The 60948-nt window shown below is 42.6% G+C and overlaps 1 protein-coding gene across 1 annotated transcript; it reads right to left on the bottom strand.

Moving 5' to 3' along the window:
- Window positions 1-11891: 11891 nt before the first annotated feature.
- Window positions 11892-49114, bottom strand: RUBCN (rubicon autophagy regulator). The gene is made up of 20 exons (XM_068970999.1): window positions 49076-49114; window positions 42625-42708; window positions 39989-40148; window positions 39036-39142; window positions 37841-37994; window positions 36675-37208; window positions 35249-35293; window positions 33055-33150; window positions 32233-32348; window positions 31099-31306; window positions 30492-30596; window positions 21408-21468; window positions 20390-20522; window positions 19363-19508; window positions 18720-18784; window positions 17438-17676; window positions 16848-16909; window positions 16247-16400; window positions 14823-14916; window positions 11892-14606 (listed from the first exon to the last, which is right to left on the bottom strand). Exons 1-20 carry the CDS (start codon window positions 49112-49114, stop codon window positions 14428-14430), a joined length of 2781 nt encoding a protein of 926 aa, XP_068827100.1. The 3' UTR covers window positions 11892-14427.
- Between the last annotated feature and the right edge of the window lie 11834 nt (window positions 49115-60948).

The raw sequence follows: 60948 nt of genomic DNA, 5'->3' as shown, positions 1-60948 counted from the left end.
TAAATAAAATTTTTTAAAATGAACAAAAGATGTATCTAAAGAGGATACACAAATGGCCTATAAGCACATAATTATCAGGAAAATGAAAATTTGAGTCACAATGAGTTACCACTTCACCACCATTAGGTTAAAATGAAGAAGAAAACAAGTATTGGTAGGGATGTGGAGAAACTGGAACCCTTACATTACTAGTGGAAATAGAAAATGGTGCAGCTACTTTGCAAAACTGATTGGCAGTTTCTCAGAATGTTAAATGTAGAGTTACCAAATGACCCAGCAAATCCACTTCTGGGTATATACTGAAAAGAACTGAAAATATATGTTCACATAAAAACCTGTTCAAAAATGTTGAGAGAAGCATTATTCATAATGGTCAAAAAGTGGAAATAATTCAAATGTTCAACTGATGAGCAGATAAAACAAAACATGGTATTTCTACACAATGGAATGCTATTCAGCCATAAAAATGAATGAAATGCTGATACATGCTACAGCAGGGAGGTACCTTGAAAATATGATACTAAATGAAAGAAGTCAGCCGTGAAATGTCACATGTTGTTTGAGTCTGTTTATGTGAAATGTCTGGAATAGGCAAATCCACAAAGACGGAAAGTAGATTAATGGTAGCTAGGGGTGGGAAGGTGTAGGCAATAGATGGGTGATTGATTGTCAATGATGCAGCATTTCTTTGGAAGGTGATGAAATGTTCTAAACTTAGGTAACAGTGTTGGTTGCACCACTCTGTGAATACGCTAAAAACCATTGAATTGTATATTTTAAAAGGATGTCTTTCACATTATGTGAATTATATCTCAATAAAGTTGTTACTAAAAAGAGACCGAGAAAGATGAGTGACAAAACAAGAGTGGCAGGAGTGACAGCAAGGAAAAAAGAGAGGCAACAGAGAGAACAGAAGAGCTGTGACAAGAGGGACAGAGAAAAACCACACAGTTAGGAGGTCTCCAAGGTCCCTGCTCACAAAACAGTTCGCCAACCCCAGTTCCTACTAATTCCCCAAGGTGTTCAATGCAGTTATTATCACAGTGGTAAAGAATTCACACAGGAGATGCCGGTTCAGTCCCTGGGATGGGAAGATCCACTGGAGAAGGAAATGGCAACTCACTCCCATATTCTAGCCTGGAAAATTGCATGGACAGAGGAGCCTGGTGGGCTACAGTCCTTGGGATCTCAGATTCAGACACGACCAAGTGACTGAGCACTGAACACACGCTTGTCCACTGCAAGATGAGGGGGTTATCTTCTGTAAGACGAGGAAGACAAGGCGCTGCCAGGTGGAGAGCATGGCCCAAGTGACCTGGTGAGTCTGCGGCTCAGGTCGAAAGGTGCCCCAGGTGCTCTCATGCCCAGAACTCTCAGTGTTGTTTTCCCTTTCCCTTGACCTTCTCATTAGGTTCACACTTGCCTGGGGCTTTGTTTAGGGATAAGCTGGAGGACATTCCAGAGCTGACAAGATCAACAGGGTGCAAGCCACAGAGAGTATGTGGGGCCAGGTGTGGCTAGCCCACCCTGTTGTGGAAACAGAGGCCAGCAGGTAGGTGTCTGGTGAAAAGGGAGCCAAAGACCAACCCACGCTCAAGGTGATGGTGGGAGGGGCTGGAGCAGTGACCTGTGAGTTTGGTCTGGCTTCTGCCTCATGTTCTGGTCAGGAGACTCATGCTACTGATCAGTTTCCCTTCTCACACCAGCCCCCTTCCCGCGTACCTGGTTCAGAGTCAGGTTGTCACCAAGACCAGGAATCAACCAAAAGACTGTCCCAGGAGGGACTTCCGTGGTGGTCCAATGGATAAAACTCCGTGCTCCCAATGCAGGGGGCCCAGGTTCGATCCCTGGTTGGGGAACAAAGGTCTCACATGCTACAGCTAAGCCCAAGTGCCTTAACAACTGAGCCCACGCACTATAAGGCTCATGCACCACAACTAGAGAAGCTCATGTGCTGCAATGAAGACCCAGAGCTGCCAAAACAAATTAAAAAAAAAAAAAAACCCACTCATTTCAAAGATAGGAGCAGTCCCAGGGACCATACAAATGAGGACCATAGCCCACGTGGGAGTCAGAGATCAAGTCAGTGGTCTGGTGATACTAAAATCATGCTTTTAATAGACAAGAACTGTCCCAGGGACCATACAGATGAGGACCATAGCCCATGTGGGAGTCAGAGATCAAGTCAGTGGTCTAGTGATATCAGCATTTATTTTAACAGTTTAGGATGGGATGGAATGGAATGGAGTGGAGTGGAATAGAATAGAATAGGAAACATCCATATATATTGTATATGTAAGTTTCTTGGGGTTCTTTTTGAAAATTTTGTTTGCTTTTATATACATGTATTTAAGTACTGGATCAAAGGATGAAATATATTTCTTAATGTGGATTACGGCCAGAGAAGTTTGAAAGACACTGATCTAAAAATAGAAAAGCCATGTTCTTAAGGTCATGGTTGAGTGGGTGATAGAGCTGAGAGAGGAACTAGCAAGCCTGACTTTTTCCCTGTTTTCCCCATAACATGCAGGCACAAGGTTCTCCCTCAAAAAGCCACTGGCCACTGCCCTCTGGCACTCTCTAAACACACTGCATACTCCTGCTTTTGAGCCTTTGTTAAAGCTGCTTCCTCTGCTAGGAAGGCCCTTCCCTCTCACAACCACTAGAAGAAAACATTCTTATCCTTCAAGGTCACGATTAAATTCAGTCTTCCCAGGGTTGCTAAGGAACTACCTCATTATTTTGAGAGTGATAAATGAAGACTCATTTATCCAGTTTCCCACACAAACCAAATAGTTGAAGAGGGAAAGGTCTTCTTTATAGAACTCCAGCTAAAAAATGCAGAAGGAATGACAGAGGTAGAAAACCACCATTTGTCAATTCCCAAGCCCCTCTCACTAACAAAAAATGGATCTAGGTGACAATCATCACTAGAAGTTAAAATCGTTAGAGAAAGATTGAGGGGGACCTTTTTTTAACGGACCTACATATGAATGCCCCTGGCTGATGAACTTTAACACCAGTAAAAGTGAGATGACCAGACATTGCTTGTCTCCTTCACGATACAGTAGGAAGCACACAGCCTCACCTACAGAACATTCTTACCAAAAGATATGAGCCTTAACTACCAGATTTCAGGTAATGCAATGCACAGAGGAGCACCCACCAAGATCAGATCAGACAAATCCAGAATGCAGGGCTATCTACAAGACAAATGGCGTGGTTTCTTCAACAAATACACAGCATAAAAAAGAAAAAAGGCTGGTATAGATTTAAAGAGACTTAAGAATATAACAACTAAATGTAATGTATAGACCTTGTTTAGATCCTGATTCAAATAAGCCAATTGCAAAAAGGCCTTTTTGATAGTTGGAGAAATATGCACACTGATAGGTATTAAGTGGTAGTAGTTATTTTCATTATTTCGGCTCTGATAAGGTATTGTGGTTATATTATTTTAATATGGCAGATAAGAATTTGGGCAAAGTGTTGATAATTTTCAAGCTAGCCAATAGGTTCACTGGGTTCATTAAACTATCAAATTTAATGAACAAATTTTCATAATAAAAATTTTTTAAAATAAATTTGATCTATCCTGAGAGGACTTCCTACATCCCCTAGCTGGGATGTAGGGTTTAAATTTTTCCTTTTACCCTTAAAACCTATTGATTTCATTATGTTAACATTCAGTTCAGTTCAGTTCAGTTGTGTCCGACTCTTTGTGACCCCATGAATTGCAGCACGCCAGGCCTCCCTGTCCATCACCAATCCCCAGAGTTTACTCAAACTCATGTCCATCGAGTCAGTGATGCCATCCAGCCATCTCATTCTCTGTCGTCCCCTTTTCCTCCTGCCCCCAATCCCTCCCAGCCTCAGAGTCTTTTCCAATGAGTCAACTCTTTGCATGAGGTGGCCAAAGTACTGGAGTTTCAGCTTTAGCATCAGTCCTCCCAAAGAACACCCAAGTTAACATAGCATTAATCCCTGTCTCAATCATTGTTACCATCTTCTTTCCAGAAGTGTGTATCTGTCGTCCTACCAGCTCATCAAAGGCAGAAAATGCATCTCTGTAGTTTCATTATCAAGTAATTTATATTTAGTTTAAAAGATCTGAGTTGAGCTTGGGCTCACACTTGCGCTCCCAGGGGAATCCAAATGTCAGGACAGATTTACAGTTCCTAACAGCGCTGACCAGTCCCATCAGAAAAATGACAGCACAACAAGGGAAAGAAAGTCCACCCCATGGTGAGCAAGCACTCATTCATTCACTCATTTATTCCTTTTATTCTATTCAGTGACTCTTTGAGCCGGGTACTATGGTGGATCATGGAGGTACATTCCACTGCCCTGCCCCACCCAACAGTTCAGAGAAACACCTTCCAGGAGCTCAGTCTAGTGAAAGGAGAGGCATCTTACTACAGGTAACCAGAACATTGCCATACTGCCTGGTAAGTGCTGCACCACAGGTAAGAGGAGAGGGCTGCAGGGTTGGCAGAGAGGCAGTGCACCCATCAGGAAACAGCTTTCTGGTGGGGAGCCAGCAGCTCAGGGACTCCTCTGTGACCATCCCATTGGCTTCAGATGAAGAGGCTTATAGAAGTGACAAGCTGAGGGGCCAGGAAGAGCCCCAAACAAGGTGGGGTGAAGAACCCAATGCTAATAGTTTGCAGCCCTTCAGAATAATATTCTTAAATATGTTTGACAGTTTTATAGAGAAGAGGGTAAGCATGGCCGGGGGAAGGTGTGGAAAGGGGGGCATGAGGCAGACTCATCCTCCCGCTACGGTTTTTACAAGCAACGTATTAACACATCTTTTGTTGCTTAAGCATACCTTAAGGCGCCCATCCTTGCAAAAAGTATTCCTACCAATGACACCCAGTTTTCTCCCAAAAGATATTCTGGCAGATGTAGCTTTCTCCATCCCACTGCATTTCCAGGAATATTTTAGCAAACCAAATGGGTTGGTACCCAGTGAGTCTGCCTATGAATCCAGATCTGGGCTTGTCACACCACCTTCACTCCTAGCCCTCTGACCGGGCACATTCTAGAGCTTTGTGCTGCCTCCTCCACTCATAGGAACCTCTTCTAGACATTCCTCTGGACTCTCCAACCACAATAGACCTTCCCAAGTGAATCACCCAAAGACATCTTATAAATATGGATGCGGTACATAGAGAAGCCACCTTAGGCACTGGTAGATGAATAAATGAATTATTTCATTAATAAATTAGCAAACATAGAAGGATCACGCCAGGGACAAAAATGGTTGAGTAAATGAATGAATGAATAAGAAAGAGACTAGAGGCCAGGTCCCTTTGACCTGCTAGCCTGGCTCCTCACCTGTCTCCTGGTTTGGGGCCACAGGGCTCAGCCGCAGTAGGAGGAGGAGAACCAGCCCCATGGCTGCAGGCATCGAGCAGAGACAGTATTTCAGGGACCAAGAACAGGACTTTAAATACCTACTCTTTCCAATCAGGTCATTTGGTAACCTCACAGGGAGGAGCCTGCTGACACCTGGGCCATCACTGGCAGAGGGCAGGGGTGTGGCACCAAGACAGGGGCACAGGTGTCCCAGCTGCTTGGAATAGCTTGGTCAAGCAGAGGTAACATGGCAAGAAGCAATTTCCTATCTTCTGGTGTTTCCAGGCCCTTGGGAAGAGCAGAATCAGAGAAACCAGAGAGATTGCCACCAGGAACTACGGAGATCATCTGGTCTGACCAGCCTGTTTTATATAGATAAGGTTCTATCTTATCTTGTAAGGCCCATAGAAGACAAGAGGTAACCCAAGTTCACACAGCTCAGTTATTATAGAGCTGAGGTGTAGAGCCTGGTCTCCTGGTTCACTCCAGTGTTCTTTAAACCAAATGTAGCAGAAGAATTCAGAAATGCTCCTGGGAGGGCCCATCAGCCTGGAAAATCATCAGGGCAGCTCTATTATCCCCTAGCCAGTATAAGTTGTCTATACCACAGGAACACTGACAGAACAGGAGGAGGTTGAGACTTGGAGATTTGAGGAGACTGTCTACTATAGGAAAATGTGAAAAGTAAGGTGACTCCAAAATCCTTTAAGCTAGGCTTCAGCAGTATGTGAACCGAGAACTTCCGGATGTACAAGCTGGGTTTAGAAAAGGCTGAGAAATCAGAGATCAAAGTGCCAGCGTTCATTGAATCATGGAGAAAGCAAGGGAATGGATAGATAGATGAATGAATACATGAATGAATGATTGCTGGGCTGCAGTGGCCCCTTTCCCCTCCCCTGTTGAATAGTCTTCTCACTTTTGGCCTGTGAAGATCTCAAGTCTAAGTTAAATATTGGGAAGAGAAGCTTAGGGCTTTCCAGAAGGCTCAGTGGTAAAGAATCCACCTGCCAATGCAGGAGATGTGGGTTTGATCCTTGGGTTAGGAAGATCCCCTGGAGGAGGGCATGGCAACCCACTCCAGTATTCTTGCCTGGAGAATTCCATGGACAAAGGAGCCTGGAGAGCTACAGTCCATAGGGGCACAGAGAGTCAGACACGATTGAGCAACTAAGCACATAAAGATAAGCTTGAGAACTTGCTGAAAATCAAGTTTTGGCTTCCTGTGAATCACATCTAGTTTGTAACAATAAACAAAGAACCTCAGAACAAGTAAAAATTTTGTACTATAGCTATTTTTCTCTCTGGTTGGAAAACATTTGAATATTTTATCAAGTTCAGCAGTCTTTTGTATGTCTTCAGCATTCTTCTCTCAGCTTACCTTATAGACATAACAATTTTTAAATACCTAGTATATTTTTAGGGCATGTAAATATCATCATATCTCCTGGCAAGAAAAAGCCGGCAGTTTAATAATAAAGTGAGTGAAGGGCATTTGGAATGTTATCCACTCTGATAATGACTGTTGAACAAAACAAAACAGAAACAGTTACAGACAAACTTGAGGGAGGAAAAGGGAGATGAAGACATTTTCATCACTTCAAGATTTGGGAAAGCAATCAGTGCAGATATCTGCTGGCACAAGAAGAGATAAGAGAGCTAAGAGGGGAGGTAATCAGACGCGAGGTCAGAGCAATCCCATCCCCTGTCTCACAATGTCCTTCCTGTTGGTTCTTGTTCCCACTGACAGGCAGAGAGGGAAAACAAAGACAGACTGCTTCCCCAGTGGTTCTCTCACTCTCCAGGAAGAGTCATGTGTATTTGTGTGAACCCAACTATTAGGAGTAGTTGAACCCACAGAAGTTGTCTGTAGGAGAGTCCCCTGGGGATCTCTGATCTGGGGAAAACCAGCAGGGACACCTTAAAGACAAGTAGTGCAGAGAGACCTGAGAGCCCCAGGGTCAGCTGGCTTTATAATCATCTCAGCTTTGGATGGGTTCGGGCTCTTTGGTTGGAAGAAATCAGACCTGCTCCTGCTGGTAGTGAAGAGGTAGACAGAGAACAGTCATTACAGAGATCCATGTGGCAAAGGGGAAAACTGATCACGTTCATCTGACTATAGGACCCCAATGTGGGCTGACCCTGTTAGGGTCTCCTCTGTCTAAGACCTCAGTGTAGGTTCTTCTGGCTTAATTTGGAAGGCCGTGTGTGGCATCTTTGGGGATATCACTGGGATTTTGCAGAGGGAATGCTGCTGAGCTCGGGGTGATTAAAGAGGACATGAAAGACCACTGCTGCAGCAAAGGTGATCCTTGTCAGGAAAGATCCTTGGAGCGGCACTTCGTGTCTGCTTGCCTCAACATAGGACAGGCGATTCCTCACACTCATTCATTTCATGCAGTTACTTGTTTATTTGTTCTATTGGGAAAAGACTAAATAACAACATTGTGTGACAAGTGCTCTAACAGGAGGTTGAGAGAGAGTGCCAGGGGCTCACAGTGGGCGGGTAGAGTAGAATGCAGGCAGGGGACACTGTGATGTGGCTGAGCGAGTTCTCAACAGAGGACAGATGAAGGCGTAGTTTGGAAACAGCTAATAGTTCAGGGAATGGCAGGAGCTCAGGCTATGAAGCTGAAGTGTGATCATGGATTAAAGGTCCTTTATGCGCCAGCAGAAGAAACCAAACTTTACCTTGTGGGGAGAGAACTGTTGGTGAGTTTTAGGTAGGGGAGTAAGACCCCACAGTAAGGCTTTCTTCCTTCCCACTGCTCCAATCTCCTTATTCCCACCATGGAGGGCAATTGGCAATGCTTACCAAAATTACAAATGGACAAATTTTTTGTGCCAGTCATTCCTCTTTGGAGAATTTACCTGACAGATACGCCTGCACCCATGTGAATGACACAGAACCAGGTTTTTCACGGCAGCATCATTTGTGTTAATAAAAGATTGGAAACAACTTCAATGTCTCTCAATAGCTAAATGGTTGACTCAATTATATTCTACCCATACAATGGATAATGTATGAGTGAGTGAGTGAAAGCTGCTCAGTCGTAACCCCCATGGATTCTAAAAAAAGAATAAAGAAACTTTTACTGTAGTGATATAGGAAATTCTCTAAGATACACTGATGGGGGGGAAAAAAGCAAGGCACAGAAATGTGTATACAGTATGCTAGCTTTTAAAGAAGTGTGAAGAATTTTATATATATATATATATATATATATAAAATTTGCTTGTGTTTACATGAAGAAACTCTGTATGGATAAAAAGAAAAGTCACAAGTGACTATCAAAGGGGATAAGGCAGAAACTGGACACATGGCTACAGAAATGGGAGAGACTCCACTGTATTCTTTTCTGCGGATTTTAATCATGTGAATGTATTAGAGAAGTACATTTAAATATTATTAAGTGACCAAGAAAGGACAGCGAGGAAGTGAAAGAAAGGTGGGGGTGGGGGGCTCTATCATTCCCTTTCCCCTCTGCAGGCTTCATTTCTGCTTTCGCATCGCCAGAACTTTCTTTCGGTGAGCTCAGTGGCTAAGGGAAACACACAACTTTTCTTTCAGACCTTGGTGTAGAGAGATCTATTGTTGGCATCTGGGCTGAATTTCTTTGTTTCGATTCTAAGTAGAGAAAGGCAGGGAGGTGAGGGGGAGAGAAGAGAAAGGTACCTTTTACTTTCCTCTCTTTCCCTCACTGCTGCTAGTGCTGAAGCAGCTCTGTGCTCGCTGTGGAAACAAGGGTTTGCAGGAGAGGCCAGGAGTCTGGCTGTTCCTGCAGTGGGCTGGGGGAATGGGGAAATAAAGCCATTCAGGAACCACGGGCATCACTGTTTGAAAAGAAAACAGGTGAGAAATTGCAGAGGCTGAGAAAAGGATAGGACTTCCCTTGGGTTTGTTGCCTAATGATTACAGGTCACCTGTGCTGCGCTTTCCAGACTTGAGTCTTAGAGGTCTGCTGTAGCCGCTCTCTCGGCAGGGGATGGTCACTAGTACTCCCAACATCCTAAGAAACTCCCAACCATGCAAGGCTTCTTTTAACCCAGGAACTCTCATCTCGCTGGTCTGGTGTTAAGTTTACCTCCAAAACCAGAGCACAGCTCTCTGCTTTCTGTTCCTCCCCCAGAAGCAGTTCACAGAACTGAGGAAGGCGAGGGTGCATGCCCAGCACACCCTCGCGTTCTCCACGCTCCTAGAATAGTAGCTGTAAGTAGATTCTCTTTCCTTTTTAATCACATTCATCTTTGATCTCACAATGGGAATGCCTGGGCCATCTGGCAGCTGCTTCACCAAAGTTTTATAAGCAGTTTGATATCGTGGAGATCAGCAGCGGGAGAGGACTCCGACTGGCAGAAGAGCCAGCAGGATACGGTGGGCATGGTGGTCCCTTGCTCCCATCCTCTAAGTCAAACATTCCAAGGAAAAAGGAATTTGGGCTGGGTCTCGCTGTAACCAGGGTGCTATAAAAATTAAGCCCTCTCTTTGTACCATTAGAGGGTAAAGTAAACCTACACACATTTGGGGCCACAGAAAATGATGAATAACATAGTGCCACAAAGGATGACTGCCTGGCTCACAGTTCCCCTTTGTGGTGTACCCCCAGTCCTCAAGAGGGAGTCCCCAACACAGGCTCAAGAGGTCTGCAAATCCTGCATTTGAGGTTCCAGAGCTGCTCCGGTCTCTGCCCTTTCTATTCTTGGTTGCTAACTTTCCTTGGATTCTGTAATGTATACAAATATTTTTCTAATATCTTGCCCTACCCACATCACCCACCCCCACTTTTTACTCCCTATTTTAAAATGTCAGAGTTAGAACAAAATATTTAGAATTTATCTTGTTTTTTAGAGGGTTTGGTGAGATGACAGTGACAACGGTATGTCATATTCTAGTCTAGATGAACATAATTCTTTCTCTCCCATCTCCCTGGGATATCCACAGATTCTACTCGTTTTGCTCTATTTTCTGCAAAAGTGGACACTGATATTTTTAACCAGATCAGTCACTCCTCTGATTAGAACTCTTCAGTAACTTTCCAATGTTCTTAGAATAAAATGTAAAATCTTTGGTGCCCAATACAATAAACCCTGCAATTCTTAGTAGGTCCTTTTTGCAGTTCCTTGCCCAAACTCCTTCTATCTTAGGGCCATCATATATGCTAGCCCAGTCTGGGGCACTTTTCTCACTACTCTGAGTCTCATTTTGGGGGTCTTGGTTAAAGCATCGCCTTCTCAGGGGCCTTAGTTCTCTTCAATCTAAATGAGGTCCCCTTGTTATTTTTTTTAACAGCATCTACCCTTTTCCTTGGAGAAGGCAATGGCAACCCACTCCAGTACTCTTGCCTGGAGAATCCCATGGATGGAGGAGCCTGGTAGGCTGCAGTCCATGGGGTCGCTAAGAGTCCGACACGACTGAGTGACTTCACTTTCACTTTTCACTTTCTTGCATTGGAGAAGGAAATGGCAACCCACTCCAGTGTTCTTGCCTGGAGAATCCCAGGGACGGGGGAGCCTGGTGGGCTGCCGTCTATGGGGTCGCACAGAGCCGGACACAACTGAAGCGACTTAGCAGCAGCAGCAGCACCCTTTTCCTTTACAGCTCTTATTTATTACAGCTCATAATTACACATTCATTTTGGTAACTCTGGGCAATGTCTGTCTCCCCAACAAGACTTGACATGCCTGAAGAGGGAGGGCCTATATCTGTTTCAGTCCCTGTGACAACCCCTGAACCCAGTACAGAAATCAGCAAACAGTAGGTACCCACATATTTGATGGACGATTAAATAGGGAGAGACTGGCATGGCTGGAGAAGGTTGAGATTTAAGATAAGAGCCTGAATTTGTGTGCTAAGAAAAGGAATGAAATTTAAAGAGAAAAATCACCATAATGTGACAGCAGGTGGTGAGGAGACACTGCTTTCCTAGTCAGAATTGCCACCTGACTCAAAGAGAAGGAAATTAATTTTCAAACCAGGGTGACTAATGGTTAGGTTTGAGGAAATATGATATTTACGTTGGCTTTAGACATACTGGCTGGAGCTGACCAAAGGACACTGAAGGGGAAATGTTCAGAAAGCTGCAGGGTGTAACTGGAGCTCCAGCAGGCCAGCAGCATGAAAGAGAAACTCGGAGAGGGTTGTTCACAGAAGTGGGGACTGAAGCATCTAAGACAACTCAGACGCTGTGGAGAGGGAAGATTTACCTCGCTTCAGGGGGCCGTTACACCAAGGCGACCGGTAGTGGGCACACCCCGTGCATTGTAAAGTGCTACAAAGTACTTTATACACAAAGACATAGACATCTAGAATGGTGAACTGATCTGCCCAAGGTCATGTGGCAAGTCAGTGACAAAGCATTCCAACCCACTTTTCCTGACTTGGAAGGTCCAATGTTCTTTGCATCATAACAGAAATTTCCTGAATTTTTCGACATGTCCACTTCCTGATAGTCAAGATAGGCAAGTAAAAAGCAGAATTTCATTTCCTTAGTTTATTAAAGATGACAATGAAATGTTAGGCTGTGTATGAATTACAGCAAGTAGAAACTCAGTTGGAACACGAGTTGTACACACACGAACATCTATTTAGACTCTTGCTCCTTTTATGTGAATTCAACAAAAGCTCTAAAGCCTTGGTAGAGAGTTAATAACAGCCTCATTTAAGTGGAAAACATCTGCCTTCCACTCTTCTGCTATGTCTTGAATCTTGTCTCCACCTTGCAAGCAAACTCTTTTTTCCCTTTATTTATAGAAAAGAACACCTCTTCCCTCCTATTTCTCTCAGAAGGAACTCTCTTCAGTGCATTCGGAGCTTCTCCCCACAACAGCGGGGATTTTCAGATACTAATAAGTTGCAAAGTGCTTTCAAAACACCCCATCCTCTTTCCTCTCTCTCCCTACTCTCAAATAAATAAATAAATGGTATCTGGTGTCAGGGTCACTAAAACAGATATGCAACCTAGAGGGATAGGGTTGGGGAGCTGGAGAAAAAAAAGTGAAAACCCAGGAGCACATGAGATTGCTGAGCTCAGCTTTAGAAAGTGTCAGCGTCTTCCGTCCTTTCATCATGTTACATGAAACACGCACGACAGTAACGAGAGGACATCTCTCCTCCAGTGTAGCGCCTTGGAGTAAGGAGCTGGATTTTCAATTTAAACCAGAACTGGAAGTAGAGCTCATCATTTTCACAAACACCTTAGTCTGAATCTGAGGCCTAATTCTCAGCGAGACTAGAGTTTCACAACGTCATTCCGAAGCTCCTTGATGGACCAGGCAGTTTCTAGTCTGCCCTTCAACACTGGGCTGGGCTGGAGGCTTTGGCTTTCACAGCCCCTCTGCCCCTGCCATGAACTGAAGGGAGAACAGCCTCAGGGTCTTCCAGCCTGACATGGCCTTCAGATCCCAAGTCTGAGGCAGAGGGACCAGTGCCAGACGTCAGCTTCTTCCCGCTCCCTCCTGTCCTGGGGGAGCCTCAGCTCTGTTACTTTACTGCCCCTATTACTTCCAGTGACACTCCTGGTTGCCTCTGACTCAGACACTCAGCAGCTTCCACCAACCACGTGCAACTTTCTGTTCAGCTTCCCGGGGCAGTGCCCACAGCAGGTTTTTTCCTACTAGCAACCAACTATGGAAAGACAGGCACCCAGGAAGCAGTCAGTCCCAGAACTAAAATGCTGTGGGCTTTAGTTCACAGAGCTGCCAGCCCTTGGAGCTGTGACCCTGACCAGTGCTTTACATACCGGTCAGGAGCTACAGCAACTTAAAGAATGCCACAGACATATACACGGTCCCTTCAAAAACTTTTCCCATCAAAACACACATTAAAAAAGCGTGTGGGTGTGTGTTAAAATTAGTAATAAGGATGACTGCATATACTACCATCACGAGGCTAAAGAGTTAAGTGCATAATTGGCATAAAGGTTCTTGTTATCATAAGAACACAGGAACATTCATGCTCACAGCCACAAACTATCAAGTCTTTTAACACCACTAATAGCAGGAAGCTTTCACCTCAACTTTGACAAAATAAACTAAGCTAGGAGCTCAGCCTCTGGGGAGGGTCCCAGCCCCACCGCAGGAGGGAAGGGAGAGCATGGAGCTGGGCCAGGCTTCTACTCAGAACTGCAGTGACCTCCTGACAGGACAGAGTGGCAAGAGACTCATGGATGAGATGCTGGATGGGCTTCTGTCCTCACTTTAAGATGGCACCAGGGACTTGTCTGAGCTTGAGAGGTCACACCTGCACCAGAGCTATGTTGACTGAAAGGGACCTTATCACCCGAGAGGAGGCCAACAGCTCCTCTGATGGAACAAATGCTCTTTAAACAAGAGTTGTGGCCTCACTTATGCTTGAAATAGTCCTGGTCTAAGTATCAGTTCTGGTCTTTGTGTCAAGTCCCCCAGGGTAGATAAAGAAAGTCAGCCTGTGATATCATCTATGCCTAAAATACAAGAAAGTTATGACTGCCTCTTCGAGGTGTCTGAAGAGTCCAAGGTAGCAGTAACGCTGTTTTTATGGCCTCAGAAGCACCTACATAAGAATGCCCATGGCGCAGTCCCATTCTCTGATGCTTCTCCTCAGGGTCTGACCCTGTTCCAGGACTGGGAGAGAGAAAACTCCACCCTCCTGTTTCAGCAGCAAAGGAGAAGTGAGTTCGCTGAGAAATGCCTGGCTCAGAAGCTCCAGAATTAAAACAAAATAAAACTGGAAATGATTCTTGAGATGCAGCTGAAACCAGATCTGGTCCAAGTGGAGAAGGCCATGGATATCGGAAGAATTGGGTCTCACTGTTCAGTCCCCTAACAGAGGCACTGGAAGCTTCACTTAGGGACCCATGTGTCAGCTCTGATGGAAATGCTTGGTACCTGCAAATTGTCACAACAGACTGGACCCCACCAACCTATATAAGATTGAATACACAAGGACATTAGACAGATCATAAAAATTAATAATGATGATAAGTTAAAAAAAAAAAAGATAAAACCAAGTGGGGAAAGTCCTTAGGAGGGTGGCTCAGTTCTGCACTATATGTGACCCTCGCCCCTAGGAAGAGCGCTTTCTGTGCTTTCTCAGGTGGTCTCCAGGTCGGTGGGCTCCAGGGCCAAGGCCTCGGTGGGTTCCTCCTCGTAGTCGGACATGTAGGACTCCAGGCTCTGCTTGGCCAGCAGCTCCCTCCGGGCCTGCAGCCGCTCACAGCGGGGACAGCTCCCAGACTTGAAACAAGTTTTATGGTAGCATGCTTTACACTCTGGTCAGGTTGGGAAGGGGAGAGAGAAGAGAACAATCTGTGTCATCTCAGGCTGGAAGCAAGTCACTGCCAGGACCCTTCCTATAGCCAAGCCTTAGTGTACCTGTGGTGAGACACAGGGATCTGCTGAACCAAACCCAGCTTCTGTTAACAGGGGCAGCTGACAGGAAATTAATAAGCCCTGGGCTCTGTCCCATGCTGGGCACCAGCTCTCACCTTCACAGATCCGGCACTTGTGGAGCTCAAAGGGGAAGATGATGTCATCTTCATTCTGGCAGAACTCACAGATGAAGCCCTTGGCTTGGCAGAGCTGGGGAGGAAACAGACAGGCAGAAAAAGGAGGCAAAGTTCACCAGGAACTGGCCAAGAGGGTGAATACAAGAGGGGCGAGGAGCAAAATATAAACAAGACTTGAGGGGCTCCAAGGGCTTCCCCGGTGGCTCAGTGGTAAAGAATCCACCTGCAGTGCAGGAGACACAGGAGAAACGGGTTCAGTCCCTGGGTCGGGAAGGTCCCCTGGAGGAGGGCATGGCAACCCACTCCAGTATTCTTGCTGGGAAAATCCCATGGGGTCTCAAAGAGTTGGATATGACTGGAGCAACTGAACACACACGTACGAGGGGCTCCAAAGTGTTCTCCAACCTTCAGGAAAGAGACTGGAGCTGGACTTAGCATGACAGCCAAACTGGGCCCAGGCTGGGTAGTGTCAGACAAAGTTTTAAGATGGAGACAAGAAAGGCATGAGTTTGAGAAACTCCAGCCACAAGAGTGGTTCTCAAAGGAGAGATGACAAGAAGGAAGGAATGGGGCCACAAAGGGCTTCCTAAAGTAACAATTCCAGTGTGGGTAATGATTTTATTTTGAAATGGGAACCACAACCAATTAAGATGAAATGTAAAGGCAAGGACAGTTTTCCAAAATAATATCCAGCCTTGGGCCAGGTTATAGTGAAGTCTTTCCAACTCCCCCTGCTACACAGGAGCTCTACATGTGCCCCATTCTAAGTTCTAATTCTGGGACTGTTGCAGCAACACAGCCTGGATATATTCTAAGACGGGGAATTCTAAAAATGGCATTTCTGCTATGTTGGATAGATCAGGAACAATAATAACTTGCATGTACAGAATATTTAAATTTACACAGTGGTGGTGGTGGTGTAGTAGCTAAGTTGTGTCTGATTCTTGCCACCCCATGGACTGTAGCCCACCAGGCTCCTCTGCCCATGGCATGCTCCAAGCAAGAACACTGGAGTGAATTGCCATTCCCTTCACCAGGGGATCTTCCTGTGGTGTTTCCTGTGGTCACAGTGACTGAAAATGCTAAGACAAGACCCTGTCCTCTGAGTCTAATCCAGGGTCCTCCTCCCACATCAGGGCAACTCTTTAGTGTAGGCCCACTTAGTCCTGTCTGTTTCCCAGGAGAAATGCCAACACCACATCCTCTTCTGGTTCTAGATTCCTTAGATCTGGGTGATTTAGCTGTTCATCAACCCTGGGGAGAGCAAGCCTGTGCAGTTTCTCTCACAGTGTTAACAGGCCAACTCAACTTCCTGGAATTCAACAGCATGAACCCTGGACCCACGCTCCTCTTCACATCCCTAAGTAAGGGCCCTGCAGCGTGCCAGAGCAAGAGATTCTTACCACACATCGCTCTACATGGGCAGCCCCTGCCCTGGTGAGCTCAGCAAGCCGGGGCCCCAGCTCCCCCTTCCTGGTGGCAGTCAGGTCATTCAGTGAGTACAGGTGGAGATCCTCCGTCAGGTGGCCTGGAACGGTGTCAAAGGCATCCAGAAGTCTGCAGGAAATGAGGGGAAGTGGGCAGAGGCAGAGAATGAATGCTTTGTGTGGCCCATCAGAGAAGAAGGATTTCTATCCAGAAGCTGGTTAGGGATGAGAAGGGTCCTAGAAATAATGAAGGTGGGTAACACCCAGCCCACCCAGGCTACCCCAACCCTCCCTACAACCAGGCATCTGGAGGGTGAAGTGACTTCTACGCCCTTCTGCAGAGTGACTCGCGTCAGCTTGCCAAGAGTGGTGGGCTGACCCTGGATGGAATAACCAGAGTACCCCTTTCAGAGAGAAGGATACGTAGTTACTGCTATAGTTCTTGTTTACTATTTCTAGAATTTTCTGCATAATCCCCCTACTCTCCTGCTTTACATAACAAGGGCCAACTGCTGGGACACGTTTCTTCCAGAGACACTGACTGAGCCAGAGGTCTGTGGCCTCCATCAAGACTTACTCTTTGGCCAGTCGGCAGGTCTTGAACATGTTCTTCATGTGACAGAGCTGGATCCGCAGCAGCTGAAGAGAAGGGCATTGTGGGGGTGGGTGGAGGGATCAGAGGGGGTATGAAGAAGAGGGAAACAACCATCAGAAACAGAGTGCCTTTAAACCCTGCAGGTCTAGAAGGCTTGCATGCAGTAACCAGTGCCAGGCCTTTCTCCATACCTTTAACTCAACAATATGCTTCAAAATGACCCCCACTCAGGGAAGGCCCTTTGCTAGGTCTGCCCAAATCACATACACAGCTGGGAGCCACTGAAAAATCCAGAATCCAAACTTTTGGCCTGACACCCTCTTCTCTGTTCACTTAATATTTTCAGTGAAGGGGAGAAATCCTGCTTTTGCCATCGAGTGCTAACTCTAGAGCTGCCTCGCCAGGTTTGAGACTAGCTAGACACTCTGGAAATGGCAAGAGAAAGTGCATAGAGAGAGTGAGAATGATAAGATGGTTACAGCTCTGCATGACAACAGAGAGGACTGTGGTGATCTTGGGAAACCACTATGAACAGGGGGTAATCTAAGCCGTGACCTTTCCGAGGGTCTCACCCGGACGTGATTGAGCAGCTTGACCTTCCTATAGAGGGCACTGTTGATGTCTTGCACATTGAAGAGAGGGTCGTTCCAGATCTTAATGAGCAGGTCCTTGGAGAAATTGCTGACGTAGTACTTGCTGAAATCCCACTTGCGTAGAATGCGGCTGGGGATAACCATCTGGGCATTCTCGTGGCAGCACTGACAGAAGTACTTGCCCAAGTACTCACAGTACCGCAACCGCTTGATGTAATCTGAAAAAACAGAAGGTCAACAGGTCAGACGCAGCTTTCCCAACTATAAGCTGGTGAGGTAGCCTTTCTGTTCCTTTTGAATTAGAAGGAGGGCTCGTCAGTGGACTCCAACCACCTCTGTCTGAGTTCCCAAAGCCAGCAGAAACCCATACAGTGAGGCCTGTGGTTTCTGTGTCCCAGACTGGAAGCCACTGAAGAAATAAACGCTGCCAAGTTGGGAAGATCCAGTCTCCAAGAACCTGGCTGAGAGTACAGTAAGTCCCCTACATACAAACGAGTTCCATTCTGAGAGCATGTTCGTTAAGTCCAGCTTGTTCATAAGCCCAACAAAGTTAGCCAAGGTATCCAACTAACACAATCAGCTATATATTGCTGCTTTTATGCTTGCTCTGGACATCGTGGGCTTGAAGTAAAGACACTGTACTACTGTACTCTATACAGCTGTTGTTGTTGAGTCATTCAGTCACATCCAACTCTTTGTGACCCCACTCACTTAGCCCACCAGGCTCCTCTGTCCATGGGATTTCCCAGGCAAGAATACTGGACCGAGCTGCCATTCCCTTCTCCAGGGAATCTTCCCAACCCAAGGATCAAGGCCGCATCCCCTGTGTTGGCAGTCAGATTCTTTACTGCTGAGGCAGCAGGGAAACTCACTCTATACAGCACTGAACAGTAAAGCACACAAAAGCACAGGCACTTGTAGAGGATGCACGCCTGTGACAACGTACACCAGACATGTGGACTTCCGTGCTTGGACATGTGACCTTGTGTTCACACCTTTGAAAGTCCACAACTCAAAGGCTTCTATGTAGGGCACTTACTGTACACAATTTTCTCTGGAAATGGGCTTCTAGAACCATTTTCCTCTGATAACCAGTGTTCTTGCCTGGTCCTACCCCTTCCCTCTTCCAGGCCCCCTCTTTTCCTTTCCCCCGTTCTATGCTGTTAGCTCCTCTTACTGACCCTCTGACCAGCTCCCTTGCCCATGTGTATGAGAGCGTGAAGCCCCTGGAGGGGGCATGAGGGTCAGAGAAGACACTCACCAGGATCAGTCCGGATGCCGCAACCTGCGCAGCGGTAGTTCTGCTTGGCCACGGCGATTTTCCTCCTGAAGGAAGGGGAAGGAAAGGGGCTGCAGATACCAGCTTTATAAGGCCTCTGTGATGTACAGGGTGAGGACACAAACACAGGTCTCCCGGAAGCTGGGAAGGGAGGGGAATTCACCTATTTGTTTTTAAGAGTTGGACAAAACAAGCCGATTGGGAGAGCCCATTCAAAGCAAGGATGGCAAGGTTAGAATTTAGGCCTAGGCAGTGACTCTCCCCAATAATGAGCCACACTTTCTGTACAAATATAAGAGATGACAAATAAAGAGGAGAGAAAAGGAAAGAAAAGCATCCATCCCTCTTAAGAGGGAGGGGGAAGAAAACAGCTCATAAAACTATTGGGAGGAAGGCAACAGGTTGGGAGACCAGTGATAAACGACCTCTTTTCCAGTTAGCTCTGGAAAAGAATGGGAGGTCTAAGAGTAAAACTTGCAGACAAGAAGGATAATCCTCTCCCTCGGCCTTTTAGAACTGTGTGGGAGGTACAGCTGCAGGTAGAGAGAAGAGGGTAAGGAGACAGTTCTGACAACCCACAGAGAAAGCATCTGTTTTCCAAAGGGCACAGCCCCTGACAACTCACGTTGGGGCTGGATGAACATTAAAAATTATCTGTGGCCGGGGTGGCGCCCACTCCAGGTTGCCGCGAACGCGGATACGCAGCTTGTAGATGTCAGCATGCTGCCCATCATCTGGGGAGATGGGCAGTGAGTCAGGGATGGGCAGGAGCTGCAGGAGTAAAGCACAGGGTGATCTTCCATGGACAGTCTGGGGAATACATTCACTCGACCCTTCTGACCACAAAAGAAACATAATTAATGAAAGACTTCTCAGAAACACCTAAGCAAGGGCTTCATGGAACCTTGGCCTCAAAATAAATAAGGGACCAGGCTATTAGAAGTGAGGGCCTTGGGTTTCAAGAATCTAAAGGAATGCAAACAGCACCCCAGTTGGTGGCGCCTCTCGCTAACGCTGTCCCTGAGCCCACCCTGGGCCTCTTGGTGCACCAGGGTGTGTCATGCCTTACTCAACTGTAGAGCAAAGAAGAACCTTTTTTCAGTTCTTTCAGATACTCTTCCAGGGTCTCAAGGTGGTCACAGCTCAGGCGTGCTGCCCCAGGTCTAGTGAGCAGTCATGTGGGGTAACGACAGGGAAGGAGCTGCCACCTACATGCACAGGCATGTAGGTAGGCATACACATGAGTTAAGTCGCTTCAGTCATGTCTTGCATCTTTAAGACCCTATGGACTGCAGCCCGCCAGGCTCCTCTGTCCATGGAATTCTCCAGGTAAGAATACTGGAGTGGGTTGCCATGCCCTCCTCCAGGGGATCTTCCTGACCCAGGGATCGAACCTGTGTCTCTTATGTCTTCTTTACTGGCAGGTGGGTTCTTTACTCCTAGTGCCACCCTGGGAAGCCCAAGACAAGCATGCACACACGCCTTCATTTATTCATTCCACACATTTGCAGTGAAAGGCTTCTACGAGTCAGGAAGGAAACAAGTACATTCATGCTAAACAGTGGATGTATGACAAAGAAGAACAATATCAGGAAGGCTCACAGCCTCCTGGGGCTGGGCGGTGGGTAGAGAAGTAGAGCTGAAGAACCTACCTTCTGAGGGGCATCGTGCTCTGGAACGAGCCACTCCAGCTCCGAGGCGGCGGGGAGCTGCATCCCCTCAAACTGCTTCAGGAGCCCCATGGCCACTGCCTCAGCAGACGTGGAGTGCAGGAAGCAGTGGGAGCTGAAGTGGAGAGAGTCAAGGGAGGCTGAACAGGGCAGACAGGAGGATAGGAGCCCTCCCTTTAGGACCCCTCCCTTTAGGACCCGACAACTTACACAGTGATTTCCAGGCTGAGAGAACACTCACAGCCACCCCAGGCCACAAAGCTTTCTTTCTCATCATTTTCAGACTTGTGTGCACAGTGGAAAACACAATGGACCACACAGAGTTCTAAGACTTGGGCTCAGGTACCATTTACTAGCACTCATGACAATGCTGGTCAAGAATTCTGTGTCAAATCCTTTCTCTAAACTTTTGTTTTTTGGAGGCCACACCACACGGCATGTGGGATCTTAGTTTCCTGACCAGGGATCAAACCCACGCCCTCTGCATTGGAAGCGTGGAGTCTTAACCACTAGACCTCCAGGGAAGCCCTAAACTTCAATTTCTTTAACTGTAAAATGGGAATGACAACACCTGTTTACAAAGTTGAGAGAGTCAAACTGCTCTGTGGACTCTAAAGACTATTGCTGCTCCCATGTGAGCGTCTATCTCCTCTAGCTGAGTCTACTATGGGGAACCTGTTCAGACAATCTGATTTCATAGTCAGAAATCCTGATCACTGTTCTCTCTTTTAAGACCTCATCTTCTCGGGGTCTCTGATATAATCAGACTTACCAGAGAAGGAATAATCCACATTGAAAGCTTCGCTTCCACCAGAGCCCACCCTGTTTGAACCCACAGTCTTCTCTCTCTTTCCCTGGCTCACCACCACCAGGTAGGCTGGTCACATTAACCTTGCCTCTTTGCGGATTCAGATGGCACCACTCCATCCATATGCCAAGAACTGGGTCTATTTCTCCACATATCCCAAAGTTGTATTAAAAAAAAAAGAAAACTACTTACAAGGACTGAGAGGAAATGAAGGATTTGCTGTTGGAGGGCGTGCTCCTTCTGATGTCAGAATCTAAATGGAAACAACAGTTAAGGGGGACAGGAAATAGAAAGGCAGGAGGTAAGGATAATAATGGACACCAGTCCAAGCTACTGCCAGCTAAGCACTCAGGGCGGCAGCAAGGTGCCACATTCTATGCAGGATAAGGAGCAGAGTCCAGGTGAAGGTCTACATACGATTTATAGTTTGACTCTGTTCAGGTCACTCTGTTCTGTTCACCGGGCTGAATTAGTGACATTACACACAGCATAGAGAAGGTCAAAGTGGCTACTACAAATCCAGGTGGAAACACAAACTCTGACTTGGTTTAAAGCAGTGAAGGAAAAAAATGAAGCATTCTAAAGGCAAGCAGGAACAGACTCTGTACCAAGCAGTGACAAATTACTCTAATTTCTCTCTCATCGTCTAAACCTCAAGCCCTCTTAAATGATAAACTCTCAGAAGTAAGAACTCTATCGAGCTCTTTTTAAATTTCAGAATCAGTACCCAGCACAGAATTTAGATCATAGAGGTTACTCATTAAATGTACTTGGAATTGAAACTTTGCTTCTAACATCTGCCTGCTATTGGTATCACCCCTGAATGTGAGAAGTCTTCCATGTCTTTAACAAAGTTTCATGGAAAGACTCCCTTCCTTTCTGGTGGCACAGGGAAGAAAAGAACTTTCCTATGGCTTGGCAACTCCCTGGAGATACCTGGTAAACAACATATTTTCATGGAACTATTCAACATGATCTTTATTATAGAACTTGCAAACACAGTCATGGGAAACTATGGCAGACTTTCCAAAGCCTATTTACAGTAAAGAATTTTGAAGAGGGTTTCTAATAATGATATGATTGAATCTCTAGAGATCTCATCTACCCAAATAATTTTAATAGAAAGAAGAAAATATAGCATTCATATTCAAGAAAGGCAGACAGAGCCTGTTCAAGTCATGGAAATAGGACTATTCTGATAAGTCTCATCCCTCACTTCCTTTGATGCCTCATGAAAAGACCTTTTCCTAATTAAACCTACACAATGACCAATCTACTGCATTTAAGCCCCTAAATAGAGCACCAGGCTTAAATGACATTACACTGCACTTGGCCATAAGTTGCTCAATTGTTCTTCATGTTTCCTCTGTACACATATATATTTGTATGGATCACTAGATTATAATATCTCCTTGTGAGGAAATGAGATCATGTCTGATTGTTCTGTTTAGCACCCAAATACTTAATACAGTGCTCTGTATACAAGCATATATTCAAATAGTATTCCTGGCCTTGAGGGCCAGGCTTCAAAGCTATAAGTACAAGAGAGGAAAACTGAAACTTCTCAGCTTTCATATGCTCTTTAAGCATAGAAAAACTTAAGACAGCAACAAAATCTTTGACTAGTAAATAATAAATCCTATTTTATTTAAGAAGTTCATGTATATCATATACTCTGAATTTGCACCACCCAAATCCACTTCCCAAGATACTGCTAGTCTGTATTCCATTCTAAATGGTGCTGTATTTCATTCCAAATAAAGCCCAAGAATACTGGAGTGGGTAGCCTATCCCTTCTCCAGAAGATCTTCCCGACCCAGAAATCAAACCAGGGTCTCCTGGATTGCAGGCAGATTCTTTACCAACTGAGCTATCAAGAAAGCCCTCTAAATGGTGCTATTGGAGGGAAAAAAATTCTAGGTAATAGCAGACCTCGATAGACCACTGAGTTTGCAATGCTGATCTGAGTAACACTAAACTGCCTTGGATTGTACATAAGTTTTGCCTTGTCCTTAAAACCCTCAAAGAGCTTTGTATATGATAGGTTTTCAAAAAATATTTCCTAAATAATTGGCTCAAAGCAAAAAGCAAATTTCAGCCTGTTTAGGATAGAAAAGGAAAAAGAAGAGAAAATCTTAGATATTCTTGAGTAAAGAGCTAACAGTTATTACTGAGGGCCAGGCTACTAAAGAAAACATGGCATGCCAGAGAGGAGAGGTGGTGGACAATTCAAGGTTGCTGAAAACCACTGTCTTCATAAAAGCTATTTAGCACTTCTTCATCCTCACATTCTTTGAGAGAAAAAAAGTCTTTGGAAAATAAAGTGAAGTCATACTTTATCCTGTTTCTTCATTTTTACCAGAGGTACAGTAACATCCTAGCTAATCATGAATATTTCCAAGAGTGCAGAAGGTTACACAAGTTTGGAAGTGAGGATCTTACCCCAAGAGTGGAGAGAGACAGGCAGTGCCTGATACCAAAGGGACATCACACCTGTCTCTCGTCAGTGCCATGAAAGCCTTGCGGATACTAGGCCTCTGCTGTATCCTGCTCATTCTCCAGTCAGTTCAAGCAGACCATTAGCTTAGTGTGGTTGGAACACTAGCTGAAGATCTGGGTAAAAGTAGATCAGGGTCTAAGATAATTAAGGAGTAAAGAGAGAGAAGAAAGCTACTCAACTGAATGAGTTAAACCTACACCAAATGAGAGCACTTTAGAAAGAAGTCTGAGAAGCTCTCCTTCCAAATGGGAGTTTGGAAGTGAGGATATGAATTATGAAAAATTTTATCAATTATTTAAGGAGAATTGATCAATTCTTTGATGATTTCAAGCGTTTCTGATGCTTTAGATAGGATAAAGCTATTATTATGGACTGGGTAAGTTAGATGATATAAAAACAAACAAAAAAATAACAACAAGTTATTGGAAGAATTTTTGTATGTCCAGACATGGGCATTGGAATGATCAGGGAAGAACTGGTTAAAATCTTGTACCCTAGTAAAATCTGCATATTTTTAAATAAAACAACCAAGGCACAAGAAGAAAGTCAACTTCAGAACTTACTGGCCAATCTGACGGTGGGTTTCAACCTGTTTTCCCTTCAGCAGATAGGGGGATACCCAACATTCAGAAATCCAACTCTAATGAATTTTCTGCAACTGCTGATTCAAGAGGAAACACTTTAAAATGGAGAACTACAATTACTCTTATCTTAGAAGGAGAAAAAACATTATTAAAAGAGGGAGGGTAGGGAGGAGCAACCGATTACCTTGAATTGGATATAATTTTTAAACTTGCCAAAAATATAGTTCATGAACTTTTTTCATTATATAGTGTGACAATTATCAATTTATTGCCTTTTGGCTCCAAACCTGCCCTTCTTTTTGTCTGCTCTGTGATAATGGAGTTGGACTTGAAAACATCCATCTTTTGCCAGCTGGCACACTGTTAAGCTTTGCCAGCAGAGGGCACTGGAGAAACACTAGAGGAGGAAGGGGATTCTCTCGCTGCTTCTGGTATGCTCCCCTAAGCAGACTCCTATAGTGCAAGCCACTCCCCAGGGTAAGCATGGCCTCAGAAGGCTGTGCAGCAGAGTGCCACTGGTGGTATTTTTCATAAATGGCTTTCCTTGCACCTTCTGGGAAAGCTTCAGAGCAGGTGCTGCAGGCCTGGTACCTCCCATGAACCACTTCCCCTTCCCCCAACACCCCTTGAGTTCTGAGGAACAACACTCCCTGGGAGCAGCCTCCCCCAGCACCCCAGAGAATGGTTTCCTGGTGAGGGCTGTTGGCATGGCAGCTTTCATGAACAACATCACTTGACACTCTCAGGGCAGCTCTGCAGCTTCAGAGAACTTCTCCACCATCCAGTGAGCAAGGAGGCCTGGACCTCAGCCTTGGGGGTATGGCTCTCTTCTACATTCCCTCCCTGTGGCCTCTACTTCGGCCCTAGAGATGGTGACTACTGCTTATATCTGCTATTCCTGTATTCTCTAGAGTTCTCTTTACTCCTTATGAGCCAGTCTCCCATTACTTCAATCCCCCACTAGAGTTAATGATTCTTTATATTAAATTTTCCCTATTCAAATTGTCATGTGGTGTCTGTCTCCTGAATGGACCCTGACTAGGTACATCTACACGGAAGACTGAAATTCTAGGAAAAGGAAGATTAAAGAAGAACTGATGAAGTTTCAGTGGAAAAGGAAGAAGGAAGGAAAAAACGGAACTTAAAAACCTGAAAAACCAAAGAAATTGAGAAAATTGCCTAGGATCAGGAGCCTGTGAAAGATATTGTATCAATTTGGCAGATACCATCAGAAGAAACAGATGAAGTTCAAGAAGCTAGACACAAAAGATCACATACTGTATGACTGCATTTATACAAAATGTCCAGAAAAGGCAACTCTATAGAGATAGATTAGTGGTGGACTGGGGCTTGGGGTGCGAATGTAAATTAACTATAAATGGTAAATTAACTATAAATGGGCATGAGAGGGATCTTACTGAGGATGATGGAAATGTTCTAAAACTAGAATACGGTGGTGGCTGACAACTTAGTACATTTACTAAAACTTAGTGAGTTGTACACTTAAAGTGAGTGGATTTTGATATGTAATTATTCCTTAGTAAGATTGTTTTTAAAAAATGGAATAGATGTTAATGAGTACAAAGCTTTCTATGAATAAGCTTTCTATGATTACAGGTTTATATCCACTTTGCTGCAAGGAAGAAGTAACCTTCAAATCTATTTCCTTCACAAACACTTCTGGTTCCATAAGGTCTACTTGCTGAAATAGGATCTAAGAAAGTGATCATTTTAATCAAAGTATTATAATTATGCAGAGTATTTACCATAGATGATGTCTACAGTATGGTGCTTAAGTAACCTTCCTTTGATAGAATCCAAAGAGACCCTTCAATAGCATATATTACCCAAGGTGATCAAAAAGAAACCTCTAGACATGATCAGAAAGACTGCTAATGAGAACTATACTGACACTTTTTAGAAAGACTTTTGTACTAGTGATAAACTTGCTTAAAGATCAGAAACAAATAAGAAAGAACAGAAAGCAATAAGGAAACCTAGAGTAGAGAAAAACGAACTGCAAATTATGCTTTCATAATTGGGAATCTGTGTGTAGAAAGTTAAATCACTACTTTGGAGACACTTGCTTTCCCACCAAGCCCTCAAAATATGTGGGATGGTGAGTCACAAGAAAAAGTAGTATTTTAGTTGAAAAATATTTCATATTCTTGGTTTATAAAAAATACTTTAAAGCACCCAAAATGGGGGAAGAAAGAATGCTAGGAAGACCAAATAAAAGTATGCTTTCTGGCTAAAGCAGATTGAATATGCTCTAATTAAGAAGTAGCTGACAGTCAGTAAATGCACATGCAAAGGACTTTGGTTGTGAACACATCAGAAACCACTTTTTTTGTTTGATTTTTGGTTCTTTTGTCACCCGGCATGTGGGGTCCTAGTTCCCCAACCAGGGATTGAAACCATGTGAAATCTTAACCACTTGACCACCAGGGAAGTCCCAGAAACCAGTTTAAAAGTGAGTTAGGGGAATTCCCTGGCAGTCCAGTGGTTAGGACTCAGAATTTTCACTGCCAGGGCTTAAGTGCAATCCCTGTCAGGTAACTAAGATGCCATAAGCCACAAGGCGTGGCCAAAAAAAAAAAACAAAAAGTGACTTAGGATTGTTACTTCTCAAGTAAGACTATGTTAGAATAAATTATAACCGTTTAGAAGTAAAAGGTACCTAATTACTTTTATTTCTCTAAATCTTAATTTAATCTTATACATATGATTATTTCAAACTCAAGTGGCTGACAATATTAAACTGCTAACTAAAATTTAAAATTAATAAAATAATTAACTATTAATTAAATTAATACAAGCCTGAATTTTGTTGTTTGTGTGTTTTAAAGCCACTTTGAACAGACAAGTGCTACTTGTTTTCGGTTAACCCCATCTACAGAAAGTCTACTTGTCTGGATCATAAGGCAGTTACTAAGACCAAACATTTGCAGCAATAAGTCCTAATTGTAAACAAAGTACCAGAAGAGGTAGATTTCTGAAAGCTGGCTCTGCAAATTCAAAACTCTGAAGACTGGCAGCTTTTTCTATACCATTCTATCTGACTTTTGCTGTCTAAATGTGTGTCAGTAACTTAGCTCTAGGTTTGAATTACAATTTCTTCACCTGACCACTTCTTTCTACACTGTCCATTACCTCCATCAGCCACAATGACCTTTAATCTAAAAGAATCTCTATAGGGAAGGATCAACAAGGACAATCTCAGAGAGGAGGACTGTTGGAGTCATATGAGGAAGAAGAAAAGGGACAAATGAACTTATTTATAAAACAGAAACAGAATCACAGATGTAGAAAACAAACTTATGGTAACTGGGAGGAAAGGGGTAGAGGGATTACCTGGGAGGTTGAGACTGACATATATACAGTACTATATATAAAACAGATAACTAATAAGGCCCTATCGTGCAGCACAGGGAACTCAGTATTCTGTAATAATCTATATGGGAAAACAATCTAAAAAAGAGTGGCTATTGTATAGGTATAGCTGATTCACTCTGCTGTACAGCAGAAACTAACACAATGCTTTTAAATCAACTATACTCCAATAAAGGAGAAGGCAATGGCACCCCACTCCAGTACTCTTGCCTGGAAAATCCCATGGGCGGAGGAGCCTGCTAGGCTGCAGTCCATGGGGTCGCTAAGAGTTGGACATTGAGTGACTTCACTTTCACTTTTCACTTTCATACATTGGAGAAGGAAATGGCAACCCACTCCAGTGTTCTTGCCTGGAGAATCTCAGGGACGGGGGAGCCTGGTGGGCTGTTGTCTATGAGGTCGCACATAGACTGAAGTGACTTAGCAGCAGCAGCAGCATACTCCAATAAAAATTAAAGAAAAAGAAAAGAAGTGCATCATTCTTGGTTGGCTTAAGTTCAGTTTTCCCCAGAGAGTTCTCTATACCTTTTGATTCTCATAACACTGACAAGTCACAGGTATGTACAAAAGCCGGTGCAAACATTCACATACATGCATGTATGAGCATACCCACGCTTCTAACACAGGCTACCTGAAAACAGCAAGGCCACTGACACTGAGAGTCCATTCTTTGACATGTGAGTCAGGTTAGATCCTTCACTACCACCTGTGTAATAATGATTATAAAAGGGGGCCCTTTAGTATTCAGATAGGAAGTAAATCGATCAGAATGACAGTTCTGTACCACATGTTCCTGGAATCAGGACTTGACTTTTGCTCCAAATGCTAGCTGACACTGTTTTTAGAAATCTATATCCACAGTTAGGCTATATATATATATATATATATATATAAATTGTTATATATTATAGTTATTATTGTTGTTATATACTGTAATCATATATTATATATATATTATATATACACACATTGGTTTCTGTTCAGTTTCTGGCATAGAGCTCTTAGAAACTTTGAAATTTCCTAAGTGATAGGAATGTCTATTATTCATAATGAGCCCTTTTCCATTAAATCTGAGTTTAAGTTAATCAGATGACTCATGGGGCCACCCAGACAACTTCAGGAAGGTGCTGGTTGCCAGAAGAAAAAGGTAATTAGAAGATTAGAACTTTTAGCCCCACCTCAGGATCTCAGTCACCAATGGCCAATGACTTAATCAGTCATGCTTGCTTAATGAACCTTGATAATGATGAGGTTTGGAAGAGCTTCTTGGTTGGTGAACAGGTACTGGGAGAGTGGCACACCCTGACTCCATGGAGACAGAGGTTCCTGAGCTGAGGACACTTTGGGACCTTGCCCTGTGAACGTCCTCTTCACGTGACTACTCATGTGTATCCTTTATAATAAACTATAATTATAGAGTGCTTCCCCGAGTTGTTTGAGTCATTCTACTGAATTATCAAAACTGAGTGGGGAGTTGTAGGAACCCTTGGGTTTGCAGTTGGTCACAGAGAAGTACAGGCAGCCTGGTGACCCTACTGGTAGCTAGCATCTAAAGATGGAGCCGTCCCATGGGATTGAACCCTAGATCTGTGGGCTCTTTGCTAACTCCAGGAATTAGTGTCACAACTGAAACGTAGGCCATTCAGTTGGTGTACAGAGAACTGGAGAATTGTTGGAAAACCACATACCAAAAAAAAGTTTTAAGTGACTATCTATTATTGTTATAAAGAGAAATCAGAGGCATTAAGGAGAACAAAGAAGGAAGACTTCCCAAAGACCTGGAAAAATATATGTAAAAACTGTATTTCTGAATGGGAAAGAAACCCAGCTACTACATCTGGAGCTGAATGGGTTCTCAAAATTGGTATAAACAGGAAGTCGGAGCCTCATGCAATAAAAGATCTATTCATCATCATGTTACAATGGAGATCTACAGACACAATTCACCTCTATAAGAAAATTACTCTTGGTTCTAGTCATAGGCAGAGAAGGCAATGGCACTCCACTCCAGTACGCCTGCCTGGAAAATCCCATGGACGGAGGAGCTAGAAGGCTGCAGTCCATGGGGAGGGTGAGCGCTTATGTCCCTGAACTGTTTGGTTTTCTGTTTGTTCATTTGTTGGTTGCACTGATAGGAAGATGAAGAAATTTATGATTTTCAGTATGAATTAACCCACGAATCATGGGTCAATCTGATTTAACACAACTGCCTTTCCAGATAAGAGCCCTCCCCCTTCTCTAAGCAGAAGCTCATAAGAATCTGTGATTCTGCTATGCAAATTAGCGTGGCCAGGACAGAAAATAAAGCTCTACTTTGGAAAAAAAAAACAACTTGACACTTTTCCTCCATTTTGCTTTTTCCCTGCCAGGGGCTCTTTTTTTCCTTTTCTCTTATGATTATAATAAAGCTCCTTTTAAATACTTCAAAACAATTTCATTTGTATTATGGGGCACAAGAGAATAGAATTCTAATTTCGCGTAGGTGTGGGCCAGCTTTGGACTGCTAGGAGGAGGAATCAGAGCAAGAGTCTGAGATAAAAGTGCAATTGAGGAAGAAACTCCAGGGTGACATCAACAGCCAGCCCACTCCACTGGAACACTTCCTTTCAGTGTTCTTTTCTGCTTAAATGTTAAATAGGTTTTGTGTTTTTAATAAGAGAAGTTATCCCTACAACAGCTGACAACGTTCCATAATGAACCATACTGAAGACTCCCTATTTAGAGAAAGCTTCTCAGTCTATGATTCCAAACTGAAAGAAAGAGTTAATGAAAGCTCCCTTGAAAAGTGTTAAATCATACCTTGGATTTCAAATTCATCAACCTCATCATCGGCAGAGCCAGAGTCAGAGAACTGTGCTGAATCACGTGAACTGAACTGGGAGCTGCTGGAAGTGAGCCGAAAGCCTGTTAACGTTAAAAAAAAAAAACAGTAATGAACAGGACAGAAAGAGGCATCTGACACTTTCTAGGGTCACAGTAAAAGCAAACTGGTAGGACTTCAATAGAAAAGTAAACAGAAGCTTGACTGGCAGTTATGCTGGGGAAATGGAAACCAGTTCTTGTTTCCCTTTCTTGTTTGATCTCCTTAAAAGTTTCACGTAAGCAGGAAATACTGCTCTCTGGGAAGGGAAACTGCAACCAGTGGCCTCAGTTCTCCTCATATCAGAAACCTATTTTTTGGAAGCTATGTCTGAGGTAGAACGTAGATGAATTCCAGGACTCTGGTCTAGTAGAAACAAAAAAAAATCCGAACAACACAGAAAATCTTTCTGACAGTAGAGGAACCCTTGGCTTGGGTATAACATCCCATATGAACATATAAAGACAGAAAAGGAAGCCCACGAGGTATCACATCTTATCCAGAAGCCCTGAAGGGGCAGGAAGAGGCATTCACAGCCTCACTCACTTCCATGCTCCATCTCCTGGTACCCGGGGAGCAGGTTCTTGGTGCGGATCTGCTGGCGACGAAGGCGGATCTTCTGCTTCAGTTCCTGGATCTCCCTGTCACTGTCCTCCTCCCCTTCCTCCTCCTCTAGGCACTGGCTCAGCATGTTGCACTTCATCAGCTCGATGGCAGCGATCAAGGACTCTGATATGCTGAAGTGGGCATTCTCCTGGGGAAGGAGAGTGCCAACAAGGGGACACCTCAGGGACTGGTCTCGTGGAAAGGAATTTCCAAGATGTCTACTGCTTTCACTCGAAACACCCAGGGGAAATGCACACTGCCACTGGAGAGAAAGCTGATGGCCGGAAAATCTGTTCCAGGTTCTCTCTGCTCTTGTATCTGGCCATGCCCAGCCTTCCTGTCCCACTTTCCACATAAAAATATGACAGAGAAGTCAAGTTTTTCCTAAACTGGCAGGCAGGTTCCTTACCAACAGTAGCACCTGGGAAGCCCATAAAATGCTACAGGGACATTTTATTTATTACATATCGGAGCCTTAGAACAAAACAGAGAAGCTGATTTCAGGGACAGTCTTTATCTAAGGTTCCAGGGTCAAGGTCATGTGACTAAAATTCAATGTTTCTCTGCCCAAGGGAGCTTTTAAGGCAAGATCAGTAGTATTTTTGGACTCAGTGAGGAGCATAAGCTCCCTGAAGAGTTATCCAAGGACAGAACTTGTTGAGCTTATCTTTATGGTGACTTCTCTGTATTGTAGTCTACTTGCGTGTTATTACTGTGCACCCAAAACCTGTTTAGGACAAATGGCACCATACCCGTCTGGCTGGATCTCCCTGCTGCTGCTGCTAAGTCACTTTAGTCGTGTCCAACTCTGTGCGACCTCACAGACGGCAGCCCACCAGGCTCCTCTGTCCCTGGGATTCTCCAGGCAAGAACACTGGAGTGGGTTGCCATTTCCTTCTCCAATGCATGAAAGTGAAACATGAAAGTGAAGTTGCTCAGTCGTGTCCCACTCTTAGCAACCCCATGGACTGCAGCCTACCAGGCTCCTCTGTCCATGGGATTTTCCAGGCAAGAGTACTGGAGTGGGGTGCCATTGTCTTCATGGGCTTTTCAGTGGCTCTTTAGTGTCCTCACCTTTTCCAGGTCTGCACAGCTGCCGAAGTCTTGCTCAGACAGGTAGCTGATAAGGGACTGTCCTTCTGATGGTCTTCGGAACATGCCTTCTCCTGAACACAGGTACTGACTGCCCTCTGTGGGAAAATGGAATGTGGATGTCAAAAGCCCTGGCTTTGAAAAGCAAATCTTCTTTACAGCCAAGCTTCTTTGAGAGATTTGATGATTTTAATGCTAAAGATGCTCAGAAGTCTTTCCCAATAATAGGTTAGAAAGATGTCTACCTTCTAAAGGAGTTTCTCTAAATCTCAGAATCCCAAAGCACTAAGTGCCTAGGTTAGAGAATGGTGGAATAAATGGAGAGAGCCTGGAGACCACCCTTTGACCACCTAAATTTAAAGATGACTTACGCATCCTCCTACCCACAAAAAAAACAAAAAAAACCTGTGCTGTGAATCAGACAAGGAAACAAATGTCTTCTTCTTATGGATAATTTCAATGTGGAGTTTATCTTCTGGTCATTAGGCTCAAACACTCAAAGGCCTCTTTTCAAGGTCTCTCTCATCCACTCAGAGAGCCACTGTAGCTGGCTCACCAGACATTCACGGTGGTAGCACCCACAGCATAAGACGGTGGGACTCCTACAGCAGAGAGGAGCAAGAAAAAATGGTGGGGCCGTGTGATTTCTAGCACAGGGGTTGAAAATGATGAAGGGGAGGGTGAGACTGTATGGTGTGCACCCTCCACAGAGCTGAGATGCGCCACACAGCTCAGAGTGTGGCAGGCACGGGGGGAGCAGAGCAAAAACACGACTGCAGCCTGGCCTTCCTAGTGCTCACTTACCATACTCCATGTACAGAGAGCTGGGTGTGCTGACTTCACTGCTTTGACCAGAGTAGGACAAGGGGCCTCTCAACTTCGACTTATCACTGCAGGATTCTAGTGTCAGTGGCCACCAGGGAGCAAAAACACACATACGAGGTGAGCAACACATATATTCCCAACCTTGGAGTTTCAATATCTAATAGCTCCCATTCCCCACGCCCTCCCGGACAGGAGAGAGGGGGCACACCAACAGGACACAATCCAAGAATGCAGAACACATGGAGGAAGGGAGGTGGGAAGTCAGTGTATTCTAAGGAGAAAGAGAAAACAAGACCCAGAAGGCAGCAACACAAAGGCGAAAAAGAAATCAACATGGATTCATGATCGGTTCTCTCCTCTTCCATCTTCTTACCAAGTGTTTCGGGAGTATCAGCCAATTTCTGCCCTCTTGATAAACCAGTTTAGAAAACAGTCCTCACAAACACATTGCAGCTTTTCTGATCCCTTGACACTAGACTTTAGAACAATATCAGAAGGGTTAAAGTCACTAAAAAATATACTAGGATATGGCCTCTCTTGACCCTGAAATATAAATTTGTCATACTTATAAATTTAACCTATTTTTGAACTGGCAGAACAACAAAATAACACCCAGCAATATCCTTAAAAGAGCATCAAAACAATGCTAGAGAAGCCAAGGATGATGGCCCTGTAACCAAGGGGCTCAGCCCCAGGGCTGTGGACTCAGCCTTCCTGGAGAAGGAAGGGAGGGGTTTCAAAAGAAGGTTGCAAGGTAGGAAGGGTCTGCGTAGAAGTTTTCAAGGAACGTAGAGGACTGAAAGGGGAGGAACAGCGGCAGGCACAGTTCGCAGGAAATGGAAACAGATCTTCTCCAAAGGGAAACATAAAATCTCCCAGCGCCACAGAAGGACGAGCAGGCAGAAAAGCAGGTGGGTGCCTGAGAAATGAGCAGGACGCACTGGGAGAATGAATCACTGAGCAGCATCCAACCCATTTCCCTGACAGATGGTGCCGATTTGTCAACGGCTCCTCTCACAAAAAAATGCTCCTACATGGTAAGCAATAACTTCGTGTTCCCCTGGTGGCCCTGGCAGCGGGCTCTGCTCCTTACTACTACACACCAGCAGTCACCGTGATGTCATGGTGAGAAATCATGACTCAGACACAACCTCTAAGGTCCCTGGTCAAACTCAGTGCACAACACACACTCCAATACCAGCACCCTGTTCATTTACCAGGAAAACCCTAGTACAGAGGGAAGGATGATGCGTGCGAGAAGCTGCATATGAAAAGGCTGTCCAGCTTTGCTCACTAACCTCACTACCTCCTGATGCTGCCCATTTGACTGATCAGCTCTAATTCTCAGATCTTCCTCATACTGACTTGAAATCTGTCATCTCACAGTTTCTCATCTCCTTAAGGGCAATGCTCTTCTAAACAAAAGTCCTGCAGGCTTGTCTCTCTTCAATCTCTTTGCCATGCTAACATACCCAGTATCTTCAGCCATTCATCATTTTCAGTACACCCTAACCACTCTGCCTTGCAGGCACATTCCAGCATCAGTATCTCCATGCATTATGTACCCAGAATGGAACACACGTGCAGTTTGAATACCACTGTGAAAACCAAAGACACAGACTTAAGTCACTAGAAAAATCTTGTGCGATGGCTGGAATGAAGGGGTAGGGCTGGGGGAGGTGGAATTTACAGCAGAAGGAAGACAGATAAAAAGGAAACAGGGGACTCCAGGGGAGGCAAAAACATGCACTCATATCCAAGACCACAGAAAGAGGAGAAAACGTATTCTGGTGTTAATTCAAGGAAAATAAAGTGATTCATAGTAAGTACCCAGTTATGAGAAAAATTCTGCCATTGATTCATCATGATATCTTAACAAATAGCAGGCCTCAGTTTCACCTCTAGGCAATACAGGATTGACAAGTATGAATTCTACCTCCAAAAAGCTGCTGAGAGAAGGAACGAGGCATTTGGAAGTCATAAGCAGAAAACATATCACATAAAATATTGGTATCATTTTACGACCAGGTCCAAGCATCACAACAGGACCAGACTAGCCAGGCTTGATTGACACCAGAATGGAAAAGGAAGCTCTTCACTAAGCAAGATGGTCACAGAGGAGCAAAAGGAGGCAGGGATGGTGGACAGAGAGGAGGAGGACTGGCTCCCAAACCTGCAATGGGATCTTCAACTATAATGGTGATATTCCTGGGGCCTCCTGTATGTAGACAGACAGGTGCAGAGGAGAGTCCAGAAAATGAGAACAGAGAGTGAGAAAAAGAGTGTCTTTTTATCCAGCAAAGGTGGGGGTGTAACTCCTGAGAGGGAAACCTAGTACACACGGAGGGATGACACGTATGAGAAGCTGCACAGGACCCATACTCCCTCAGACCCTCCTGCTTAGTTTTCTCTGGCTCCCTTTTCCAATGCAGGTTACTGTGGTTTCTGGAATCCACATGGATTCAAGAATGGGGAGAGGGGAGTTTTACATGCTCAAAGGCCAGCAACCTGGAGTACAGCAGACACCACATCTGCCCCATGAGATGTGAAGTAAGGGTCTAACCTATGCACTCTTCACATCTAAGAAACCTCATGGGAAGACAGACTTTGAATTGAAGGTTTCTTGGTTTCTGAACCAGTTCCAATGATCCAACCCACATTCTTGAGGGGAAAACAGAGACAAAAGTTTGCAATTCAGAAGTTTCAGATGAGGGCCTTAGCTCTCACCTATTAGAAATTATAAATAGAAATCAACAGCAGCTCTAGTTGTAAAGAATATCTTCCTTTTACGCTCTTAATTTTTTCTGCTTTATTTTGATACTATAATCCAAAGCTTTTCCACCCAGAACTGGATTTGAGCACAAAGGTCCATGTTCCACTTGCTTTTATGGACATGTTCTTACAAATGAAACCCAACCAAAGACTGCCAGACACCAACAACCTAGGAAAGATGATGGCAGGGAAACAGCAAACGCAGTGACACCCACCTTGGCCGTGCGTGGGGTGCTCTCTGCTAGCAGCTGGTGTTTGTGTGAGGGTGGTCCCAGTAGCCAAGGCCTCCTTACCCGACTGCCTTTCAGCCTGAATTACTGATGCAGCGGTCAGCCCACCTACTTGTTTACTAGGTCCCATCACCCGACACTCACTACATCTCTAGTGTTAATCAGGGAATCCTAGTAGCAGTTTGCCTCTCTCTTATTGTTATTATATTCTGACCAAACTTCTCAGGGAAGGAATTTAACAGGATTATTTTTAAAGCTCATTAGTACTTCCCCTCTGTCTGAGAGACACATTTAAAACTTAGACTATGATTAGTCACACTATCCTCTGATGCTAAAGAATTATAAAAGAATCCAAGAAAACACTTACTATTTAGCAATGTATAAATGAACAAACCTAAGTATCCTCAGAGAGATTCTGGATTTAGATATCCACATTATATTACGAACTTCTCTTTTTCGCTATAAGCAGGATACTCTTCATATCTTCAGAAACATAACTTTTCTTCCTGCCATTTGAAGACCCTTAAGAACAAATCTCCCTTCCACCGGTAATTCCGGAGGCCACCTTACTGACATGCGGTTGGTGGTTATCATTACCTGGGGCTCCTCTGGAGGCAATGTTGGTGTCCGAATGGGAGCGAGTATGGCTCTTCTTTGTTCCTCCGGTGACGGTGAGCGTTTGCCCCTCTGAGAAGCTAGATCTGCGAAGGACACTGGACAACTGGCTCTGCCTACCTCCCTCCTGGTCCCCTAGAGAAGAAGCAGCAGAGTCTGGCTTCTGAGAGCTGCTGGAGGAGAACAAGTTGGAGCTGCTGCTCTCGGTATTGCTGCTGTGACTCTGACAGCTGGTGGTCCGGCCCCGGGGGTCCTGGTTGCCAATGGCCAGGTACTCAGGCCCCTCGCTGGCATCACTTGGGGAGTCATTCTGGCTGCTGACCCAGGATGCTTCCAAGGGGCTGGTCAGAGTGCTGGAGCTCATCTCATTGGGGGTCGAGGGGGAGTCCTTGGCTAATGCAGTGACTGGAAGCAGAGGGTCTAGGACGGTTTGATCCTCTGCTGCTGAGACATGCCCTCTGCTTTCTTGAGGTTTTCGGGGCGGGCCAGAGAGTGAAAAGGAAGTAGATCTTCTTCCTAGGATATGAAAAGAAAGGGAAGGGAAAGGTGAGCTGGGAGCTTTTGAGCTGGTATGTATGAAGGGCTTCTCCACAGCTAAGGACTGAACTCCCTAAATGGAGGTGCCCAGGACATATGATGTCACCTCAAAAAAGGGTAAGTCATTCAAAGTAAGTAAAAATTTACTGAGAAGCAGCTAAGCGAAAAGCATGAGCTCTTGAGACAGTGGCTTCTTTGCTTACCAGTATGCATTCCCCATCTATAAAATGAGCAACAATAATAACACCTACCTCATAGGACTGTTTTGAGGATTAAATGAGATAATATACACAGACTGACGGCAACAGAGCCTGACATGTGGCGGGTACTGAAGGAATGCTAGCTATTATTACTGAAATGCCTTCTTGGCGATGTGGATTAGAAACCCAGGGGAAACTAAAACATCTCTTTCCTCTGTTACTGTAATGATTCTACTGCATTATCTTAGGCTAGCTGCCATATTCCTCTTTAAGACTTCCATACTGAGACATAAAGTGTGACAAACTGCATTGACCAAGGCTCTACTATAGCCAGTGGGTGACCAACCATTATGTCCTCTGTTTTCCAAGGCTGAGGATACATGCCTTCACAATCCCTCACTGCCCCCATACCTAAGCTGTGGTGGGGGATTTGGTGGAGACTGGAGAAGGACCCAAAGTAGGAATGCTGAGCACTGTTGGTTGAAGGGGTAGATGCGGAACCAGGCAGAGCTGTCAGGCTGTGGCTCTTTGTCACCAGGACTGGGCTCTCATGCTTTCTGGCAAACTATGGAAAAAAAAAAAAAAGTGTCAGAATCAAGGATAGTGGCCCTCAGAGGAAGAGGACAGTATTATAGAAACACTGGCAGAAACTGGCCTTTGGCAGTAGGTTTAAACTGCAGCCAGGGCCTGTAGAGACAGCATAGGTACCCTCTACCACAGCACACAACTTTGAAAGCTCAAAGTCTTGGCAAACATCACGGCTTCTGCAGCTGGAATCCTAAGTGATCAGACCAGGAGTGCTTTATCGTGAAGGCAATACAGCAAAGGGCTTAAGTCTATGCACAAGGAGTCAGAATTCAGATACACTGGAGCTCAAAGCCAGGCCCAATTACAAGTTATTTGGTCCAAACTTTGGGCAAATGATTTACCTACTCTGTCCCTCAGTGGCCTCCTTTATAAAATGAGATTAATGTCTACTTTACAGAGTTGTGAGGATTAAACGAGAATACGCATGTATTGTGCATAGCACCATGACTGGCATGCGGAGAATATTCAATAGGTGGCAAGCAAGAATCAAAATTTTAAAACCAGGAGAGATAGGGGATCCCTCCACAAGAGAAAGAGGGCTTGTGATTCCATTCTAGCTGAGGCACTGATATTAGTGATGGGATGAGTGACCTGGAGAATGAAAAATAAGCAACACAAAATAACAAAATTTCCTTGGAAAAGATGATCCTGCGTAACATTAGGCTGCACTACAGCTGATGCTCTGTCTACAGTCAGCTTGATTCACAATCATCCCTCTGCCATTTTCTCAAGCCTGCCCTTCAGGAGGTGCTTACTCAAACTAAAGATTTTTTAAGGATTGAAAAAAAAAAAAGACAACTCCCTCCTCAAATAGACCTAAGCTTACTTACAAATAGGCTTTTCACTTCAACAGATACTTACTGGTACCTCCTCTTCTTTTCTAAGTTTTCTGTTTGTTTTTAATGAGAGCCTTTCAGCTCATAATTGCCTAAGTGAAATAGTTTGCTACACAGGGTTACATCACGGTGAGGTCTAGGAGGCCAGAAGACAGACACAGATAATTCCCTGCCCCCTTTACCATAGAAGCATCGATCTGAGCCAGCAGGCGAGGGTTGTTCTGTTCCACTGCTTCCAGGCATTGGAGCATGGCTGTGACGTGGGGATCACTTAGCAGGAAAGCAGTATCTGGGGAGAGAAAACTACGGCAGTGACGGAGCCCCTTAGGGAGAACTTCAGCCTCCCTATACGGCCCTGGGAGAAGGTCAGGGAAGGAAAGAGGGAAAAAGCAAAGATAGGGAGAATCATATCACTGTGGATAAGGGACAGATAAAGTACAGAAGAGGCTAAGTCATGTGCAGTATAGCTAAGAGGCCATGACAAGAGGCTACAAAATCACAAAGACCCAGATGTGATCTCTGGCTTTGGGTGACCCTGGCCAATCACCTGACCTCCTTTGAGCTCTGCTTCTCTGATTAGAAAATAGGGGTATTAATACCCAACTCTCAGAGTTACTGTTGAGTGTGTATGTATAAAAAATAGATAACACTGACGAGAACACAGAAAACTCTCAGTAAATAGTATAAATTCTTTTATTAATGCTTTTTATTGTGGTAAAAGCCGCATAATATAAAACTTACTATTTAACCATATCTAACTATACAGGCCAGTGGCACTAAGCCCATTCACATTGTTGTACAACTCTCACCACCATCTCTCCCCTATCACTGTCCTAAATTGAAACTCTGTCCACATTAAGACACTCTAAGTCCCCATTCTCCCTTCCAACCCCCCATAGTAGTTACTCTTATTGATCTGTGTGTATAAGAGTGGGGAAATACCTTAGCATAAAGCGTGACTGTGTTTTATATAAGATGTTAGAGACAAGACTAGATACATATTTCTGATTAGAATCTCTGTGATACCAAGTAAAAGTAAGAGACCCCTGGGTAAAAGTGGGTCTATAAAGAATAGTAAAGTGGAGGAGAATGAGGAAGTCCATGCAGCAGTCCTGGAGAGGTGACCTCCACCTACCTGTGTAGAATTTTCTGATGTACTGTCTGTCCCCCAGCAGAGGTCGCAGCTGGGCTGAGAGGCAGTGGCACTGCAGGCTGTGCTGTAGCCACAGCTCAGCCACGGCACGCTCACTCACGCCATCCGTGCCGCTCTGGCCGTTCTCATGCAAGTTGATAAACTGAGAGCAAAGAAGCATGAGTCAAAAGATACATCCTGATCAATCCAGCAAAGTTGAGGCCTAATGGCATGAAAACTAAACTGAGCAAGGTCAGAGGAGTTAATCAGAGGTATTTGCCCTCCAGCTAGCATCTAGATGTTGTAGAGGAAGGAGAAGGAGGGAAGAGATTAATGGCCCTGCTGCTGGTGTGGACCACTAGAAAGGGATTAAGCAGTTAAGACATAATATGCAGCTCCAGGAGAGGACAAAGCTGCTACATCTGTCTCTTTATGTTCTAACTCCAAACAGGCATCTATTCTGGGATATTCAGAGGAAAAATGAACTTGACCCCCTGGGTTCTCTCCTAGAGTCTTCTATTTCAGGTATGCAGGTCAAGAAGCAACAGTGAGAACTGGACATGGAACAATGGACTGGTTCCAAATTAAGAAAGGAGTACATCAAGGCTGTATACTGTCACCCTGCTTATTTAACTTATATGCAGAGTATGATGCCAGGCTGGATGAAGCACAAGCTGGAATCAAGATTGCTGGGAAAAATATCAATAACCTTAGATATGCAGATGACACCACCCTTATGGCAGAAAGTGAAGAAGAACTAAAGAGCCTCTTGATGAAGGTGACAGAGGAGAGGAAGAAAGCTGACTTAAAACTCAACATTCAAAAAATGAATATCGTGGCATCCGGTCCCATCACTTCATGGCAAATAGATGGGGGAAACAATGGAAACAGTAACAGACTATTTTCTTGGGCTCCAAAATCACTGTAGATGGTGACTGCAGCCATGAAATTAAAAGATGCTTGCTCCTTGGAAGAAAAGTTATGACCAACCTAAACAGCATATTAAAAAGCAGAGACATTACTTTGCCAACAAAGGTCCATCTACTCAAAGCTGTGGTTTTTCCAGTAGTCATGTACGGATGTGAGATGGACTATAAAGAAAGCTGGGTGCCGAAGAATTGATGCTTTTGAACTGTGGTGTTGGAGAAGACTCTTGGACTGCAAGGAGATCCAACTAGTCCATCCTAAAGGAAATCAGTCCTGAATATTCTTTGAAAGGACTGATGCTGAAGCTGAAGTGCCAATACTTTGGCCACCTGATGCAAAGAACTGACTCATTGGAAAAGACCCCGATGCTGGAAAAGATTGAAGGCGGGAGGAGAAGGGGACAACAGAGGATGAGATGGTTGGATGGCACCACTGTCTCAATGGACATGAGTTTGAGCAAGCTCCAGGAGATGGTGAAGGACAGGGAAGCCTGTGTGCTGTAGTCCATAGCATCACAAAGAGTCAGACACAACTTAGTGACTGAACAACAACCACCAGAAAAGAAGGCAAGAAAAACCTGGGGTAAGAAATCTAGGAAAAATGCCCCCAAAGATTCTTTCCCAAAGAGAAACCACCTGAGCACCTCTTTCTGGCTCTCACCACAGCATTCTCTATTTGAAACATACTTCTATTGGCTATTTCTAAAAGCAAGGTTTCATAGCCTACCATCAGTGCAAAAAAAAAAAAAAAAAGAGTATGGATGGCACTTTCAGGTAGCTTCTAAGAGGAAATGATTATAGCAACACATTTTGGAAAAGAAAGTTAGAAAGGGGGGTTTGGTGGGAAAAATAAAGTGATAAGGACCAAAAAAAAAATCCATGTAAGAAAATCACTGTGCTCTGGTCTTTTCTCAGAAAAAATGGCCAGAGTGACCACCCTGTTATTTGGTTCTCTGATCATTTAAAGATAAGTTACTTTTCCAGACATCACCTCAGCAATGAACCTGGCAGTGAGTGTGATATACATGAAACAAGACTGGTCATGAATCAGTAAGTACTGGAGATGGGTGATGGATATTTTGGGTTCATTTCACGAATCTAATTTTGACTATGCTTGAAAATTTCCACAACCAAAATTTCCACAATCATTTGGCAGTGATTGCTGTGGAACTAGTTTTGTAACTCTGGCCAAGTTACCTAACCTCCTGGAGCTCGGTCCCTGGCTGGGAATCAGGGCTACTATACTGAGCTGAGAGAACAGGAGAGCAGAGGGCTACAACGGAAGCTAAAGTTGTTGGGAATGTATTAGGTTCCATTTGACACTGGCCTCCAGGAACCTCACATTTTTTTGTATTTGGTATATCCTCTTCTTCTTAAGCAGTGACCACATATCAGTCCTACTTACCCCTAACCATTCAGAAAACTTCTTGCCATTTGCTCAGGATTCTGAAAAGCTTCATTCTGGTCCCATATTTGCAAATCTTTTGAAAATAACAAAACTTTATACCTCTACCCTAGAGGAGGGAAAGTGGCCTAAAGCAAGGAGTGTGTAAGGCTTATCTTTTAAAGCATCCTCCTCTCAAATCAGTCTGACAGGAATAATTTCCTCTCGTTAGTTAATAGGAAACTTGCCATATGCCATCCCTCTAGCCTAGGAGACTCTGCATACAGAACATCAAACAACAAAGCCTTGTGGTTGCCTTTACTTCTTACCTTCTCCACATGAAGGGCTGAGTGGGGACTGAGCCAGCGAATGTCTTTCACAAACTGCCAGTAATCAGTCTGGCGGCAACACACCTGTTTCAGGAACACATAAGGTAAACAAATCATTACCATTTTGGACCACATCTAGTTCTCATATCCATATTCCAAGAGAGGAAAAAGAAAAGCCTAACCTTCCCTTGCCACAATAAAGGTTCTCAACAGCAATCAAAGGAACACATACAGATAGTCACCCTTTTAAAGATCAATTGTTAAAAACTATTCTAACTGTTCTTTAAAGGAGGTAATATATGCATATGATATAGAAGGTTATACAGTTGACCCTTGAACAACACAGGTTTAAACTGTGTGGGTCCTCTTCTATGTGGAATTTTTTCAATAAATATATTGGAAAAAAATTTTGAAGGTTTGTAACAATTTGAAAATAACTCATAGATGAACTGCATAGCTTGGAAATATTGAAAAAAAATTAGGAAAGTTAGATACCTCATGAATGCATAAAATATATGTAGATGCTAGCCTATTTTATCATTTACTACTATAAAATCTATACACACCTGTTATGAAAAGTTAAAGTTTATGAAAACTTACACACACAAACACTTAGGGGCCACAGATGGTGCCATTTGCAGTCACGAGAAATGTAAACAAATACATAGAAGAACATCAAATCATAATTGCACAGTTAATTTTATGCAGTTATGTACTACTATAATAATTTTGGCTTCCCTGGTGGCTCAGACAGTAAAGCGTCTGCCTGCAGTGCAGGAGACCCAGGTTTGATCCCTGGGTTGGGAAGATCCCCTGGAGAAGGAAATGGCAATCCACTCCAGTACTCTTGCCTGGAAAATTCCATGGACTGAGGAGCCTGGTAGGCTATAATCCATGGGATCGCAAAGAGTCAGACACGACTGAGCGACTTCAGTTCAGTTTATAATAATTTTATAGCCACCTCCTGGTATTGCTGTGAGCTCAAATGTTGCAAGTGTCCACTCAAAATGCCATGTGACACTAATAATCTCTGTATGAGCTGTTCGGCTCTTCAGTAAAATACATACTGCAGTAAAAAGTGACCTCTCCCAGTTCTCATGTATTTTCCATTGTGTTTAATGTAATAGCAAAAATTCTGAATAACACTCTCAGACCCAGACGAAGTGCCACTAGCAATGTTGGGAGTGCTCCCAAGAAGCAGAGAAAAGTCATGGCATTATAAGAAAAAGTCGAATCTACACCATAGATTGAGGCCTGCAGGTGCAGTTACCCACCATTTCAAGATAAATGAATCCAGTATAAGGACTATGGTGAAAAAAGAAAAGGCAATTTGTGAAGCTGTTGCTGTAGCTACTCCAGCAGGCACAAAAATCTTGTACTATTTGAGAAATAACTTTAATCACATATTGAAAACTCAGCTTTCATGTGGGTACAGGATTGTTATAGGGAAGACATCCCTAAAGACTCTAATATGATTCAAGAAAAAGCAAAGTCATTATGTGACAACTGAAAGCAAAAAAGGTGGAAGATCTAAAGCTGGAGAATTTAACGCCAACAAAGGATGGTTTGAAATTTTTAGAAAGAGGTTTGGAGAAGCGGCTTCTGCTGACCAAGAAGCAGCAGACAAATTCACAGACACTGTTAAGAAAATAATTAAGGAGGAAAGAAAAAAAAGAAAAGAACTGAGGAGAAAAAGATATCTGCTACAGGTGTTTAATGAAGATGAAAGTACCCTATTCTGGGGAAAGGGGAAGAAATGACACAAAGGACGTTTACTGGTAAGGAAGAAAAGCGAGCATGAGGATTTAGGACAGAAAGGGACAGGCTTACTCCTCTGTTCTGCACAAATGCAGTCAGATTTATGGTCAGGACTGCCCTTATCTACAGGGTAATAACTTACTTTCTTCTAAATGCTTTGATAATTTTTAAATAAAAACACACATGCTATTTACATATTCAGAAAAGAAATAAACAGGGACTTCCCTGGTGGTCCAATAGTTAAGACTCCATGATCCCAAAGCAGGGGGCATGTGTTTGATCCCTGGTCAGAGAACTAAGATTCCACATGCCGCAGAGTACAGCCAAATATATACATACACATACTCAAGAGGTCTTTTTTGTTATTTTGTTATTTTTAAATTGGAACATCTATATGCCAACTACAGGTTTCTTCTTAATGGTGGAAAAGGGGGGATCTTTGTACTTATAGTCAGCTCAGAAATCTCAGGGGTTAAGCGTCTCCACATTTCCAAGCAGCAGAAAAGGGGTTATCAAATACACCGTGCCTTGTGGAAAGACTAAAAGGTAGACCAGATGCAGGATGTCAAGGAAAATGAGATTCCTTTAAGAATAAGGTTATGATGTTATAGCTTCCTAAGGCCCTGAGTGATTAAAAAAAAACACAGTTCACATTCCATAACACATCCCTAGAAAAGCACAAAAGAGATATGCCCAGCATGAATCATTGTATCCCTCCCCCTCCAAGGGCACAACACCCAGAATAGCTTCCTGATGACACAGCAGCTAGAAGCCTTTGAAAGCCTTAATCTTCAGAGAGGAAATGAGAGGGAAAAAACAAGTCCTTGACACAGACTTTAATTTTTAGATCTTTACAAGGAAGAACAGAGCAGCGGTGAAGGTGGTATGGATCTTTTGTATTTAATTCTTCTCACTTGAGCCTGTAGTTGCTAAATGTATGTGGATGATGGATTTGTCTGGTTTGCTCTGCTTCCACCGACTAACACTATTGCTATTTTGTAGGTGACCATATACTTTAATAGTGTTCATTCTGGTGACCAAGTGCCTTCACAGATCTTATTACTTATTCATAACAATAATACTGTGTTGCATTTACCAAGCATCTTTCACTCAGGAATTTCACTTCACTATTTCATCATGACACATTTTCTCTTTCTGGCACAGATGGTAAAACTGTCTTGTGATTACAGTAAAATGATTACTCCAGATGATGATGTAAAATCAGTAACAGAGCCAAGAAAAGAACTTTTTTACTATCAAGACACAAGGACGTGAACCACTAAATGATGGTGCCTCTATAATCTGGTAGGTCCTTAGTCTGTATTGGGTTTTTATAAAACCTTTTGGTACAGTTCCCAACTCTGGCTTTGGGAGACTAAGGAGCTAGCAATGCCACAGACTAGTATTTTAAACATCAGGAGGAAGGGCAATCTTATGAGAGAAGATAAGTTTGTTTTGGGTCATGCTGTGCTTGGCCTGTAGGACAGCCAGCCAGATGATAATGTGTAGCAGATAGGTAGTCTTGCGGATCTAAAATTCAGCAGAGAGGTCTGAGCTGGGGATTGTTAGTGTACAGGTGATGGTTAAAACAATGCAAGTGAATGAGACTGTTTCAGGAAAATGTACAAAGTAAGAGGAGATAAGGACGTAGGACTGGACTCTATTAAAAACTAAAGTAATGCTCAAAATTCTCCAAGCCAGGCTTCACAGTACGTGAACCACGAACTTCCAGATGTTCAAGCTGGATTCAGAAAAGGCAGAGGAACCAGGGATCAGATTGCCAAAATCCAATGGATCATCGAAAAAGCAAGAGAGTTCCAGAAAAACATCTACTTCCACTTTATTAACTATGCCAAAGCCTTTGACTGTGTGGATCACAATAAACTGTGGAAAATTCTGAAAAAGAGGGGAATACCAGACCACCTGACCTGCCTCCTGAGAAATCTGTATGCAGGTCAAAAAATAACAGTTAGAACTGGTCATGGAACAACAGACTGGTTCCAAATCGGGAAAGGAGTATATCAAGGCTGTATATTGTCACCCTGCTTATTTAACTTCTATGCAGAGTACATCATGAGAAATGCTGGGGTGGATGAAGCAAAGCTGGAATCAGGATTGCTGGGAGAAATATCAATAACCTCAGATATGCAGATAACACCACCCTTATGGCAGAAAGCAAACAACTAAAAAGCCTCCTGATGAAAGTGAAAGAGGAGAGTGAAAAAGTTGGCCTAAAACTCAACATTCAGAAAACTAAGATCATGGCATCCAGTCCCATCAGTTCATGGCAAAAAAGATGGGAAAACAATGGAAACAGTGACAGACTTTTATTTTAGGGGGCTCCAAAATCACTGAAGATGGTGACTGCAGCCATGAAATTAAAAGATGCTTGCTCCTTAGAAGGAAAGCTGTGACAAACCTAGACAGCATATTAAAAAGCAGAGACAATACTTTGCTAACAAAGGTCCATCTAGTCAAAGCTATGCTTTTCCCAGTAGTCATGTATGGATGTGAGAGTTAGACTAAAAAGAAAGCTGAGTGCTGAAGAATTGATGCTTTTGAACTGTGGTGTTGGAGAAGACTCTTGAGTCTCTTGGACTGCAAGGAGATCCAACCAGTCAATCCTAAAGGAAATCAGTCCTGAATATTCACTGGAAGGACTGATGCTGAAGCTGAAACTCCAATACTTAGACCACCTGATGCAAAGAACTGACTCACTGAAAAAGACCCTGATGCTAGGAAAGATTGAAGGTGGGAGAAGGGGACCACAGAGAATGAGATGGTTGGATAGCATCACTGACTCGATGGACGTGAGTTTGACTAAACTCTGGGAGTTGATGATGGACAGGGAAACCAGTCCATGGGGTCACAAAAAGTTGGACACGACTGAGCAACTGAACTGAACTGAAAGTCTGAGAGGAAGAAATTCCAGGGAAAGAAACTACGAAAGAGTGGTCGTAGGGGTAGAAGGAGGTCTCTATGAGACTGAAGATAGTAATGCAACATGAGTCAAGGTCTGATGATGTTCAACAGTGACAAACACAAGACAGTGTTCAGAGGGAAGATGTGCACTGGATTTGGTAACACGAACTTACTTAAACTTCAGTAGCAAGAACAGCAGTGGTAAGGGCAGAAGCAAGATTGTGGTGGGTTAAATTATTTGTTCTATAAATTCCGATGTTCATATTTTTTTTCACAGGACAACATGTAACTTGAAACTTAAAAAAAAAATGAAAGGAACATTTATTAATTACTTCCTATGTACCATGAACTGTGTTAGGCCAATTTGTATGCTGTTTCATTTAATCTTTCTATCAAACATTATGACATAAATAATATTATCATTATTTTGACAGATGAGAAAAAGCTCAAAAAAGATAACATCACCTAATAGTTAAGACTGACAGACAACTTATTACACTTTCTAAAGCTTTTTCAGGTATAATCTCATTTAATCCTCACAACAACCCTATGAGATACATACCAGTGTAACCACCTCATTTTACAAATGAGGAAACAGAAGTACTAATAGTCATGTAACTTACTCAGTACCACACAGTGGTGAAACTGAGATTAAAATAACAGCAGTCTGACTCAGAGATCCATAATTATTACTACTGTCATTTTTTCCCCAAGGACCTGAGCAATGTCAATCCAGGTTCTGTCTGATTCTGAAGATGTCTGTCTCCTATACAATGTCGCATCCAAACTCCTTGAGAGAGATTTTAATAATGATGACCACTGAGAAGAATTCAGTTCTTCAAAGGATAAAAATTGTCCTCAGATCTTCAAAATTCTTTAGAAAGAGGGCCTCACTTTCAGAACTTACTCTGAATAAAGAGAATCTAACCAAAGCCAACTTTTCCAGTGAATTCTGAAAAAACTCAACAAGAAAACTGGTTTAAAGAGTTTGTCTAGAGGTAATACACACTATTTTGGAAGGGAAGGTAGCACATTAAATCCTATCAACTATGAATATCTTAATACTAATTCATTTTTTCCCAGTGTGACTGCTAGTTGAGAATAACCTCTGATTAAAAAAGAAAGACAAGCCGAGCTCAGAAAAAGGTTTCAGGAAAGAAAACTAGGCCCTGACTAGGGAACAGCATGAGTGTTTGGGAATACAAATTATGCACATATATAAGAGGTTTGATTTTTTAAAAGTGGAAGATCAGATCCAATGACCCACTTGACAGTTCTACCCAGAACCAAACCTTATTTAAAACACTGCAAATGAAGTAACTGCTATTGAGAACTGAAGCAGAAACCACTGAGATTTAACTCATTTTTAATACTCAAAGCTTATTAGAGTGTTTGAGGATATAAGGAAAAGAAGCTCAACATCAACAAAATTTATACAGAAAAAGATGTAAGCTATAACTAAAAACTATCATTCATAAGCATCAACCAGTTATCTACCAAATTATGTTCAAAGGATAGTCTAAAAATGATAATATCTTGTAAATATTTCTCAGATATATCCTAGGATACTCTTGAGAGGAAAACCTTAATGATTCATCACAACATTGTCCTTCTCTTCCTCATTATCATCATATTACAGTCCTGCTCTCAAGGACTCTCAACACGTGCAGTTGCCTTCATCTTCTCTCTGCCAACAATTTAATGCAAATGTTTCTTTCCAACAAGTGATCTGGCCAATCTGGCAAAAAAAGAAAAGAAGCAGTATACATACCTGGTCATGGATGAGCCCATGATAGAGGATGCTCTGCATGTCTCTGCAAAGCCGCTCCAGGCCACCATACTTAGACCAGACATTGGGGCTGTTGGCTGACACTAAACCCTCCACAGTAGTCTTCAAATTACCCAGCAACTGCCAGTGCTCCCTCCTGCAAGAACATCAGTTATACCAATGGTTAGTTTCTTTGCTGTACTTGACCATACCATGTCAAAGAAAGTCTAAGACAAGCAGCCTCCTGTCCTGCATCCTAACATTCTCTCCCCTATTAATTTTTCACTTGGGTGTAAGACCCAATTCTGAGAGGACTGAAGCTATAAAGAACACTAAGATTTTAAAATGTTTAAAAAAGCCCTCATATTTACATAGCATATTGTTCTTTGTAAGGTGATCTTCATCTACTACCATTTTATCCTCACACAAGTAGCCCATAACCCTGTGTTTCTTGGCTTGTGAGCCATTAAGATCCATTTCTGGGCTTCCCCAGTGGCTCAGTTGGTAAAGATCCATTTCTGGGCAATGACATTATGTGAGGACTACATAAAGAGATGAAGGGCATTTGCTGAAAACCAGAAACCTTTGGCTGAACAAAAAAGCCAAAAAACAACTTTTTATTAAACTGTATTTTCAGTACTAAGTATATATATCTGTACACAAATATTATAGATAAGAATAAAAATGGCCCATGATTTTTTCCCATGATTTTTTAAGCTAAAATTGAGGCAAAAATGTCCTAAGCTAGCACCAAGCCACTTAGGACACGTCCCCAAGTCAATCAACTATTGGCTCATTCTCCTGGATCATCTGGAGCACTTCAGCAGAAAAGTCTAAAAACTGCTGCCCTAGATGATGTTCAAGGTTCCTCCCAAATTCCCAGCATTTTCTCAATACAGCTTCCTACCCAATAAAAATTCAAAACCAGCTGCAATTGAATAAAAATAACTGGATGCACAGAACCAAATGGATAAGGAAAACATGAGGAGATGAGGTATCAAACTCCTCCTCTTGGGCCCCCGACTGCTATGTTGTACACTCTGCCTAGCTTTTTCATATCTTGTTAGAACGCTGCTCTTTCCTCTTCAAGGACAGTCCTGGGGATGGTTATAGTTTCTTCAAGGGACTTTTACCGTAACCAGTTTAGCATCATTTAAATAGCTGCAAGGGTAGGAGGGTTCTGAATTGAAATCCTTTCTAACTTCATCAGTGTTCAAAACTAACCTCTCCTACATTTTGCACACTTTCTAAGCCATTTTTGAAAAGTGGATGAATAGAGTAATGGCAGACAAATAAAATAAAATAAATGAAGCTAGGTCTGGTACAGGAGTATTATCTAAAAAGGAAAAGCAAGATGGCTCTCACTCTGATCTCCTACTCTAGAGCCCTTGAGATCAAGAATTTATTCAAATGGGGAGACACCAGGTTTTTTTAACCTTATGTCATTAAACATTTGAGTCACCAGGCTCCCCTGTTCTATTTCTCCCCCCATCGAGTTTTACTAAGATATATTAGTACTCAGATATAATGTAACATTATGTTAGTTTAAGGCATACAACATAATGATTTGATATATGTATATACTGTGAAATGATTACCACAATAAGTTCAGTGAACATCAATCGCCTCACACAGTTATAACTTTTGTTCCTTGTGATGAGAACATTTAAGATCTACTCTTTTAGAAACTTTCAAATATATTACCACAATACAGCACTGTTAACTATAGTCACTATGCTCTATATTCAGTTCAGTTCAGTTCAGTCACTCAGTCGTGTCCAACTCTTTGCGACCCCATGAATCGCAGCACGCCAGGCCTCCCTGTCCATCACCAACTCCCGGAGTTCACTCAGATTCACGTCCATCGAGTCCGTGATGCCATCCAGCCATCTCATCCTCTGTCGTCCCCTTCTCCTCCTGCCCCCAATCCCTCCCAGCATCAGAGTCTTTTCCAATGAGTCAACTCTTCGCATGAGGTGGCCAAAGTACTGGAGCTTCAGCTTTAGCATCATTCCTTCCAAAGAAATCCCAGGGTTGATCTCCTTCAGAATGCTCTACATTATGCCCCTAAAACTGACTTATAACTTTGTACCTTTGGACCATTTCACCCATTTCCCCCACCCCCTCATCCCTTGCCTCTGGTAATCAATCTGTTCTCTGTTTCTATGGGTTTCGGGGATTTCACATATAAGTGAGATAATACTTATTTGCCATTCTCTGTCTGATTTATTTCACTTAGCATAATGCCCACTCCTCATGCTGTTAAAAATGGCTAGATTTCCTTCTTTATGGCTGAATAATATTCCCGTGTGTGTGTGTGTGTGTGTGTGGCATTTTCTTTATCAATTCATCTATCAGTGGACACTTAGGTTGCTTCCATGTCTTGGCTATTTTAAATAATACTGCAATGAAAATGGGGATGCAGATATCTTTAAGAAATAGTGATTTTGTTTCCTTGGGATATATATATATATACTCAGAAGGAGAACTGCTGGATCATATGCCAATTCTACCTTTAATATCCTGAGGGATTTCCATAATGTTTTTCAAAGTGGTTGCCCCAGTCTACAATCCCACCAACAACCCCCTAGGGTCTCTTTTTCTCCACATCCTCACCAACACTTGTTGTCTCTTGACTTTTAAATGCTAGCCCTTCTAACAGGTGTGAGATGACACTCTGGTTTTGATTTGCATTTCCCTCATGACTGGTCGTGTGGAGCACTTTCTCACGTACCTGTTGGCCATTTCCCTGTTCTATTTCTAAACCAGTCCTGAAAGATATTTCAAGGTAACCAAGATGCACACAGGACTGAGGTGGTCATTAAAAGGCCATTTATTGTTGTACTGTAAGAAACTGCCATCACAGAGGCCAACTGACTGCCAACTTTTGCTTCAGTGATTCTCCATCTCCTATGCTTCCTCAGGGTTAATCTGGCCTGTTCTGACTGACACAATTCCAATAGGTTACAATCAAGTTATGCAGGCCTGAGAGCCAGTCTGGTTCCTCAAGTGACTCTGCATATCTGTGTTCTGACTCATTCTATATTGATCTTACTAGTTTAACCATCAAAGAACATCATCATAAATCCTGCATGTAGACAGTAAGTACCCTAAATCCTAGGGCTTTGATCCCAAAATTTTACAAAGAGCACTGAAACTCTAGAACCCTTGAGCATTCAGATTTATTAACAGTTTCTGGATGAACTAAAGAACTTTTCTTCCCCAACATGAATTGTCCCTAAGATACCAAAGCTACAGAAGAAGAATGAGGCTCTTACTCTAAGATGTACCAAATCATCTATATTTGGTACATGCTCATATAGAAATAAAAGTAAACTTAAAAAATTTTATTTATATAATCAGTCTTTTCAGTGTCTTTGCCTTTTTTAGGATCCTTTTTCCTAATAATATTGTTTTCATTTTCAGAGAGTTAAAATACTAAATTCAACTGAAGCCCATACATAGTGGCTGGATTAATCCATTCATATTTGAATCTTAGATGTCAATAGATCACCATAGGAAGTAAAATATTCCCCCTCATCGTTGACCCAGATTGTTAGCAACTGAGGTCAGTCTTTCCTAAACTAAACCTGTTTGGTAATAATTATTTGAATGGTATCCTGCAGTCACATGTAACCTCATCTGGGCACAAGCAAGGACTAGATTAGGCTCAAAGCAGTCCTTTGTAGAGCCACTTCTGTAAGTATACAGAGTGCTCTTCTTTTTTTTTAATATTTATTTGGCTGCATCAGGTCTTAGTTGCAGCGTGCAGGGCTTAGTTGCCCCAAGGCATGAGGGATCTTAGTTCCCCGAGTCTCCTGCATTGCAAGGGGGATTCTTAACCACTGGACCACCAGGAAAGTCCCACAAAGTGCTCTTCTTTAATCACCATAAATTAAAAGCAAGTCTTTCTAAGCATCTCACCCTATGTCAAGGAAGAACTAGGCCCAAGTGGCAAGGGACAGTATAATCCATCTCTACTCGAATTATTTTTATCAACAAACAGCAAAGCCAATTGCAGAATAAAGTTCTATCTATTTTCTTTTCAGAGGATTTTGACTACATTCTTTGAAAAGGAACAGGAATTACTTAAGCAACTCAAATAAGGATACCCAAGAAAAACAGTTTCCCTAAATGCCAACTTAGTCTTAAGCATGCCAAATCCAATTAAAAGTGACACTCAGGTTAAAACAGTAAAGTTATAAGTAAATGCTATTTTTCAAAGAAGTGTTATACCATATATCAATATAAAACTAATCACTAACAATAAGTGAAATCAATAGTAAATAGTGAGTACTGTGCAACTGTAAAATGAGATTCAGTGCAGGAAATATATATTGGTATATCTTCTACATTCAGTGCTCTATTTAGTGGTAAAAAGAAACAGCTTCAACTTATTAGCATATCCCATCTACAGCATGCGAGTTGTCTGGATTGGAATGTGGTATCTACTTGAGACCAGAGTTGAAGGTCAGGCTATCCCCAAGTCAGATAATGATCTGATCCCTGAAATGCGAGGAGAGGTATGTGACATCCATGTGTGGAACACCATGAAACCAGTAAAACGTTTTATTAGGAAGAGTTTCCAAAGCTAATGAAAGTATGTAAAAGTATAAAAAGCAGAATGTAAAATTATACTTGTGATCTCAACATACATATACTAAGAGAAATAGTGATATGTTTAATAGTGTTTCCTTTTGGTTACATAAGGGGAACGTAGAGAAGAGAGGAGCTGTTTCCGCCTTCTGTCAGGCTAGCAATTAATGAAAGGTCAATAATATGTACCAAGTTTGCAAACAAGAAGCTGGAAAGGACCATAAAGGATTTTTAAAATATTTAAGTATCAAAGGTGCCTTATGCTGACAGACTGTGGTCAGGCAAGCACCTAGGACTTTTAATGCCAGAAAGCATTTCCTGGAAAGAAGCAATGGATTCATTCTTAAAGCAAGGAAAAACGTAATTAGGGAAATAAGTATCGTAACACTGCTGCTGCTGCTGCTGCTAAGTCGCTTCAGTCGTGTCCGACTCTGTGTGACCCCAAAGATGGCAGCCCACCAGGCTCCGCCGTCCCTGGGATTCTCCAGGCAAGAACACTGGAGTGGGTTGCCATTTCCTTCTCCATAACACTGAGGTAGCAAGAAATTACAATGTTTAGTTTGCAGTTAACTTTCTTCTTATCTGGCTCTATATTTTCTGTTTTTAATTATTATTATTTTTTTTAATTTTCTATGCTTTTATTTTTACAACAATAAATCTACTTTTTCAGGCAAAGTTATTACTACTTTTTTTTCTGTTGAGAAATATACATGAGACACAGGACAAAGTCCCTAACAAGTGTTCTCTAAATAGTGTGTGAATAAACATCTAGGCAGTAGAAATGAGACAGATCAATTAGTTCATATTATCTACAAATGGCTATTTTAAAATGATTTTCATCTAAAATTTCCTTATATAGTTTCAAATTCCATATAGTTGCTTACATCCATCTAAAAAATGAATCTACCTTGTGATAACATATTTCAGGAGGAATTTTACCATCTTGATGATACAGAGACATGAGGACTAAATGATGGTATAGTTAGAGAATTTTCAGCTATTTCAACAATGTTTTCAGAGTTTTGATTAATGGACCAATGTCAGCCTGGAGATTGTATTTCCAGTGACAAGGCATCACAATATTGTAATTATCCTGCAATTAAATAAATAAATAAAATTTAAAATGTCTATCATAGATTCTTCTTTCTCAAAGTTTATTTAAATAATTGGAATGAAGACTTAGATACATTGTGTTCATAGAAGATACAGAATTGAGAGATATATATGAAAACATTGGACCCATCAAATCACTATGGGATAAGACCAACACAATGAAGTTTAATAGTCACACACACTCAATGCAAAGTAAGATATGCAAGTATGTAGTCTTTCAGTTTGGTTAATAATATCAACTAGAAGTATACATCTCTTTTTTAAAAACTGAGCTCTGTACTAATAAAAATTAAAAACTGATATTTATTAATAAACATGTTTATTATACAGTCATTTATAAAAGTAAATATTCAAAAGAGAAAAGTACTCTAATCATGATACAGTCACTTAATGAAATACCATGCATCATTAAAATGAAACTTACAAAGAGAGTTTCCAGTAACATGGTAAGATGCTTGCTGCTGCTAAGTCGCTTCAGTCATGTCCGACTCTGTGCATAGACGGCAGCCCACTAGGCTCCTCCGCCCATGGGATTTTCCAGGCAAAAGTACTGGAGTGGGGTGCCACTGCCTTCTCCGGGTGTTTTTAATTATATAGTATTTAACTTGTAGAGTATGTAATTAAATATTTATATGATGCTTTTTAAATAAATAATATGCTTATAGAAAAAAGACACTTGACTTTATTATACAGCTCTCAGCTCTAAGGCACTTAGGAGAACCTAACCACTGGTAGTCCCATCCCTTTAGTGGCTGATAGCAGAATCTCAAAGTCTAGGAGGGAAGCTCAAAGTCTAGGAATCCTAATGTCTAGGACGCAAGCTGTGTAACTTTATACCTACTCAACAAATGCTTTATTAATCATACTACATTTTAATGACATCAAATTTCTTTAACAATGAGTAGATTTAACAAAAGGAAGGAAAATCCCTTATGTCAGAAACCTAACCACCAATGATATGGAAACTCCTTAGTTCAAAAATTCTCCATCCTGCTCAGTACTTCTCAATTTGAAGACAGTCTCTACCACACCCTATTGCAAACATGCTAACCTCATGCCTACTCCCATGACTTTATTCATGGAGACCTTTCCACTTGGAATGATTCTCCTCTTGTCCCAATTAGGGATTAAGGTTCAGCTCTAGTTCAGTCTTTTCCCAAGAAGTTCTAAATAATCTGACCTGTTGCAAATTTTTTGTTAGAAACTCCACAATATATGCTGTCACTGTATCATTCCTCCTAATATTAATCCTTAAAGAAAATTATTTACTGGTATATGGTTGATTTCCTTAAGGAAAAGGACCATTTTTTTCTATTTCTTTTCTATTTTCTATTTTAATACGCAGAGAGAAAATGTCTTCAGTGGAAAGAGAATAAGCTTCATGGTCAGGCCAGCCTGAATGTGAAAATCCTAGCTCCGCACAAACCAGCTGTGCAAGTCACTAAACTCCTTAAGTTTCAGTTCCCTTATCTGTAAAACAGATAGAACAGCTGATTAACAAAGGATAATCTACAGAAAGTACTACCATCAAGCAGATAATAGTAGTATTACTTTGCTTTTCCTTTGAACTTTCATTGCATAAATCTAATGTTAATGTTCAGCTGCTAAGTGTTGTCCAACTTTTTGCGACCCCTATGGACTGAAGCATGCCAGGCTTCTCTGTCCTTCACTATCTCCCAGAGTTTGCTCAAACTCATGTCCATTGAGTTGGTGATGCCATCCAACCATCTCATCCTCTGTTGTCCCCTTCTCCTCCTGCCTTCAACCTTTCCCAGCATCAGGCTCTTTTCCAGTGAGTCAGCTCTTTGCATCAGGTGGCCAAAGTATTGGAGTTTCAGCTTCAACATCAGTCCTTCCAATGAATATTCAGGACTGATTTCCTTTAGGATTGACTGGTTGGATCTCCTTGCAGTCCAAGGGACTCTCAAGAGTCTTCTCTAACACCACAGTTCAAAAGCATCAATTCTTCGGCACTCAGCTTTCTTTATAGTCCAACTCTCACATTAATATGTGACTACTGGAAAAAACCATAGCTTTGACTAGATGGACCTTTGTTGGCAAAGTAATGTCTCTGCTTTCTAATATGCTGTCTAGGTTTGTCGTAGCTTTTCTTCCAAGGAGCAAGCATCTTTTAATTTCATGGCTGCAGTCACCATCTGTAGTGATTTTGGAGCCCCCCAAAATAAAGTCTCTCACTGTTTCCTTTGTTCCTCCATCTATTTGCCACGATAAGCCTTCTTAGCATAAATCTCATAAACCCAATTTTTTTAATCAGAAGGGGTACCTAGTACAAAGCTTTCTTACCCATTCTGCTTCAGAGAAAATTCTGGGATTGGACAGTTTGTAACATAATTAGGACTAGTTACAGTGCTCAATGTCCAGAGAATATCTTAACTGCCTTTAAACCAGGGCCAAATCTCTTCTTAGTACAGATTCCAACACCCTGTTTATGTTCATGGTGCTCTCACTGAAGCAGGATAGCCAGAAAGACTTCCTCAATATTGGATGATCTTGTATACAAGAGACTCAAATCTGCTTACTGAATAGAATGAAAGACAACAGAGTTCATTTGGTGAGACACATAAGAAAGCCGAACTCATTACCCTACAGTTACATCTTAGGTTGTCTGAGTAGAAGAGTGCTTCACAAGTAAGATACACCAGTGCATACACCAGCACTCCAACAGCAAAGGCAAAGGAGGAAAGATACTGCCTCAGTCACCTCAGTTTTAGGGAGTTTTAAAGTAAAAGATAACCATCATTAGAATGAAAACTGGTGCTTCCAAGGTGGCATTAGTGGTAAAGAATCCACCTGCCAACTCGAGAGACAAAAGAGAGACTCTCTCTCTTGACCCCTGGATCAAGAAGATTCCCTGGAGTAGGAAAAGGCACTCTGCTCCAGCATTCTTGCCTGAAAAATTCCACGGGCAGAGGAGCCTGGTGGGCTACAGTTCTTGGGGTTGCAAAGAGTAAACACGACTGAGCATGAGCATGAGAACTAAAACTAAACTATTTCAAAAATTGCTAAGGAAAGATAACAGCAGGAGAACATTATAAAAATCAGTTTTAAAAAGTGACAAAATTAAGACTCGAGATGAGATAAAAATAAGTATCAATGGAATAAACGCAACCATTTCAAATAAAACAGCCAATCAAACAAAAAAGTAGGAGGAAACTATATTAATATCTAGGTTGAATTCAAGGCAAGAATATTTAAAAAGACAAAGGAGGAATAACAAAGATACAGCTCTCATTCGTTCTTATGGATCTAGTAACATGGCCTCAAAACATATCAAGCAAAACAACACACACAAAAAACAAAACTGCAGAAAAGAAAAAGAAAAACGGAAACAGAAAAGAAAAAACGGTAATGGGAGATCATGAAAACTAAAAGTAAAATATGTTTAGAAGAGCTGAATAATCTACGATTAATAAAGTTGTTCTATTACATCTGGAAAACTACATCCTGAGGAACACTTTTTAAAAGGACATCCAGAACAGTCACAGAAACTGGCCTTGTACTAAGGCACACACACAAAAGTCAACAGATTCTCAAAAGTAGATGTAGTATAACTATATTCTTTAACTAGAAAACAATAAAACATTGAACAAATAACAAAAGTAGAACAAACGGGGGGAACCCTCGGAAAATTTAAAACTCTCAAAGGACTCTCTAGGAGGTTAGGAGGCAAAAATAAAATAATCTTGAAGTGATTGAAGAGGTGAAGGTGGTGAAGAGGAAAGGCATTATGACTCTTACTGCTTTCTTCTCAAAAGTATCTTATGATAAAAATTTTCTCTCCTCCTAATCTCTCCTCCTCTCTCCTCCTAATCTCCTCCTACTACAAGTGAGCCTGATCCAGAGGAACTAAAAACATGTAAGCATGCTGCAGTTCATTCCTGAAAAAACGCAGATTTAAAACCACAGCAGCATTGTTCAACTGAACTTTCTGTGATGCTGAAAACGTTCTCTATCTCTATTGTCCAGTATGGCAGCCACTAGCCACTGTGGCCATTAAGCACTTGAAGTCTGTGCAGTGTGACTAAAAAACCAAAATTTTAAAATTTTATTTAATTTTAACTAATTTAGACAGAAATCGGAGAAGGCAATGGCACCCCTCTCCAGTGCTCTTGCCTGGAAAATCCCATGGACGGAGGAACCTGGTGGGCTGCAGTCCATGGGGTTGCGAAGAGTCGGACACAACTGAGCAACTTCACTTTCACTTTTCACTTTCATGCATTGGAGAAGGAAATAGCAGCCCACTCCAGTGTTCTTGCCTGGAGAATCTCAGGGATGGGGGAGCCTGGTGGGCTGCCGTCTATGGGGTCGCACAGATTCGGACACGACTGAAGCGACTTAGCAGCAGCAGCAGCAGCAGACATAAATCACCTCAGTGGCTCTCATGTGGGACAGAGCTGGTCTATAAACACCAAGGTAGGTTGTTTATGGAGGAAAGATTACAAAACAAAATAAAAAACAGAAAAAAAACCTCCATTTATGGAAGAAGTGATAAAGTAGCTATAAAAAGCAGAAACAGCTGTGGGGATGGTAGATACTGAGAAAAGCTTCAGCTTATGGTCCGTGCTGTCAGCTGATACACCTCCTGCTCCTGGGTTCTGACAATAGAATTTCCCCCTAAAGCTTCAGAGTTATGTTTCTGTGGGGCAGAGGTGTGTACCAATAATTGGACTAGCAGTATGGATTGCCCCCAAATCATGTGATCCACTTGCTTTACCATCAGTGTTATATAAACTTTCAGAGCATGGTCAAAGGAAAAATGGAAAGAAAGGGAAGAAATAGAAAACGAAAATTAACATGAAAATGTGAAAAATGAATAAAGAGGAAGGGGGGAGAAAAAGAGGCCCTTTCAATAGCAATAGTACCAATAACACCTGCCCGACCATAAGAAGCGTGACTGAATTGTTACTGTTTTCATTCCTTGTGCAAATATTCAATGAATACCAATTATATGCCAGGCACTGTGGTAGGCACCAGGCTTATGATAGTTAAAGAAGAACAGTCCTCAGCTCTCAGGGTATTCAGAGTGCAATGGTGGAAATGGGCACTCCTTTAAAAAAAAAAATGCTATAGAGTGAGAAGTACTGTAATAAGAGAGACAGAAAAGGTCAGGTCAATGATGCCTTCTAAAGGAGCATTATTTAAAGGATGACTAAGAGCTCTCCAGGCAGAGGAGGGAATGCAGAGGAGCAGGAATCAGAATGGTGAGGAAGGGGATGTAAGAGTGAGTGAGCGTCATAGTTTTGTAACTGGAAACTTCATATTGAATACCAGAAAAAGTTCTGACTTTCTATTTTCAGTGAGGAATCACTTACATTTCTGAGCAAAATACTACAGTAACTTTGCTTCTGGAAAAATTATGTTGGTAGCGATGTGGAGGCCATCTGGAATTGAGGGACTGGGATCAGACTGGGAGCTTAGTCAGGAGGCTACTGGGAGAATCCACAATGAGAAATAATAAAGGCCTTATTTTGTTTACATCTACCCAGAATTCATGCCTCTTTCTTTTGGGATCAAAATACTGATTTTTCACAGGGAAATCAACCCTCTGGCACTTGACCCGGTCCATGAAGTACCACGAAAGGTATGCCAGGATCCAAGGTTGGGCAGATAACTTAGGCCTCATGGAGCAATATATTTCATACCCTGATTATAAGAACAGTAACATTAAAGAAAAAAAAAACCAACAGTAACATAAGTCAGTCCAAAACTTTTCACTTTTGCTATACCTATTGGCATTGCTGTTTTCCTTTTTTGGATGGATTGCTAAACTTGAAGTTGCCAAGGGTTATCCTGCAGAAAAAAACTGCTGAGAATGAAGTTAACAAATCAGAAAAAACAGCACACAGACAGGGACAAATTTTTGTTTAAACACCTACATTTGGCCATTCCTAAAACAATATAAGCCAATATATTTAGAAATGGAGGGGAAAAAAGCTTCAGGAGAAAAATCAGAAACAGAACTCACTGGACCTAGGGACTACTTGGATATGGCAAATGAAGGAGAGGGAAGTACCAAATTTCATTTAGGTTTCTGGCTTGGCTGACTGAATGGAAAACCCTATTAACTGAGACAGAGGACAGAGGAGGAACAGGTTTTGGTCAATGAAATGAGCTCAGTTCGGAGATACTAAAAAGTATCTTACTAC

The sequence above is a fragment of the Capricornis sumatraensis genome, chromosome 1 (assembly GCF_032405125.1).
Source record: "Capricornis sumatraensis isolate serow.1 chromosome 1, serow.2, whole genome shotgun sequence".
NCBI classification, from domain to species: domain Eukaryota; kingdom Metazoa; phylum Chordata; class Mammalia; order Artiodactyla; family Bovidae; genus Capricornis; species Capricornis sumatraensis.
This window is presented reverse-complemented; position numbering and strand designations above follow the sequence as displayed.

What these genes read in the sequence shown, in the direction of transcription:
- RUBCN (XM_068970999.1), bottom strand. Translation starts at nt 49,114, where the DNA reads ATGCAGAGCATCCTCTATCATGGGCTCATCCATGACCAG. An exon ending in AATGTTCATCCAGCCCCAAC is followed by an intron (nt 18,785 to 19,362) that starts GTGAGTTGTCAG and finishes CCCTTCCTTCAG; the next exon opens with GAGGAAAATCGCCGTGGCCA. An exon ending in AGCTGCTCAATCACGTCCGG is followed by an intron (nt 16,910 to 17,437) that starts GTGAGACCCTCG and finishes CCTTCTCTTCAG; the next exon opens with CTGCTGCGGATCCAGCTCTG.